Below are 68,357 nucleotides of genomic sequence, written 5' to 3'. Positions count from 1 at the left end.
GAAAAAGGAGTCGCACATGCATAAAAATTAGGGATGGAAAAGACCTGGGTCACCTACTCAATACTTTCCTGCCACAGGATGATTGTTCCTGGGCTGAGAGCTCCGCTCAGGCTTATGGCAGGGAATACATTAACCTTTAAAACAATGGCATTACAATGTTAGATATTTTCTTTAACCCAGATGCTACGGTCCTGGGAAATGCGAAGTGCAGGTTGTGCCTGAGCAACTGCTCCCCCAGGAAAGGTTTTGAGGGCTTTTTTTAATTTTTATTTTTGCATGAAGGGGAGCTTGGCCTGCTGTAGTGCAGTTGCAAGCAGTATTAAAGTGGGGCACAGCTGGCCGGCTGTGCCATGTCCTGCCTTACCAGTCTGCCTTGGGAGCCCAGCTTTAGCTGCAGGAACAGCTCACGAGGGTACAAAAGAATTGCTGTTTTGCAGAGGTGCTGTTGGTTTTCCAACCCCTCGCAAAGGGTGGCTAAATGGTACTCCAGAGCCGAGCTGCAGAGGTCCTGGGTAATTTCACCTCCTGCTTCTGGCTCCTTGCTGGAGGGGGAGGACAGGGAGATCTTTCTTCATCTCTTCCCGTTTCAAAGCAGGACAGAAAACATCAAGGGGCTGTGTCTTGTTGAGTTTCATCAGTACCCAGGAAAGCACTTGGATAGCAGTGATTCGCCTGCAGCTTTCAAAGGGGTGCCCTGAAATTTCCAGCAGCATTTCTGCCTGTGCTGCATAGGCAGGGAATGGGGAACACCAAATTAGAGGAGCTCTGCCTGGTACCGTCCTCGGTACAAGCAGAAGTAAATGAGATTAAAAGAAAAAAAAAAAAAAAAAAAAAAAAGAACCCCAAAAATCCCACCCATATGTCTGGGAAAAGCCTGGTATGCTAACCCAGAGCGCTCTGTCTCACTACCTCATTTTGAAGCAGTCAGAAACCTTCCTAAAGACACCAGGGTGGTCAGCCAGGCCTGATTTGGAAGCCACTCTTTAATTTTATTTTTTTTATCTTCCATTTGGGCTGTTGTCTGCTCCTTCTCCAAGTTGTTCAGCAAGATGCGACACAAAGGCATGGAGAGATGTATTGTTGTTATCGGTGGTTGTTGTTCCTAAGTCTCTATTGATTTTTATGAAAGAAATAATAACAACGTGCATGAGGGATCCGGCTAACAAAAGAGGTCCTGCAGTACACATCTCGAATTAAATATACAGAAGCAGGATCCAGCTGGGATATTGACGGGCAGGCACAAAGCGGCGTGAGTCAGCGTGGTGCTGGAGCGAAGGCAGGACTCTGCCTCCACACCTTGCTACCAGAACTGGTGCCCGGGATCCAAAATTGCCCCAGCACATCCCACCTTTTGGCAATAAAGAGAAAAAAAAGCCACAAGGAAGGAAAGGAAAGGGCAGATCTGGTCCTCATGGCTGCTCTTCTCCTCCCATCGTGTTGACTTCGCGGCTGATGCAGCCCACGTAGGGAAGGAGGCGAGGAACCAGCTCCAGTGTTGCAACCTCTCAACTTCATCTGCATTAAGCCAACGCCAACACAGGGCTCAATCTCCATTTTCCCCCTTCTACCCTTAATTTTGCACGCCCTCACTTGTGGATGTAGCCCACAAGCGAGACCTTTTTGCTGTGGTTCCCCTGTGGGAGCAGAAGCGACCTGACCTGACGTGAAAAAGCACCGTGCTCTTCATGGGTCTGTGCCTGATGCCTCGTCCAAGAGGCCTGAGAAATACAGACAAGGCTCAGGTAATCCTGTAATGTCAGAATTTGTCTCTCCCCCGACTTTACAAGGAATTCCTGAGCATAATATTGAATCACAACCGTATCTCTGCTCTTAAATCATTTCCCCTAGCAAAACATCACCCCGTAGAGGAAGTCCTTTCAGCGAAGACAAAAATGAAAGCGTTTATCGGTTTGAAAAGATCCCTCTGTGTGCCAGAATCAGTGAGAGAGAGAGAATGGAAGTGTTAGTGCCTCTGGCGATGCCTTTGCAAGGCTGTTTGTCATCCCAGCCCGAGAAGCTGAGCACACACAAATATTAAACTAATATTTTTGGCGCTTGGTGAGTTTTGATCGGCGGTTCGCAGCGCCTGAGGCAGCGAGCAGGAATGAGATGCAGTATCCTGGAGCTTGGTATTCGTGGCTGACTCGACGCTCCTTTTATATTTATTTATAAGTATGTGTGACTCTTATTATTGCTATTTATCTCTACTGCGAGAGAGAGGGAGATGCTAATGATAGCCAGTAGCAGCACCCACCCAAGACTGCCAAGTCAGGAAGCAAAACAGCAAAATGAAGTGTTCTGGGGCCTCGAGACCCTGCCTGCACCAAATTGATGACACAGCAGGTTTGTGCTCCAACGTGAGCAGGGAGCCGGCTGAGGATGCGCAGGAATCCTTGTTTCCCAAATCTCCCAGGTTTGGGGTCAAAAATCCTCCTTCCTACCTAGGTACGGGCTGAAAAACAGCAAAAAAAGGAACCTGAGAGCTGGTTCATCTCCACAAAGTCGAGGTTGGTGCAGATGCTCCTGCACGCGGTGGGATGGAAGCCTGTCCTGAAGTGGTGCTACCCGATGTCACTTTGAGGAGCTGGGTTGGTTTATTTTTTTCATTTTTTTTTTCTTTTTTTCTTTTTTTTCTTGTACAAATGCAGAGGGAAAATAAACATGGCTGTCAACCCGTGACCCTTCTGAGCAGCCGAGGCCACCCCTTGTGCTCCAAATAGCCGCTGTCGGATGAGATGTGCTTTGCGGGGAGCGTACAATTACGTGGGCTCTTTCAGCATCTGGGAGCGGTGTAAGCTGTTATTTTCTTGAGCGAGGAAGAGGTTGAGAGGTTCAGGAGACAACAGGCAGCTCTGCGAGGAAGCCACAGTTAACCCCGAGTTAAATTTAACTCCCTGGGAGTATCGGGAGCCTTGCGGCACATGAGATGGGCACCCTCCTGCTTGTGGCCTCCTGCAGGGAGCTTCTCTGGCTCCAAGCTGCTTTGTACAAGGAGGTTTTGGGGCAGGAAGGAGCTGAATGCTAAAGAGGAGAAAGGACGAGAGGTTCCCTTCCCAGCCGTCTGTGAGGGTGACTCACCCTTCCCAAATTCCTGGCAGTTTCTCTCGGTGACCAGCAGCTCTAGCTCGCGTTGCTGATTCATAACTGCTGGAAGCTTCTCTGCCTGGGTTCGGGGTAGGAAAATTGATGTGTTGGCTCTGATCTCACAAGAAGTTGTCGTAGAGAGGGCAAGGGGCAGCCTGAGAGAAAGGAGGGAGGGTAGCAAGAGAAGATGTAGGGAGGAAGAGGGAAGGGAAGAGGAGGCAGTACCCAAGACAGAAAATGCGTTTGGATTTCAAGTGATGGGGAAAAACACTTAGCTGATCCCAAGCCAAGCAACTGAACAGCTTGATGTGGTGCATGATGCACAGCTCTGCTGCCGCTGATTTCTTGTTGCGGCAGGGATATTAGTAATAAAATCAATACCAATAGTTAGCGAGGCCTAATAACTACACAGATCAGGTCAGATTAGACTGATATCGCTTCTCCTAATAATCCACACTCGTTGCTGTCACGTGCTAGGTAGAGACAGATAGTGTCTTTAATTAAAAGCAGGGGCTCCAGCACTTCTATTCACTTCGTCATAACTGGAGATGGCCCGTCCTTATCCCAGCAATGAAATCTGTCCTGAAGGCTTTCTAAACGAGAAGAAGGACTCTGTTGTTGGAGCTGTTTCTAAAATAACCAAATGTTGTAACTCAAAGGTCATAGCACAAGCACCGTCTTTGTCGGCGGGTGGGTTGGCTGCGTTGACCTCGGGTATTTTCAACTCGTGCGTGCTCCCCAGCCACCCAGCTGGAGGAACCAGCAGCTTGTAGTGTCCAGAAAGCTGGGTCTGTGGTGGGAGAGCAAGGAGAGGGGACCTGGCTGAGCTTTTGGGGACGAGCTGCCCCCGTGGGTTAACCTTTAGGACATCCCCTGCAAGAAGACAAGGTGCCAGGGGGTGAGATGGGACCCGGGACCTGCATGTTGTCAGGCAGCAGAGCTTTGTCCTTGTCTGCCCTTGGATAAAAAGGGCTTTTTGCAGAGCTGTGCATGGCTGCTGGGCTCAGCAGGCTGGGTTTGGCTGGCTGAGGAGCACGAGCTGCTGGCCTGGGGAGGCATCTGATGGAGCAGCACAAAGGTTTCCTGCCCCCAGAGCATCTGGAGACTGTGGCAGGGCAACTCGTGGGGATGCTTCCCTTTGGATGATCATTTAAAAAAATAATAAAAAAAATAAAATACAAAACACCACTGTGCCACCACCACCCATGCTCTGAAGCTGCTGGGAATTAAGCTCTGGACCGTGCAAAAGCCCCCAGACTGACCTTGCAGCAACTCCTGGTGTTCAGACATCAGGTGTTGTGTCTACGCCTCGTGCTGGGGCACGACCAGAGCCCTTCAGGTGTTCGTGCCAAAAAAATACACGTGTTGGAGCCCCTGCTTGCAGATGAGCTGGGTCAGGCTGTGGTCACCACCCCCTGCCCTGGCTCGAGGTGATGGCTGTGCCCAGCAGCTCACCCCGGGGACCCGGCTGGTGGCCTCAATCAATGCGCTTCCACGAAAAACGCCAGCGTAGAGAAAACAGCATATTTAGAAGCAAAAGGCTCACCGGGTTTTATTGAATTTGTTCCAAGCCGTTCTGCGTTCAATCACCCAGAAACTGTCTCCCTGCAGGCAACGATAGCTTCTACTAACGAGTGTTTGCTGTACGAAATAGCCCGGCTTGTACTTCCCGAGGTCTGTGCTCGGCGCCTGCCCTGCGCTGGGGCTCCTGCCTCCTCTCCTCCTTGTGCCTCGGTCGTGGGAACGAAACCTTATGCAAAAGGGGAAGAAAAAGGAGGAAGAGAGAAGGAGAAAGCATAAGAAAATGTACCTAATGGGTTCTGCTCTGGTTCCCAGGAGGAAAAACTGCGTCCTGCACTGGGGCAGCATCACCTGAGTGATTATCTGTATCTTCCTTGGGATGCAAAGGGAGGCTCTCCACATGGATGGTCCACGGTTATCCATCCCAGCAGGCAGGGCTGCCTGCCCGTGCCCAAGCTGGGCTCTGTTTTGGGAAGCTTTGAACCCTGCGGTGGCCAGGCATTGAGTAGGCAGCGGGGATTTTTCTCTTGGCAGGAGCCAGGTCTAAATCCTTTCTCTTTGGGGAAAGGGAGCAAGAAAATGCACGTGCTGCTCCTGGGGAGGGGTGTCCGTGCTGCGCCTCTGATGCTGGAGCCAGGAAGCATCAAATTGCCTTTTTCTCCTCTGCCTAGCTCGGTGCTCCTCTCCATGGGTCTCACTCCCCCTCGGTGCTCTTCTCGCTGGCTCACACATGCTGTTGGGTTTTGTGCACTCTTCAAAGCCTATCAGCGCTGTGTTTTCTGCATTTCTGGGGTCTGATCAGGACAAGCTTACCAGGCCTGGGCTTTATCTCGCTTGCAGTGGTTAAAAACAGCTCCACGCTGATTTAGAAACATCAGGAGGCAGGAGCTGTTCCCCCCGGGCACCCTGGAGAGAGCACAGCCAGAGTTTCCCCAAAGCACGTGGGAACGCCACTTCCACCACAAGTTTTTTTTGGTCTGCTTTTACTGCCCGTATATAACAGATTTGCCTATGTCTCTGCTTCTCTGGAGCCATCGAATATCACGCTTCCCACCCAGCTGCACCCTATGTGTGGAGCTAGGTTTGTATTTGTGCTTTTTTGGTGTGTTTCTTGTTTGGCTTCTGTTTGATTTCTGTTTTTTCTTTGTGCTCAAGCACCCCTTTGGGCCCCAGGGACCATGTCCCCAGAGGGCTGGAGGGCAGCACCTGCCCTCCTCGCACTTGCTGGGGGTCCTCTTTGCCCTGTCTCTACCCAGCCACAAGTCTGCTGGCTTCCACGTGGCTTTTTGCTCCTCCAGATGTGCCAGCCTGTGGTGAAATAGGGTGAAATCCTTTGTGAACCCCAGCAGCACATCCAGGTGCTCCCCCCTGCTAAAAGGCTGGGTGAACGGGGACTGGGATGGCTCAGAATCGACTGCTTTTCACTCAGAGCTTGGCTGGCTTTCTCAGGAGTTTGGGGAAATTTTTAATAGCGCTGACTATTGATAACCTGTCACTGGGAATTTGCTTAGCACTTCACGGCGCGAGCGCTACAAACACAAGGTCCTGCTCCCTGGAGCCTTCGGGAACATCGAGAGAAAGCAAAACCTGAGAGGCAGGAGGGCTGTGGAGAGGAGTGGAGATGCCAGGGCATGGCCAACCAAAAGCATAGCTGCCAGATTAATGGCCCTTGAAGCTGGAAGCCTCTATTTATCCTCCAGACATGCATGGCACCACGTCTGCTGCAGCAAGCCTTGCTCTTCTCAGCCCGACGGTGGTGTTGTATCCAGAGGGATGGTTCTGGAGGGCTTCTGTAGGCAAAACCCAGCCCCTGCACAAGGAAAAAGATAGGGAGAAACCTCCAAGTGTCAATCCCCTGCTGATGGCCTGGGAGCTCCCATGCCTCGGCAGAGGAAGTCAAAGGGAATTTTTCCTTCTGCGTTAATGGAGGCAGGATCGGGCCATTTGTCTTTGATGAAATGCCAAGAAAAGGTTGATTGTGTTTGCAGGAGGCAAAAAGGTATAATAAATAGTGCTTCCTGCTGCCTTCGGCTCCTGCCCTGAGACAGGAGGAGAAGCGAGAGGCGGGAGAGTGGATCTGATAGCCCCGGCGTCTGTGCTCGTCCCTTCCTGCCCTGTAACTGCTGTGACTCCAGTGTCTGCCCCAGTCTCGGGAGAAGGCTTTGAGGTCTGGCAGCATCTCTAAGCCCCAATCCCATAGCGTGTTTTCCATGTTTTGCACCCATTATCAGCCCATCGCAGTTAAACCCCATAAATCAGACTTTGAATTTTGGTTGCGAGCTCCTTGGGCCCGGAAACTATCTTGTACCCTAGGATGTTTGCTTGTTTTTTTTTTTTTTTTTTTCTGTTTCTTTTTTTAGTGCCCCTGATCTGGGGGAAACAGATCTGTTTGGGAGACTTGAACAGAAGTGGCAACAGATGCACCATGTAATAAAAACATAAAAAGCTGCGGTTGTGCTTTCAGGAGGGGGACAGAGAGGAGGAAAACCTGCAGGCATCAGAGACAAACCCAAGCAGAATTCGGGAAAGGCAATATTTAATAGCTCAGCAATCACGGTCTCCTTTCCAAGGTGTGTTACCCCTAGCCCTGAGTTAAATCTGGATTGTGTTGCATTTCATACCCATGCTTTTAGCCTACTTTCCTTACTTTCTTGTCATTAGATAGATTTGCCTTTAGAGAACTTTATTTTTCTCTCCGAGTGTCTGTGCTGGCTCAGAAGTGACTCAGGACTTGATCGATACCTCTGGTGGCTGCTGCCGCGGCCACTGATGGGAAGCTGGTGAGAATTATTCAGGTGAAAGCCCCGGAGAAACATCAGTCAGGGTAAGGTCAGGTAGTTTGCTTGTTTTAAATCTTCTTTGTTTTGGGAAACGGCAACAGCGAGAGAGTGCCAGAAAACAGATCTTGGGGAATATCGGGATGGCTTAAATGTGCAACGGAGGAAGGCAGGAATTTATGGCAAGGAAATATGTTATCAGTAAAAAAAAGTGCATTTCTAGTAAAATCAGGCTTTGTTTTGGCTTTTCAGAGGGGGAAAGACTGGTTTTGGGCCTTTTGAGGTTCAGATCAGGAGTGCTTCTGTACTCCCCACCAGGACTGTCCTGCCCTCTGACTGTTCTGCTCCCCAGGGAGCCCCTGGGATCTCTCTGCCTGGTGGCACCCTGCAGCTTCTCCTCGTGCCCGAGTGATTTCTCCCGGGTCTGGATGGGGTTGGAAGCGATGTGAGCATCCCCTGTAAATACAGTCGTGCCTTGGGGTGGCCAGTTTGTTCTGGGAGCGCCGCTGGGTTTGCAATGTTTGGTTTCTCCACCCCATGTGCTGATGGGGTGGAGCTTTATTTGGTGCCGATTGCTTGGATTTCCACCTCTCCTGGCAGCATTCCTGAGATGTGGGAAGGCTTGGTCCAAACCTCTCCATCCTGCTCAAGGGCCACATCTGCTTCCCATTCACCCAAGGGAAAAAAGGACAACTCTTGCTGCACCCAGGATGAGTTTGGGCTGTGCAAATCAAACCCCGTTGCCAAACTTCAGAGGGCAATGAGCAGAGCCCAGCGAACGACACCATGCAAACAACTTGTTAAGTGAATCTTCTCCCTGTTCAGATGGCTTGCATAAAATGAGATGGAGGAGAGGAATAACTCTTCAACGTGCATACATCAGGCAGCATTTTCAACATTTGCCCAGAGGACGTTCATGCCTGGTAGTGCTATTTTCGTGGTGGCTCTTTGCAATGATTAATTTAAAGTGCCAGCATCAGAATCATGGGAACACACAAGAAACTCAGTTTTTCTTCTAAAATAGAAGTGAGTTTCCTTCCTGATGCTGCAGAAAAAAAAGGAAAGGTCACCCTTAAAGGCATGTAAAACACCCCTCTGCTGCTCGTCTCATCTCATACTTTCCCTTTGGTTTCTTAATTTGGAGAGGAACCCTCTCGCTGGGAGCACACCATATGGTTGCGGCTCACCAGAACGGAGATGCCGATGTCATCCAACCTTTTGCAGCAGATGCCCTGATTTCCCCCAGCCAGGGTGCTTGATGAGAGCTTTCTGTAATGAAGCTGAGCCCTCCCTTTCTTTCCCCAAGCTCCTCGGGGGCCATCCTTCAGCATGCCTCCTGCCCCATCTTCACGTGGAGGCGATGGACCAAACTCCCTCTTGCGTTGGGTGCATCCCATCCCTTAAAAATAACCTCAGCTCCTCTTCGACTAGTGGATACGGTGGTCTCCACTCTGTTCATTGCTTCGCCACCCATGGGGCATGCCTCGGGGCATCTTTCCTTTCACCAGCATGGTGGTTGGGATGTGCATCCGTGGGTGGCACAGATCTCGTGCGGATAGCGAGCGGAGAGCTCACGGTTATTTACTGGGAAAGGATAAGCCCCGGCATTTATATAAAACATATTAATAATTTCGCCCTTTCCCTCCGCGTTTACCAAATTGATTTTTGAACTGCTAGCAGTCGTATTGCAATAAATATAGTTGAAATCCATTGCACGTAATGGTTTATAAATTGTGAGTCATAATTCAGCGGGAGCCTTGGGTTTGGTTTGCTGGCTCCCGTCAGTGCATGCGCGGGTGCGTGTTTTCCTTTCTCCAGCCCCTAAGACTGCATAACTCTCCAGTGGAGTAATAAATTGGGAATAATAGAAGCTCGGCTAACTAAATTTCACTTGTCAGGTTGAAGATTTCATGTTGTGCATTAACTGCTTGCAAATAGCACGTGGCAAAAAATAAAAATAAGATAGAATAAACCCCCGGCTCTGCAGTACCAGGCTGTCTGGGTGGGAGGGGAGCCCCAATATTTTGCTCCCCGTGGCAGCATCTCTTTACCCCTCCACCAAAATGGGCCTGTGGGGCACCAGGAATAAGCTGTCCCCACCCCAAAGTTTGGTATTGGAGAAGAAGAGTGGCTTGGGTAGAAGGAGTATCCAAAAACTGTGCAGAAGATGCAGAAAGGCTTAGCTCAGGGTTGCTAATATGTGCAAGACACCTTCCTGGCAGCCCAGGACATGCATCCCTCCTCCATCCCTCCTTCCCCAAAAATGCAGCAGCAAAAGCTCAGAAAAATCCCCCCTGGGTAAAGAGAGGGAGCCGCAGCTCGGAGCAGCGGCCGGGCAGGAAAATCCATATCTGCTGCAGATTTATTGTCTGTCGCGTGAGATGTAGCACGGATATTTTTAAAACGTGGGCCCATTAAGCTCTCCAAACGGCTGGCTCACCTGCTATTTTAACAACGCGCTGTGACACCGGCTCCTTTATGAGTATTCCTCCTGGACTTGTTAGCTCTACGCTGTCGCATCCCATTCCGAGGGAGGAAAATGCCAGCAGGGTGACCACGCCGAAAGAGCTCGCTGGGTTTTTACGGGGGAACCGAGCCCAGAAATGCAGAGGGAGGTGGGGGAGGAATGGGTAAGTTTGGATTTATGTGTTTAGGTGCTTGTTTTTTTTTTTTTTATCAGATGCTGGATGGAGGGATGATGGGGCAGGAAGCAAGCAGGAGAAGCCTTCCCTGGGCGCGGGCAGGGCTTTGGAGCACGTCAGCGCTGGCACCCGCTGCTGGAGGAGCTGAGCCAAGGAGGGGAATGACACATCCCAGCACAAACAGCCAGGGGATGACTGCATGGAGGCGAGGAACGGCAGTGCTTAACCCTTCGGAGATGGCACACGGCAGGGACCAGCTGTGGGCAGGTTGGGGAAGGTAGGGAGGAGAGCCAGGTACCAAAAAGAGGTGTGTCGGAGCACAAATGCAATAATTTGGGCACCAATGCTGGCGTGGGGGGCTGATTTCCCATGCTATTCCTATACCATGTGCCCCGTTGGTGCTGTGCAAGCACCTTCTGGCTTTCACCTTTGGGAAGGAAAAAGGAAATTTTGGTCCAAATTCCTGGCAGAGCGTTCTGCTCGCTCTCTGCCTCGCTCCCTTTTTATGTTACAGTCACGGTGTTGATTGGCTTGGAAAACTCACAAAAGTAGCCCAGAAGAATAAACACAACTGCCTGGCAGAGATAATCAGTTGCTAAAACATGCCTACTGCTCTGATTAGAAAGGAAATTGGGTTTAAGCTGGAATTAACCTGACGCCCCCCCTTATCCCATCCATCTATCGATCGCTCCTGGCCCTTCTGGACAAATGGGATGGGAAGAGGAAAGGAGACTCATCCTCACCTCATGGCCCCAAAACCTCAATCCCCCTGCAAGGCAGCACGAGGTGCCCATGCCAGCTTCCACTTGCCTGTGTCTGTCTGACTGAGGGTGGTTCATCTGTCATCTCGTTCACCTGCCCAGCTTGGGTCCTTTGGCTGATTACTGCCTTTTCTTCCTCTTGTAACGGTGTTGTGGCTCTGCTCTCTGTAATTCAACACCAGGAAACCTCACCCTGTCCCTGTTGCCCTTCTCTGCTCGGTTAGGAGATGGATTGGGACCACAGTCTTTGCTCAGAAGCATTTTTGGGGGTGTTTATTTCAGTTCAAGCCCAAGAGATGGCACTGCCAACGTGGGGCGTCCCAAGGAAGCCTTGTGCACTTGGAGGTTGTCTGCCCTCTCCAACCTTTGCAGACAGAGAAAATTTCACAATGGGGCATCTGTGAGATGGGCAATCTTCAGAATTCTGTGTTTTACTTGTTACTGGGTGATTAATCTGCCGCAAATAATTGGCATTCTTGTTTTCTTTATGACCGCTGGCCGTGCTCATCGTTCACGCCTTTGGGCCTGAGCTGGGTGCCCGGAGCTGACACAAAGGTTATTTTATGGTGATTTATTCTGATTCGGAGCCCTGAGGAGGCGGAGGTTTGATCTTTATTTGTCTGGATCTTTATCTTTCCCCAGCCCTTGTGGGATTTCGGGGGTCCTGCTTGGGTGCCGGGGATGCTCGGGGTTGCTGCTGTGCACATCGCACGAGGCCAGCCGGGTTGTGCAGGTGCTGCTGGGTTGCAGAGAGATAATAATTCATGTCTCCGTTGCTGGGTCACAGCTGAAAGTAATGAATGGCTCCCAAAACTTGTGCAAGTTTCCTTTTATTAATATATCTGGGGCTCCTCCTTTGCCCGCGGGTGTCTGGGCACAATTAGGTCATGCTTTTCCAACCTCGAAAACGTGAGATTTTCTTTTTGCAAGGAGAAATGAGATTCTCTAAAAGCATCTCTTTCAGAGGGTAACTTTCTCTGCATGAGTCCAATCCTGAAGCCCGCTAGGGACCCTGGACCTCTCTCCGTCACCGATCTCACCTTCCTCCTGCAAAGCTGCCCCAAAATAGGGATGGAAGGGATGGCAGGAGCACCACGGTGCTCCCACCCACTGCTGGGCTGCATCCCCATCCCGCACGCACCCTGTAAACCAAGATTATTTTTAAAAATTAAAAAAAAAAAAGAAAAAAGAAAGCGACCACGTGCACAGGAGGGGAAAATAATCAAGCCGAGGGGAAGGAGGAAAAAAACAACTTGTCCTCGTCTAACATAAAAGCCCTCCTCCCCTCGAAAGAAATAAAAGCCAGAGCGAAATGAAGGTAAATGCCAGAGGTTTAAGTACCACGCTGCCGGGTGTGTTTTAAAGGTTACCTTTCAGGGGGTTGAGGAGAGGCAGAGAGGGAAGGAGCTGGAGCTCTTCCCGTGGCGAGGGCCACTCCAGCGCTTAATGGCTTTTTATATCCCCGTCTGCTTTCCGTGACATTATTAAAATTGTTTATTTTTAATTTTTTTTTTCCTCCCCTGCATCTGGAGGAAGGGGTCGGGCTGGGGAGGGGAGGGCGAGCTGTTGCCGTGGCGATACCCGGTGTAAATCTGCATCGCGGATTGGGAGGAAAAAGGACGTTTTGGGGTGGGTTTTGGGGGAGCTGTGGGTGGGGGCACAGGCGGGCAGGGGTGTGATGCCACCTGTGAGGAATGGTGTTTTCCTTCTCTCCTGGGCACCCTGTCTGGGCTCTTGGGAATGTCAGATGGCCTCACGGGGACAAATTGTCACCAGGGCTGGGGAGGCTGTTGGTGCAACAGCCCTAGTGGGGTATTCAGAGGGGATGGAGGGCTCCCCCTGGGCTCTGGTACCCCGACGGATGCTGGGGAGAGGGAACTTGTTCAAACTCCTCAGCTCTCACGCCCCAACCCGGTGTTTTGTTGGCAAACAGGTATTATGGCTATTATGTCTAATAAAATAAACCTAGTCTTTACTCCAAAGCTGCTCCAGGGGCTCTGGTAACTGCTGCTTTGCTATTTTTATTTTTTTTTTTCTCTCCTATTTGATCTGAAAGCCCAGAATAAAAATACAGCAGAGACACTTGGAGAAAAGGAGCCGTCGGGACAAACGGCCATGGGAAATCCTGGAAAGACACCGAAGTCCCGCAGGAGCGAGGCACCCAGGTGGGCTGAGGACAGATGCTGGCACCCCTGCTCCAAACTGGGAAGGTATTTCTGGGGGTTTTCCCAAATATTCAGGTGTGTGCAAGCAGGGTTCAGCATCCCTGCTTACGGACAGCACCGGTGCCTACTTCTGCTGTGCTCAGGGTTGTTTTTTCCCCCAGCTTGCAGCCACGGTTTTGCATGTGAGCACAGCCTGCGTCCCATCAGGAGAAGCAGGACGATTAAACCCAGCAATAATAGCACGAAGCTGGGTACTGGAAGCAAAGTGGAACAACCTAAAATGTCCAGCTTGTGTATTTTCCCCCCATCACTTATCCCAAATGACCCGAACGGATGGATTCCTCTCTGCCAAGGCCGGGCTGAGCTGAGCCCAGGCATGAAGCTGGGTGGGAAAGACCTGCCAGAGCACGGGTCAGGGACAAATGCTGAATATATTTATATATCACTGGCAATTTCTGGAGTTCTTCCCATCCTAGACAACCTGACCTTCAGTTTGTTGAACTCCCTCCTGTGACTTGAACGGCCGCTGGTGCAAAAGCAAGCTGCTCGTCCCTGGAAGCACCGAGACGTCCCCGAGGAGGTTTAGCCCCAAGTGCTTTATTTATCCCCCAACCCCGTGCTGTCCTCAGACTGGGAAGGGACTCGGAAAATCCCTCAGGTCTGTGATCCAGGCGTAATTTTTAGCCAGATTTCCCAAGGAAATGGAGCTGGTGGGGTCGTGGCTGTCAGTGTGTGAGCGCCTGGCTGCTGGCCAGTGCCCGTTTCAGCCCTTCTGACCTTGCGGCCTGGTTTGGGACAATTTGGAGAGGTTTGAGGTCTCAGAACAAGACAGATCCCACAAGATCTGTAAGCACAGCATTAGTTTAGCATCAGTAGGGAACTTGCTGGTCCCCCAAACCCATTCCTGGTGACTGGTAGCTCCCATTGGCAAACACAGCCACAAGGCTTTGTGCCACATGTCCCTGCTCCTGGCCAGCCTTGTTTTAAGGTCTGAAGACTAAAAGGAAGTGGCCAGCACGCTCCTACACTTGCCAGCCTTACCCAGCACGAGGCTTTGGTTGCAGATGGAGACACGGAGCCCTGTTTCTGCAGTAAAACAACAGTCAGGGGCATGCCCTTGACTTCACTGCCACCTGGGCTTCTGCACACTGGAAAGAGCTGCCAGACATTTGCTCACTCGTACAAAAATACTACAAGATGAGGGAAAACTGCAGCACGTTGCCACCCGCTCAGAGCCTGGGGAGCACCCGCCGGAGCCCCAGGGCCACGCAGCGTCCCCAGGCTCCAGGTGGCTTCAGGCAGCACAAACAAAACCTCACCAGGACGCCTGGTCCGAGACCCTGGCCCCACCATCCCACGCCCTTTCCAGGTCCGTGCTGGCTGCCCCAGTGCTGCTGGCAGGTATATTGCAGGAGGAAACCCGCCTTGGCCTCCGAGAGCACCGGGTGTTGCTCGCAGAGGATGCTCGGGCAGTGACACGCATTGTTAGCGAGGCCGGGCTGCATCAGGGAAAACAAGTGGAGTGACACTCAGCTGTCGGTGGTGCCTCCCCCTCGCTCGTAACTCTGTCAGCCCTTTCAGCTGGATTGTCAAAATACGTTTGTCACAGAACAATTCCTACCTTTTTTTCTTTTTTTCTCCCCCCTTTTCAGACTCTGGCTGAACTCATCCATTTGGAACAAAACCCAATATTCATTTCCTCTCTGGGCAGTTTATTTTATTATTGGCTCACCTGCTCCCAAGCTTGAAAAGCTATAAGACTAGCTGGGTCTTCAAAATTAAATTCTGTTGGGTTTTTGGTGTGTTTTTTTCTTTTTTTTTTTCTTTTTTTTTTTTTTTTCCCCCCTAGTCTCACATATTCCATGGCTGCAGGTTACTGGCAGGGATTTGGAGATGTACTTGGCAAAGACGCTTTCTGTCTGGGATGGGGATGAGCAAAACAGGAAGCCTGTTTCTCTCTGAACCAGCATCTTTCCAAGGGCTGGGGCTGTTTTGGAGCAGGACGGGCCTTATCTGTGCTTTGGGTGGTGGCGGGGTGGAGCTGGGGGCACTCAAATCACCCCAGCACCCAGAGTGGGTGCACCCAGCACCTCTCATGCTCGGCGCACCCTCCCTGGATGCACAGGGCTGGTAGCAGTGGCGCAAGGAGAATTTGCTGGTGGAAAACCTTCTTCTGGCCAGTCCACATGTGCCACCCCAGTTTCCCTGCCTCCGACACCACAGCTGGCTCGCATTTAAGGGCTCAGGAGCTCTCCATTAGCTGCTTTGGGGTTAAACTCCCCACCTCTCCACCTGTAGGTGATGCCATCTTCCTTCTACAGCCAGACACGTGAGGCCCAAAGGCAGGAAAAAAACCCTAAATCACAGCTTTCACTTTCAGGGCCCCGTTCCCTGCCTCCTTTGCCTGCACCCTCGGGTTTTGTGCGTGGCTTTTCCGTGGGAACCCTGCCCGAGATGCTCGCTCCCTGCAGACGCCGGCGGCGGTGCGGGAGCCAGGAGCTGACCTCACCATTTCTCAGCAGGAAACCAGTCGCCAGCAACTGCTGTTCCCACTGACCTCATGCCGTGGGAGACCTGTCCCGTCTCACCTGGAAATGCCAGCAGCCAGACAAAAGCTGCTTTTACCCAGAGAGCTATTTCCAGCCTGGATGCGCGTCACACCGGGGAGCTTATTCCTTCATCCCATGGTGTGGCTGCGTGGGCTCCCCGGGACGGGAGCACCCCGAGCATCCCCAGCACCACGGGATGCATCCAGACCCGCCTGCCTGCCACGTGTTGGAACAAGAAAAGCAATCACGGCTGAAAATGAGAGGAAGGGGAGGTGTGAAGGAAAGGCTGGTGGGTGCCAGACAGGCTCCCCCTGCGGTGTCCCCCTCTCCAACCCCGCACAGGGCAGTGGGAGAAGCAGACGGGGTGTTTTTATTAATTTTGGGGCAGAAGGAGGCAGTTTCCTCCCTGTGAGCACCTGGAGGGCGCAGCTGATGAGCAGGGCTCTTCCAGCCGTGCAAAGCTCAGGAGGTTTTTTTTTATCCGGGGCTGCTCCATTAACGCAAACAGACAGCGACGCTGGCTGCTGACACCGGGGTTAATTAAATCCATCTCTCCATCAATTCTTATTCAACTATTATCGATGGTCATTAGATCAGCGACAAAGTGACAAGCAAACAGTAATAGACTCATCTTAACCCTTGTGGTGCTGGAGAAGGGTAGGGGAATGAGGAGTGGGGTGGCTGCTGGTAGTAGTTGATGGTTACGGGGCTGCTCACCCCTCTCTGGGACGTGCTGCTGGTTTTTTGGTGGGGTTCGGGCTTCTTTCTTTGGGCAGCTCTTTACGTTGGCTGCTAACACCTGCAGGAGCCACAAGGTGCTTGAGAGCAGCTGAAGAGATGCTTGCAAGGTAGAGGAACCACTCATTCCTTGGGGAAACGCATGCAGGAAACAAATGGGCAGAGAAACTAAGGCAGGACACCCCAAGGCATGGTGCCGGAGAGGTGCCGGCTGGGTGCTCTGGATCCGGCCTCGCTCTGTGTTTTGAACTGTGTGCGTCCCTCACTGCTTGCAAAATAATCGCCACCCTCATTTGGGGAGGGAAATAATTACTTCCTTCGTGACATGAAGTCAACTTTGGTCCTGAACCGGAGGGACAGACTGACAGAGGGAATTTCAGAGCGAGCGAAGACAAGGCTGGCATTTGGAGGCTGCAATTAAAGACACCGGGGGGGTTCTCGCCCTTCTGCTTTTGCACATCAGATCAGAGAACTTTTAAGATGGGCTGGCTGCTCCTCTTCAGGCAAAGGCCTGCCTTAACTTTTCTACTTTTCTGCCCAAATATTCAAAGGTGCCCAAAAGTTCAAAGATTTTTTCCCTCCTTTGCCACAGGAACAAGGTCATCGAACGGGGTCCCTCGGAGAGCTCCACAACAGGAGCACGGCCACGACATAAAAAATGCTCCCAGGAGCAGGGATCCTGCACCAGGGACACGAAAACCCAAATAAATCATCAGGAGGTGCCTTTGGAAGGGTTTCTTTGCCCCAGGACAGCCCCGGCTAAGCGTCAGCGGGTCCCCCCTGAGGGCTGCGCATGTCCCCGGAGCAAGGGGGAGGCCGAGATCCAGCCCGGCTAATTCATGCTGAATTTTGTGTATATATATATTAAAAAAAAAAAAAAAAAAAAAAAAAAGGAAAGCGAAGCGGGCGGTTCTGTAAACATATCTATTTTTCACAATCCGCACCAAACTGATTGAAGCCGGTGTCAGGGGTGATATATGGTAGCAAATTGATGAAACATTGATGCCGGGGGATGAATATTTCAGGAGGAGCTGTATACATCGTCCGGCGCTCTTCTTAAATCTTTAACCAGCGCTGGGTAACCTTGAGAGGGGTGTTTGTAAGTTTATTCGTGGCGAGGCGCCACAAATAAAGAGCAGGGGCGAAGGGACCTGAATTTGGCTTTTTGCTTTGCTTGTTTGGGGTGCTTGTTTGGTGCCAGGCATCTCCCCCGTGCCCGGAGCAGGCACCAAGCAGGGGACCAGCACTTCTTGGTGACATTCAGAAGGTGCCCTGGGCTCTCTGCATTCACATCTCTGAAACCTGCTTGTTTAGTTTGGAAATGAGCAGCACTTGAGGGTTTTTTTTAGTAAAACCTCTAAGAAAAAGTTTTATTTTTTTTTGCGTGGAAGCAGCATCACTGGGAGGATGCGGTTTGGAGGGGGTTATTTGTTTTATTTCCAGGGTGGGGAGAGAGAGGAAAGGTTGTGCTGTTTTGTTTTTTTTTTGTTTTGCTCGTTTTGAGGAACTGTTTTGACTTTTCCTGAACAAAACCCGTGTTATTGTAGCACAGGGAGCGCCTTCCCGTGCGCAGGACCTCCTGCCGCGCCGGCTCCGTGCCTCCTGCCCAGGACAGCACACACCACGCACAGGGAAGCCTCTCCTACCACCGACACCATCTCGCAGCACTTCCCAGCCTTTGGGTGCTTTTCTTCCTCCCCTTCCACGCTGAAAGCTGCAGATCGAGCCCCCGAGGCACTCACGTAGCGCCGAGAAGTCCCTGCTCTGCGTCTTTTGGTAAGGCGCGTTTGCTGTTTTACAGTGCTCAAACACCATCTGCTGTTTTGTGCAGTGGCACTTTCACACCTAGGGGGGGCATTTTTAAGTTTAAATCACTCCTTAAAGAAGAAATTTACAGGACTGGGGGCAGCTGGGGAAATCCCACAGCGGATGCTGAAAGGACCACGGCCAGGACCTGAGGTGCCCATCCTTGTCCTGTGGGCACTGAATTTCTCATCCTCCCACCGGGCAGAGCATCTCCCACCCCTGCTCCCTGGCAGCCCCAGGGACTATGGGCAACCGAGGTCCTTCCACAGCGCTTAACACAAAGCCCTGTTTAATGGGGCTGAAAAAAACCCCAAGCCCTGATGGATCACAGGCAGCATCGCGCCGCCGAGGCCACTTGTGCTGGTGACAACGCGGCGGTGCCGCCGCTGTGACATGTGTAATTTGTGGAGGAGCGTGGCAGAGCAAAGCGACAGCAAACACAGTGAAGAAAGTTCGGCCGTGACTTGTAGTGCTTAAACAAATACGATTAAAATAATTGGTGGCTGCTCTCCTGTTTCTAGTCCGGGAGCAACAGTGGGGTGTAACGGCTGCAGTGGCATGGCCCTGCGTGGGCGCAGCATTCATTTGGTGCCTCGTTTCCAGATATCGCCTTGTTTGGTCTAGAAACTTTAATTTTTGTGGGGCCAGGGGTGCCACTGTCCCAATTACAAGAAGGTTGGGGAGTGGGTGCTGCAAGCGGCGTTTGGGTGCCCTGTCCCCAGGGTCCCCCCTGTCACCCCAGGTGTCCGCACTCAGACACGCTCCTTGCACGGAGCATCTCCACAGATCATCTTCTGCCAAGCAAAGCAACTGATGGTCCATTCATTTATTTATTTTGATGTCTCTTGGCTTCTTTTTTCCCTCCCTTTTTTCTGTTTTCTCCTTTTTTTTTTGCTGTTCTAGCTTCTTGCTGGCAACAGCAGGCGCTGTATTTTGACGAGTTAATAAACATCTCCCCCGGGAGTTAGGGAGCTCCGGCGTGCTCCGCCTCACCACGCCGTACGTCTGCCGGGCAGAGTTTGCAGAGCACTGAGAGGCTTTTCTCCCCCCTAATCCAAAAACTCAGCCTCTCACCTCTCGGCCTTCCCCACCTGCTGGAGGTCTGCCTGGCCTCCGCGGCGCTGGGGATGCTCCTGTGTCATCACAACCTGCTTATCAGCCTTCCAGACCAAAAAAACTGAGGCTTCTTTGTAATTTCAGAGAGCAGCAGCGATGCAGCCCTTGGGACAGATGGCCACAGCCCCAAAACCTGCCATTTTTGGGGTGCCCCTTGCTGTTGAGTGCACCTAGAGCCAGCCACTGCCTTTTGGGAAGAAATGCCATTTGGGACGTGAAGATGGCGAGCAGTCCGGGGAGCCAAACTGCAGGTTTGAACTTGTAGAACATTACTGCTCGTGAATTATGGATAGTGATTGCACCTCCTGGACGATAAATTATTGAGCTGACATGCTGGATGGAGACCACACGCTGGTGCCCTGCGGACGGGGGGGGATGTTTGGCTCCCCCTGCTCCTCCTGAAGCTGCGGGAGCCCACCCGGTGCCACCGAGTCCCCCACGAGGGCAGCCACGGGTGACAACCCCAGCTGACGGGGGAAATTTTGGCTCAGCCCTCGGTGCAGACCCGTTGCACGTGGAGCTCCTGGCTCGCTGGGGCTGCTCGCACCTCTGCAATGCACGGAGCTGGGTGTCCCCCTGTCCACCCTGGTGCCCGCTGTGCCCCTCTCTGCCCAGCCTGGGCATGTCTGAGGTCCAGCAATCTCCTTCTTGCCCTCAAGAGCATTTGGGAATGGCTTATTCCCATCCCTGGACGTGCTTGAGGCTGGGCTGGATGGGGTTTTGGACAACCTGACCTAGCGGGAGGGGGTTGGAATTAGGGGACCTTTAGGGCCCCTTCCAAAAAACCCCTCTCTGTGGTTGATGAGGTGATGAGGCATGGTGTATATTTCCCTCGCAGGCATCCAGCATCCCTGGCTGGGGATGGCAGGCTGGCCTGACATCTGCCCCAGGCCTAGGGCTCCCTGGGGTGACCCCTCCATCACATTTAACGCCCCGTGACAGCCCCGTGCCCCTCCAGGGTGCCTAAATGCTTTCTGGGGCCCGTTCAGGCTGGAGGTCTCCATAGCACCCCGTGGCAACGAGGTCCCTAATTCGATCACGGGCGGTGCGGGCGAAGCGCTGCCTTTTGTTTGTCCTTAAATCCGCGGCCCGCTAACGAGATTTGGGCACTCCTCGTTCCTGTGACGGGAGAAATGGGGAATTATCACCGCCTCTGCACCTGCTCCACGGTGCTGATGCTGTTACACGGGCCCGCTGCTCCTGAGACCCGAGCAGCTCGTCGCACCCCAGGACCTGCTGGGAGCGCTGGGGCTGGGGCTGAGGATTTCGAGGCAAAGCAGGGGCAGCAGGCAAACACCTGGGAGGGAAAACAGCCCTCGTGCCTTAATGATAAGTTTGCCTGGCCGTATTTTTTCCTACGGTTGCGAAAGAGCGGTCGGCTACCCATTAATTTGCGTCGCTTTAATTCATATTTTGAATACCAGACGATGACTTCAACGCCACCGAGTTTAACCCCGTGCGCGTCCCGGCCCCCGCCAGGCGAGCCAGATTCGGGGCTTTTATGGTGATAGCAGCTGGCAAAGGAGATTTTGGTGTCGCTCCCCAGCCTTTTCCAGCACGTTGCCCGGCTCTGAATATAGGGGATGGAGGGCTGCGGGGCAGGGGATGCACCGCCGGGTCCCACCCTATGGGTGCCACCCTATGGGTGCCACCCCCCTAGGGTGCCAGCCTCCATCCTGGAGGGTGCCGGTGCCAAACCCCAGCCCTGGCCGCTGTAATTCCTGCCTGCCAGGGTCCCTTCTCCCCCCAGCCCCTAAACCTTGCGGCTGCCGGCAGTGAAACCCGCTCAGCAGCTCCCTCCCTCCCTCCCTCCCTCCCTCCCTCCCTCTCCCCGCGCAGCGCGGTTCCTGCTGCCCCCCTGCGCCTCGCACCCTCCTTGCAGCCCCCCCTGGTTCCGGCGCAGGGAAGGGCTCACATCCCCCAAATCCTCGCCCGGAGAAGTTTGCAAACCCATAAACTCGGGTTTGGCAAGAGGGGGAGCTCCCAGGTACCGAGGAGGGGCTCGCAGGGCACCTCCCCTGCGCGTTTTTTTTTTTAATTTTATATATATTTTTGGAGCGGTCGGGGTGCTGGAGGTGGCCCCTTTGCGGGTAGAATTCTTCTACCCTGCCTCCTCGTGGCTCTAGGAGCTGGGGGGGGGGGCAAAAAAATAAAAAATAAATAAAAAATCAGGGCCCCGTGCAGCAAAATCTCTACTAAAAAAAAAAAAAAAAAAAAAAAAAAAACAACGCAAAATTTGGAGTGGGTTTCAGCACCCTTGGAGAGGGAAGGGGGGGCTGAGGCTGGGAGCAGCTCATCGCAGGCTGCTGGGGGGGGCAAAGAGGGGGTCGTGGGGGGGTGGTGGCGGGGTTAAGCCCCTCCCGTGGCCCTCCCCCTCCCGCCCCCTCCCGCCCCCTGCCCGCCCCTCCCGGCTCCGGGCAGCCCGGCAGAGCGGCGAGGCGGGCGCGCAGGGCGGCTGTGCGCTGGGCGCTGCGCTCCGCCATGCAGCCCCCGGGACCCCCCCGCCGCATCTTCATCATCCTCCTCCTCCTCCTCTTCCTCCTGCACCGCCGCTGGGCGCTGGCCGCCGCAGGTAAGTTGGGTTTTTTAGGCTATTTTTTGGGGTGAGGGGAAGTTTTTTGGGGAGGGCGCATCCCCTTGGTGGAGCGCGGAGGGCTGCGCCTGCCCCCCCCCTCCTTTTTTGGGATGAAAAGGATGAGAAACGGGGGGCACCGAGCATCCCTTCCTCGGACCCCCCCTTGCACCCCAGGGCTGGGGGAGCCCCGGGAAGGGCTCGGGGCTGCTCCTCTGTCGTCCCCGTCCCCGTCCCCCCCCCCCCCCTTGCCTCTCGGTTTTCTGCTTTTGGTTTTACTGCGCCGTTTTATTTCTTTATTTTTTTCTTTCTTTTTTTTTTTTTCCCTTGCCGTCTGGGAAGAGCAAAACAAACCCATCCCTGTTTATAACACCGTGGGCTGTAATTTCCCAGCGGGTCAAATAAGTAATTACTCGGGCTGGATATTTTCATTTTTTTATTTTTTTATTTTTTTAATCTGCGTTCTTCTAAAAACCCAGCTCTGGGTGGCTGGGCAGCTCGGCGACCTTTTTTTCTTATTTATTTATTTATTTATTTTTCCGCTATGGCTCTTCAAAGTTTCCTGTGTGGCGCCGAATCTTGTGATTGAGATGCTCTTAAAATCCTGCCCTGCCGTCGTAATCCCTGCCACGGACGAGAAAATAAACAGAAGCACGGCCCTCCCGCTGCCCGCTCGCGTTGGGGCTCCCACCATCATCCAGTTCAGCCTCGTGCTGTAAAAATATATCGGAATTATTTACGCCCCCCCCCTTTTCCCCACAAACGACACCTCAGACACCGCTCCGTCCTGCGGCAGCGGGTTTCTCCTCCGTGTCCAGATGCAGAAAGTCATCCCCTGGTGCTCGGATGTGGCACCCCGAAAAGTTGGAGGCTGGGGAGGCTGTAGCCATACGTGCGGGACCCTCCTGCCCTGGGCACGGTCGTAATCCTGGGGGAAACTTACAGGGAGAGCATCCCGCTGGCTCCTGGCTGCTCGCTGAAAGCGTCCCCTGCCAAGCTGCTTTTCTAAGAAAATGAGCCCAGCCTTCCTTTCTGAAGCCTAATTAAGGCGACGAGGAATTTTGGGGAGGGAGTTTAATCAGATTATTATTTATTATTATTTTTTTTTCTTTGTCTGCCCCCGCCGTGCAAAGATCCTACCCGGTTGTGCCTCTGGCATCTCCGGGGGCCTGGACGTGGCGGTGCAGGGCAATCCTCTCCCTTGCGGACAGGCTGAGGGGTTGGGGGGGCTCGGTGGCTGCTGGGGACACGGGGGGGACATCAGCACCCCTCTGCCTGGCTCCTTGCTCTTGGCTTTTGCATGCCTGCGAGATGAGAGGGAGGGAAGGAGGAAGGAAAAACGAGTTGAGCCTGACCAGGGGGATGCGGGGAGCTTCCCGGCGTGCCCGTACGGGATCGCAGAAAGTTGGCTCTCCTTTCCCTTCAGCTGCTCTGTGCCTGCTGCAGAGCCTGGGTTAAAACACCCAGGACAACGCGGGGGTGCTGTGGGGTGCAGTAGGGATGTCTGCATGGTGGGCAGACCGCCCTCCTGCCCCTCTTCTGTCCCAAATATCTGGGGAGATTGGGGTCTGCTTGGGATCTCCTTGGGGTTCCCAACACCTGGGGAGACGGGGAGCGGGGGATTGGTGACAGTGCTGGTCCTGTGACCCCTGCATCGTCCCCACGGGTGGCAGGGGAGCAGCCTGGGACCTGTTGCTCTCCATCCTGATGTCCCAGGAGCTGGAGGACAGCCGTGTCCTTGAGCTCCTGCGGGTCCTGCGGGTGCCCGGTGCCGGCAGGAAGCGCGGGGCGGCGAGGTGCGGGCGGAAGGGCTCGATGGAGTCTGGAGGAGTTCATTACAGCAGGCATCAGGGCCATAAAGCCCCAGGTCCCTGCTGGGCCTTATTCACTTGTATTCCCCAGGATTTAGCAATGCTAATAAGAGGGGAAGTGTTTCCCTGCGCTGCGCTCCCACCCGCATCTCGCTTTCCTCGCCCTTTTGGACAGAGGTGGCTGCTCCTGCTGGTGCCACCGGCTGCCCCGTGGCCTTTCGAGGCCCATCGCCTCTGCTTTTTGGTGTGCCTCGCCGTGCCGAGCTGTAATTTGCTGTAATCGCTCGTATTGTGCAAGCCAGCCCTGCTTGTGAGTCAGCGCTCGGGGTGGGCCCTTGCACTAGGGGTGCTGGGGATGTGGGGCTGGTACCGTGAAAATCCTGTCCCTGCTGGTACGAAGGGACCTCGAGAGATGCTGTGTGGGATGCTTCACCCCAAACCCAGAGCCCTTTCCCCTTGTGGCACTGCAGGAGGGGTGAATGGAGCACTTTGGGGTGATGTGGCTCCTCGGATCCAGCTGGAAAAAACAAATCCTGACCCGCTGAGGGCTCGCATTAACGCACAGCTTTGGGGAAGAAAACCCCAAAAATCCACCTCGCTGTCCCCAGGCTTGTATGGCACTTGGCATTTTACAACTGAGGCTGTTTCGGAGCTGGGCTTGGCTTCTACTCGTGTTCTGGAGCCCCAGCCTGGGGGGCGATGCTGTCCCCGAGGGTTTTGTCCGAATTTTGGTCCTGTGCAGGGAGCCAGGGCCGTGGTAGGAGGCGAGTGAAGCATCCCGGCCGCGCCAGGATTATTTTTGAAGCCTCCTGGTTTTTCGGAGCCCTGACTCACGGCACAGGAATGCGCTGGGCTGGCAGCCCCGGACCTGCTCCTTGGGAGCGCGGCGGGGAAGCGCGAGCAGCCCTCTCCTCCTCCGAAACCGCCGGGCTGGGAGCAGCCGCGGCTTTGCTGAGCTTGGGCTTTTCGGGGGATTTTTGTCTCTGCTCTTTGTTTTGAGCTTAAAAAGGAAAAGAAAAAAAGAAAATCTGGGGAGTTGGGAGCGGGGGGTTGGCGAGGCACCGTCGGGGTGCCCTCGGAGGGGAGGGAAGGGCAGCGTGAACCCTGACATCGACCACGAGTTGGGCTGGGAAAGGCAGCGTGAAGCACTGCTTGGGAAGCAGGGATTATTTAGCACGGGGCTTGCTCTGGCGTGTCCTGTGCGCTGGCTTTCATCTCCTGCGAGTCCCTCCCCGCTCCGAGGGACCCCCCTGCTCCGGGCTGGGTCTTCTGCGAGACCCTCTGGGTTTTGGGGTGCTGTTGCCTTGCCGCGGGGAGGAGGAATTAGCAGCTCCCCAAGCCCGCTGGGGAGGCTCGGAGGGGTGCAATGGAGAGCTGCATATCAGGGCTGCCTCCTCCAGCAGCCCCAAACGGAGCCCAAAATCTCGGGACCGGGATTTGTGTGGATTGGAATATTGATGGGGAGGCGGAGCGGGGCTCGCCCCGGCTGGATGGGGCTGGGATAATCCCCCTGGGATTTGAGAAGCAAATGTTTGGAGCCACTTTGCTTCCTCGTAGCTTGGAGAGGTGCTTTAGCTTCTGTTATGGAGCAAGAAAAAGGGATTGCCCCCATTTTCTGCCCCAGCATGGCTGGGAAGAAGGGGCTAGGTTGCCTGCCCTGCCTCCAAGCACGGGCTGTCCCCAGGCATTACCAAACCCTCACCCAACCGGACACGAAGCTGGGTCCTGGCACCTCTCCTGCTTGCTGGTGGTCCTGCTGGTATGGCTCTGTGCGGGTCCCTTGGGTCACCTCGCCTCCCCTTCTTGCCAAGCCTGAAGCCGAGCAATTGTTTTCCTTTGAAAGAGCGTGGAAAATCTCATTTTGGGGTGTTAAATGTGTGTGGAGCGAGCTGCAGCAGTTTGGAGGAGAGGTGAGGACCTCTGGGTGTGGATGAGCTTTGTGGTCCTTTGGGAGCGATGCTGTGGGCAGCATCCTTGAGCTTTATGTTTGTTTTTTTTTTTATGGGTTTATGTTGTTTGAAAGAGTAAAAATCCCCTTTTGGATAGCTGGAGAAATGTAGTTGGCGTTGATGTTACTGAAGACAGGTGGAGGACCACTTGGGGATGCTTTTGCTCGCCGGAGGGGTGGATCCAGCACCCCTCGATGTAGCTGCGCCTGAGTAGGATTTGCTTTGCTAAAATGAGGACCAGAGCGGGTTCTGAGCGGGCAGGGATGGCTCGTGGAAGTCACGGCGCTGCTTCCCATCGAGCATCCCTCCCCATTAAAGTTTTATGGGGACTGACACGGTGACTTGTTAAACGATGTGAGGGAGATCAGCGAGCTCTTCTCCACCCTGCTGGCACCTGGGGAGGCGTCTGCGGCGCATTTCTCCTCCTTGGAAGCTGCCAGCCTGGAAATTATCCCCAGTGACCCCCTCGTCACTGCCTGGCAGCCTGCAAATGCTCGTCCTGCAACCCGGGTGGGAGGAGGAGGAGATGTTGTAGGACAAGAACCGGGCTTCCCGGCCGGGCGGCTGGCGGGGGTGGATGTGGGCGGCGATGAAAGGGGTTGCGATGCCTCGGGTGGCGTGGGAGCTTTCCTTGGGCAGGAGCTTAGGGAGCCCAGGGACTCCTCGGGACGGATTTAAAACAGGAGGAGGGACACGCCTGGGGTGCATTGGGGTGGTGCTGTCTGCTCCTGGCCTCAGCGCAGAGGTTTGGGGTTGGGTCATCGCCGGTGCCGTGTCTGCACCCCACAGCAGACGAAGCCCTCCGAGTGCCTCTCCCCCATCCCTTGCAGCACGTGCTTTATGCCAAAGAGTGACTTCTGCAGGCGTGTTCAAAGGGTGTAGGGCCTTCCCCTGCCCTCCCCGTCGGTGAGGGGCAGGATGTATTTTCGTGGTCACTCGGGAGCAAAATGGATCCAACCCAACGCCGCGCAGAAGCCGCAAGCCCCCGTGGAGACTTCGCCGTCGCCCTTCTGGGTGCTGCCACCCCGTGCTTGTGCTGGAATGGTATTTGGAAGGTTTCTCCTTTTGGAACAAAGCAAGGAAAGCTTGAAAACCCTGCATTTTGCTGCGTGCCACCAGAAAACGTGGTGGTGTGGAGGGATGGCTGAGCACCAGAGGCTGTGAAACTCCCCGTTTTTTTCCACGTGTGCCTGTGCTGGGTGAATTTCTGCTGGTGAACGGACAGTCTGCGCTCTGCTGGGGAGAAGCAAGAAAGGCTTTTTTGTGTAGGCTTTGAATGCTAAAAGTACCGTGTTGTGATAGCCTCGGGATGCCAGCTTCGGGTTGAAGGCGTTTTTTAATCCCTTCCCTGGGTGTTGGGTGCTCCAGCTACCGTGTTGTAACCTGCAGAGAGCGACTTCAAAAATAACCGGGGCAGCGGCCGCAACGGGTCTGTGTAAAACGAGGTACGGAGGCACATATTTCAGGCCCTAAAATTTATACAACAACATAAAAACCTTGGCTCTGCCCAGAGCTGGAAAAGCGAGCTCCAAAAGCTGGCGATAGGGCTGGGTCGGTTTGCTCTGAGCAGTGACTAACAGGAGCCGAAGTTTTTAAAACAAACACTGGGATAAACTGGTTATGCAAAGCGGGGCGAAATGGGCAGGTTCCTTTGGAGTTTGCAGCAAAAACACCGAGGCTGGGGCGTGCTGGGGCCGGTCCTGCCGGGGCTGGAAAATCCCACGTGCCCGCTCCGCAGCCGGGGTCCCGGCCGATCCGCACGGATGCGGGGCGCCGAGCGGTCGGGGACACAGCGTGCCGAGCTGTCAGCCCGGCTCTGTAATACCCTCTAAGTGAAATCCATCGGTGCTTGGCTCTGAGAAAGCGTCAGGCTTCCTGATCCTGTGCTGCAGGGGGAAAAAAAAATTATATATATAGAAAAGGAGCAGCCTTTGGGCACGCGGCGATGCGCCCATCCAACGGGATCACTGCTCTTCCTGGCTTTCCCCTGCTCGTATGAGGGGACAGGGCTCAAGGTCTGCATCTGGGTGGCTTTTTGGTGGCCTGGAGCCTCTCCTTGCCCCGCACACCCTCTCTGCCTTCCCCCTTCTCTCCCCAAAGGACACATCTTTGCCTGTCCATCTCTTTGGGCGCACGGCGCATCCCTCGCGGCCGCACGAGGCGGGCACAGCGCGGGGCTCTCGCCGCAGCCTCTCCATCTTCAGAGAGGTATGCCTGCGATTTCCTCCCCGCGAGAGGAAGGGCTCGTTGCTTCCAGAGGGGGAAGGCTGCGGAAAGTAGAGGGGAGAGAATGCAAACCACATGTTTTCTGCCAGGCTCGAGTTGCAGGGCTGCAAACGGCAGGGGAACAAAAGGAGCCGGAGCCGCGCAGCTCGGTGGCCTTCCGCGGCCCGGTGGGATGCAGCGAGGCTGAAGGGAGAATTAAAAGAGTCAGAAGCTGCTCAGAGAGGAGCTGGGTCCCTGCCGGGGCTCTGCGGTGTCACTGCTGGCCCCTGTGTTCGGTGCTGGTCCCAAATCCTGAAGATCCCATAAATGAGTGGTGCCGATGATGGGAAGAAGCTTCTCCAAGTTGTCCTGGGCTCGTGGCTTCTGTGCATTGATGAGAAGGCAAGAGAGGAAGGTTCAGGGTCCAGCTGCCTGCTCTCCATCTCTGGGATGTCTTGCCACCCTCTGGGGGCACAGCTGGGAGCTGCTGTGAAATCCTACAGGGAAAAAAACCTCACTCCACCTCCTTCCAGGTCCCTCCTCTCCATATCTGCCCTGCCAAAGGAGCAGTGCAGGTTTGAGAGTTTTCTTCAGGCTTTGAAACAATTTCCCCATCCCCTTCTCTCCTCCACCAAAGAAAACTTCCCGTGACCTCATCCTCCCTTCCCTGAAGACAGTGAAGGTTTGTCTTGAAAGGAGCTTCAGTCTCAGGGGAGAAATTGTGACCCCAAATCCTCAGATGTGCTAAAAATATCAAGGTTTTGACCTAAATGTGGTAATTTCTACCATGCCTCTGTGCCAGAATGATGTTTCTCAGAACCTCTGCGAGAGGGCTGGTGCTCCTTGGCAGACTGGCCCCAAAAAGGGGGAGAAGGAGCTGGAAATCCCCTCAAAATGTGCGCAGGGAGAGTGCTGGAAAAGCAAACTTGGTGTTGTTTTTGTGTCCGAACGGCCTCGTTCCAGCTGCGTAAGGGGTGGGCACGTGTAAAGATTCGCTTTTCCCTCTGCAGGGTGGAAAAAGTGATGCGCAGGCACTCGGAGAGTTGTTGGAGCTCGGTGGAGGTGCTTTGAGGAAGGATGTGAGACCCGGGGGGGGCAGCAGCCGAGCTGTTAGCTGGGAGGGATCTTCCCTTCCAAAACCTAGAGGCACGGAGACAATATCCGATCCCCCGAGCGGCTCGCCGGAGCTGTTTGCAACCTGTCAGCTTGGAAACCATCTGCTCCAGCCCGTGGGGACCCCGCTCCCCATGGGGTGAGGGAGGAGACGGAGGCGAGGCGCTGCCGATGCTGCAGCCCTCCCCAAAGGGACCCCGGGGCACCGCGGCCCGAGAGGAGCTGCCGTGCCCGAGAAAGTATTTATTCTTCTGTCTGGGTTATTTTCTGTTTGTTGGCTTTGGGGGGGAGGTTTCTGTTTTTAGCCTGGCTTCCTAAAAGAATCCAGATTGGGAGGGAAGAGCTGTCAGGGTGCTGGGAGGCGTTAGCGCGGGGTGCTGGGAGGGGGGCTTTTGGGGAAGCAAAGCGTGTTTTCCTCCAGAATCGGGGTGCTTATTCTGGATAAAGTGCACGCAGAGGGATGGCATTGCTTCCGAATTAAAAAAAAAAAAATAATCTCCATAAAATCTGTTTTGAAGCTGCCCCTTGTGATGTTTCGTGGCTGAGGTCACTGCTGGCTGCGGGACGTTTTGGTCTCCGTCTCTGTGTCGGTGAGCTCACGTTACTAAGTTTTGCAGGGAAGGAGGGGAAAACCTCAATAATTTTGGACCGAACAGTAAACCAAAGCTATGAAGAAGCATTGGCGAAGAGAAAATGTGCGGGTTTGTTAGCGAATCCTGGTCTGGAGCTGCTCTGCTCCCCATTTTGGGGGGGAATTGTGTTCACACACGGGCGAAGTGGAGCAAGAAATGCAGAGCATTCGCCAAAAGGACATCGGTGAGAGCTGCTCCTCTCATCAGAAAGAGGCATTAGGCATTATTTTCGGGGCAGTTTAAATTTCCTGAGTGCCTATTTAGAAAGCAAGGTGGTCAGCTCGCCGTACTGCAGGCTTTTGGAAGGGAGATCAGGTCCGAGGCAAGCAGGCTGCCTCCGGGAGCGAGCGAGACTGCGAGCGGGGCTTTAATTTCGCCGCGGTGGCACTGCTTGGAAGCTGCCCTTGCCACATGAAAGCAGCCCTGCGGTGCCCTGGTCGCTGCCGAAAGCAGCACGGGAGCCAGCGGAGGGATGATTACAGAGCAGCCCTTTCTTCCCGTGGCTACAAAAGAAGAAACAACAGGGACCTGGATGTGGTTGGATGTGACGCGATGCCCTTTTGGGGCTCCAACCGCACGCCGCACGGGGAGGCGGTGGCTTTGGGGATGGAGTGGTGACCCTTGCACTCGTGCAAAGAAATGTTGGGTGTTTTTTTTTTGTTTTTTTTTTTTGAAGGAGGGATGAACCAGACCTGCAGGGTGTAGCAGCGTCCATCTGGAGGTATCCCCTGGTGGCAGCGACGCCCAGCCCCAGCCCTACCCCGTCTCCGTTCTCTGCCCCCTCTGTGCCTTCTCCACCTTTTTTTTTCCCTCCCCTGCTAACCCAGCGTGCAGTTAGGAATACCTTTCATGCACTCAAGACTTATGGTTCAGCCTGGACGTGCTATCAGCCCGCTGCCTGATAAGTTTGCTGCCTCCAAGCCCTGGGGAAGCGCCTGCTCAGGGTCGCTGCAATAGATTTACCTGCGGCTTCCCGGTGTGATTTTACTTACCCCTTAACCGAAAGGAATTACTTTTCATCGCTGCGAAGAAAAATGCATGTCCCAGAGCCAGCGCTGGCCGTAAAAACTCGCGCCGTCTCTCCCTGTTGCCATGAATTTGTAAGTCGCTGGCTGCGTTTGCAGCTAGGAAAAGAGTGAAGCTGGTGATCGGGGTGAGCTCAGAGCGAGCGGGGAAGGTGGCAGGGGAAGGAAGGAAGGTCTGGCTCGCTGGTAGCCTGGGCTTGGTCACAGAGGTGGCTGGGAGTGATGGATGGGGGATGTGGAGCCACTGTCTCCCTACGGGCTGGTCCCCGTCCTTTTTTGGGGTGCTGGGGGTCTCCACCACGGGTCACCACGCTGGCTGTGGCACTCCTGGAGCAGCCTTTACCCAAAATCATAGCAAAGGAGGGCAAACGCCTGCGTGGTGCTGCCATCCTCATGCCCTTACCGGGAGGGGGATGCAGGGCACCCAGCAGCTGTTGAGGCAGGAGGAGGCTCCGGGTGGCTTTGGACGCCGAGGAGCAGCCTCGTGTTCATCAATCAAAGTGCCTGCAGCTCCCCTTTCAAGCTGCAATAACCAGAGCTGAGAGTCAATCCATATCTATTTAAAGCACTTGGAGAAATAAAGATGCTAAATAAAAGCACGGCGGCCCTCTGCTCCCTTCCTGTGGCCAGGAGGGCTTCGGGGACCAGCACCGGCAGCATCCCCGTCCCGTGGGCACCTGCAGGAGGGTGGCAGCGCCGGGGGGGCGCTCTGAAGGACACTTTTTTAGCATGTGCTTGCATTTTTGCCTTGGTGAGGGGGTGACGAGCCGGCTCTGCAAGCCCTCTGCCATGCTAATGGGGGCTGCAGGCTGGCTCCACCTCGGGTGGTTTCTCCCTTCCCAAAGACAAGCCAGGGAACACTTGTGGAAGGGCGAAATTAAAAAGCCCGGGGCGGTTTATTTTGAGGACAGCGTGTTTGCTTTCACGTCGTGCTGGAGGGAATTGCTCTGCTACTGTCAGCAAATAAATAAAATAAGAGCTTTGTTTTAAATGAGGCTTTCTTCTGCTGGTTAATTAGGCGAGCTGGTACCTGCAGTTGCGCTGCCACGGCACCGACTGCATCGTGCGTGTCGGAGGCATATGGCTGGTGTCGGCAGCTCCCAAACTTCATCAGCCCCTTATTAGTGATTTTAAATATCCCTTTAATGGTGTACAACTCCTGTGGGGATTCGGTGGCACTGGCAGAGGGTTTTTGAGCTGGCTGTATGTGAGCACGGCTGGGCTGCCTGTGGACGCACGTACCTATGGCACGGGGTGCTGAGCGTGCTTGTGCCATGTGGTGCTTTCCTGCGAGCGTGGGGCAAGGCTGGTGAGCAATATTTGCTTACAGGAACAACCCCTCGTGGCTTTTTCGGGGTGTTGGAGCATCGCGCCCTGGTCGTGGAGGGCAGGGGCAGAGCTGAGAGCATTGGGATTTAGCGGTCGCTCGTCTCCTGGTGCTGCTCCAGGTCTTGCTTTTGGTGCCTCACGTCTGCACCCGGAGCTCTCCTCGTGCCCACGTGGGGCTTGCGCCGGCTTGCACCGCTGCCTCCGCCGCCTCTGCCCTGGCGGGCGTGGGGGAAAACCCCTTTTGGGGTTGTTTTCTGCCTGTTTTTTTGGGTCTCCCCTTCCCGAGAGGGTGCAGCGAGTGGGGTCTGCAGGTGCCACCGGGCTGGGACGTGGAAGAGCGCTGGCACTGGGATGGCCACCGTGGGCTGAGCGGGGCTTCCCGCAGAACTGGGGCACAGCAGGCAGGAACCCAGCGCCTTGGCTTGTCTTTTTCTTCCTCTCCTTCCCTCCCTGCTCCAAATTCCTGCCCGGCCTGCTGGGAGCACACAGCAGCCTGCGGGCAGCTCCGGCGCACGTCTCCGGGGCTGGGCAGAGGGGAGGATTTGGGGGGCCTTATAATTTTTCCCCCCTTCCATCCTGCCATAAAGGCTGCTCCGACCTCAGGGGGTCCCCAAGCCGTTTGAGATCTTTGAGTATTTCGGGCTGCTCGTGGCACGGGCGCCTTGGCTCGATGGGAAAGCCAAGCAGGGCGATTTTCCCCGATAATTACAGGGCCCTTGCGCAAGGCCGGGTGACAGGGAGCTTCCTCCGCCTGCAGCCACGCTGGGGCTGGGAACTGGGCTCCGTGCAACCCGCCGGTCACCCACCCCATCCCTTCCTCCCTCCTCTGGTCCCTGCACGTGTGCTTGTGCACCCAGCAGAGGAGGCAGGGGGGGTCTTCTTGCCTCCCCCCTTTCTCCCGAAGCTGTTGCAGGGGCTGCCCCCATCCCGCATTCCTGGAGATAAGGATCCTGTCTGGCGCCGGGGTTTCAAATGCGCTCCCTGATTATCAGCAGGCGCCGGGCTAGAGCCCCAGGCAGCAGATAAAGAGGGGAGGGAAGAGGAGAGGAGGCTCCCTGCATCCCTGCCCCGCTGCTCCTGCACCCCAGGATGCCACTCACTGCCCCCAGTGCGCCGAGAAAATTGTTAGCCCTGCTTGAAAGTCTTTTTTTTATATATATATATATATATATAAATATATATTTTTTTATTAGTATTTTCTCTCTCTTGCCGACTGGCTGTACCAGACCGTCCGGCTCTCGCAGCCCAGCCGCGGATGGGAGTGGGGAAGGTGAAGCTGTAATGAGAGGCAGCTGTGGGGCACGGCCCCACGCCCGGGGCTGCGGCACAAACCCTTGCTCCGCGCGCTGCCTTTGGCATCCCACCCCCGGCCAGGGCAGGGAAAGGAGGGTTTTCACTCGCCTCTTAGCTGAGGGCCCTCGCTGCCCTGGCTCGTGGGGCTTAAAAAAGCAGAGAGCACCCAGGATGGCACCCCTGCACCCTGGACACCTTGGTGCGCCCTGGGTGCTTTGGTGCGCCCGTGCCCCACCAGTCTTTGGCGATGCATTTTGGAAGCCCTTGACCCACTGGCCGAGCCAGCAGCCAGACAAAATACAGCAAAAAAAAAAAAAAAAAAAAACAACAACCTCTTATCACCACCGTGTCCTGGCTGTGGCACCTCCGTGTGCCGTTAAAACCAGGGCTGTCTCCTCCACCAAGGAATTTAGAGGTGAAGGAGGGCGCTTATCTTGCTGGGGGGCAAGCTGCTGGCTGGAACGCGTCCCGAAGGCATTTTTCTGCAGCCCCAATGCTGAGTTCTGGGGACTTTTGCCCTCTTTCCCCCACCAAGCTTATAAATAAGAGCTCAGCCCCCCTGCTCCTGCCTTTACTCTCGGTGTTCCCAGCCTGGCTCTGCTGGGAAGTGCCTCCATCCCCTGGTCATCGAGCAGAGGAACGTGGTCCCTGCCCCAAAGCAAGCTTCTGACCACTTTTTTCCATGTAAATACCCCAAACTGAGTGGGATCTCGCCTTCACCGGGATGCTCCCCAGCACGTGGGGCCTCTTGTTTTTCCCCTGTGATTTCCCTGAAGCTTCCTGCATGAATTTTTGATGCTTTTCCTTGGGGGGTGGGGGGTGAGCATTAGAAAGAAATGACCACTGTGGGGAAAAAAAAAAATAAAAAAAATAAAAAAAGAAGAGGTGTTTTTAGTGAGGAGAGAGAAAGAAGGAGGGGGGAAGAGGCTGAAATGTGATCGCTTTTTATGGCTTCCTGGAACTGCCTGGCTGGGGGCAGGTCGGGAGCAGATAGCCCCACGACGCTCTGCCTGCTTGCATCTTTCCCTTTCAGGTCGTAAATATAAAACCACGACTTGAAAAACAAAAAGCTCGTGAAGCTGTCAGCGGGCTCCCCCCGTGGAAGGTCATAAACGGGGCTCGGAGCAGCAGCTTTTTGCTCTCGTCCCAGCTGGGGGCCAGGCACCAGGACCCCCATGGGGCTGGGGGTCCCCTATCTGCGGCAGGGTGGGCGCAGGATCGGGGCAGCAGGGCTTGGTGCTGCGCCACTTGGCTTCTCTCATCGAGCTTTGATGCCTCTGGTAGGGTGGTAAAAGCCATCCCCAGCTCTCAGCACCTTCAGGATCAATCCCTCATGCTCAGACCTGGCACGTGTTGGGTTTTTTTTTTTGGTTCCACCATGTGCTGGGAATGAAACTGCTCCCGCATTAACATCTAGTTAGCGGCAGCCAAAAAAAAAAACAACACTGTGCCTGAAATAAGAGCAGAAAGAAAAGGGTGAGAAATTAAAGATGCAAAAGACCTGTTAGATCATCTGGCCCTTCCTCCGGGATTGTTTCTGCCCTGTTTTTGTCCAGTCTTGCTCAAAAGTCTCCAGGGCCATTACCGCTTCCCTTGGAGGTGCTTCCATTGTGCATTGAGGGACCAGGCGAAACCTTTAAAAATGTAAAAAGCTTCATACAATGGAGGTAGGAGAAACAGATTGAGTCATTGTATTGTTCTTTGTAATCAGCTTTGCCTTTCATTAATTTCCTCCCGCCCTGCTCCCCAAAGCCTGATTGAGGCTGGCACTCTCAAAGAGAAGCCGCACGTGTGCCCGGCTCCGAGGCACTGGGGCTGACCGTGCAGCAATGCTGGGGGGAATTAATTGACTTTTCTAATTATTTACCCTTGAAACGGAGCCGTGGTGTCGCTCGTGTAGCTGCTGGTCCTATATGGCAGTGTGTGCGTCCGGGATGGGGAACGGGGCGGTGGGTGCTGGGTGCTGCGCAGCCGCTTTTGTGGTGTTGGTGCTGCCTGGTTGCGGAGCTGTTTGGTGTTTGGGGTGGGAAAGGGAAAGGAGAAAATAAAATAGCTCCAGCTCGGGGGTCCTGCGATGCTCGGGGGGTCCTGCGATGCTCAGAGCCCTGCCCAAGGGCATCCTTCGATGCTCAGGGTGTCCTCCAGTGCTCGAAGCCCTGTACCAGGGTGTCCCGCAGTGCTTGGTTTATCCTTTAAGCCTTGGGGTATCCTGTGATATTTTGGGTGTCCTGTTATGTTCAGGGTGTCCTGCAATGCTCAGAGTCCTGCACCAAGGCATCTTGCAATGCTCTCGACATCTGCAATGCTAGAAACCCCACACCAGGGCATGCTAAAAAGCCCCAAACCCCACACCAGGGCATCCTGAAATGCTTGAAACCCTGCACCAGGGCACCATGCAAAGTTGGGGCGTCCTGAAATGCTCAAAAACCTGCACCAGGGCATCCTGAAATGCCCAAAACCCCACACCAGGGCATCCTGAAATGCCCCAAATCCTGCACCAGGGCATCCTGAAATGCCCAAAACCCTACACCAGGGCATTCTCCAAATCGCTCCCCAGGCGAGAGGAGCGGGGTGACGGGCCCAGCTTTCCCCCAGGGGCTCCCTTTCGGGGCAGGGGATGGCATTTGGGGTACCGGGGCTCCCTCAGAAGCGTGTGAGCAGGTAGACGGAGCCGTGCCGGGGCTCAGCCTGCGGGGCAGCCAGGCCCAGATGTTTCCCAGATGTTGCTCACTTCCTGGCTGGCTCCTCGGCGTTGGGCTTTTTATGTACTTGTTTGTTTTGGACTACAAACAAAATAAAAAGGGTTTTTATAACCCCGTTCCCAGGAGGCCGCGAGTTCAGGATGTAATCTGAAATCTATTCACTATTGTCTCGCTGCGTCTCCCTGCCCTCGGTGCCGTCCCTGGGCACGCACCGCTTTTGTTAAAACGCCTTTTTTCCCACATGACGTCTTTTCTCGACGGGCCGCCGGGCATTTTCCTTCGTGACCCCCCCTCCAGGGCTCAGGGGAGCTGTGGGAATATCCCTGGCTGGCTCGGGATGGAGGCAGGAGGAGGAAATCCCATGGTTTTTTGGTCCCGTTCCACTCCTCGTTGTGCGTTTTTCTGAGGATGGGAAAATCATCGCACTGGTGGTGCTCATCCCAGTGCCCCTTCGTGTGTTTGGGGAGGGATGGAGACTGAAAAAAAAGGTTGAAATGTACGGATTCAAGGTGTTTGGATCAGGTGAATGCAAGGGTTAAAAGAAAACAACAAAAAATGGGGTTAGGGATGGCGTTATGTAAGGGAATGCTGTCGGCTCGTGGTTAGGCGGTGGGACAGAAATTTTAAAAATCCCTAAAAAAATCCTGTGAGTTCTGGGAAGTCGCCACCACTTCCACGGGCAGAAATAGTTGAGGATGAGCAGCTGAAGCCGTCCTCTCCTGGAAAGAAACTGGGGCAGAACCGGCTCCCCTTGGGGCTGGGGCATCCTCGGGAAAGGCAGCCTGGCGAAAACCCGCAGCGAGGTGTGCTCGCGGCTGGCAGCCTCCCCCTGACGTGCGTGCTTGGCTCTCGCTGCTCTCTTCTCACTTCCATTTTTATTTTTTCTCCCCCCCCGCACCCACCTGCGGGGTTAAGGCCCCTTTTCCTCTTTCCTTCCCCTCGCTCTTAATTGCCTGTTAAATAATTTAAATATTTAGGACCAAAGGGCTTCAATTATCCATTAATTTACATTAGTAATTTCTCTATCAGGCTGGATGGACGCGCTGGTAGCCTGATGGGCCCCCCGGGACGGGCAGGAGCCTTGCTGCAGTGCATTTTCCTGGAACGGGGGCCGCTCCTCCTCGCTTTTAAGGGCACAGGATGGAGCCCACAGCACCTGCAGGGCCCCATAGGTCCCAGATGTTAGAAGCTGGATATTCGCTCGCAGTGGGTTTGTGGACCCGCTGCTCCCGTAGCACTGCCTGCTATTTTATTTGATTTTTTTTTTTTTTGATTTATGGCTGCTGACAGCAAATCCCAGCCCAGTGGCATTCGGGGGGGGCGTGCTGGGGAACATGCTGTCCCCAGCTTTAAAGCAATTAGTGCAAATCACTCGTGGGAATGAAGGCACCAAGAGAACCACGGCACAGGAGGGTGGGACCCTCGGCACAGGAACGGGACCCTTGGCACAAGAGAACAGGACCCATAGCACAAGAGGACAAGGCTGGGGGGCTTTTTTTCCCTTTCCATCAATTTTTTTTTGCTCCTTGGCATACATCAGCCTTCAGACCCTGTCTCCCTGAGGACTTTTTTGGGTCACCTTTGGAGGAGGCTGGTGGCGGAGGCTGCAGGAGCCCGGAGCCCCGGTTGCAACTTGGGGCAGGACAAAGGGAGGAAAGAGGAATTCAGCGTGGGAGAAGAAAAGGTGGAAGGATTGCCAGGGCTGGCTTTGTGCGGCCAGCCTCCGTGGACAAATTGGGGAAGAAACAGTCAAAAGGTGGAAATTGATGGCGGTGAGAAAGGAAGGAGCAGGCTCCGGGGTCCTGTTGGCTTTAAGCACCCCCCTGGTTGGTTCCCAAACATCGTCAGGGTTTTTTGCTCTACTTTTTAAAGCCTTGGTGCGAAATAACTGGAGGTAACCTCCAGGAGGAGCAGAGCTGGAGGCTGGGAGCTGCTCCTCTACCTGCGCCTTGCTGCAGGGATTCAAGTGCAGCAGCCAGGGGATGGGGAAGCCTCGGCCCTGAGCGAGCCCTGCCAAGGGCTTTCTTCTGGACCAGGGGCAGGGCTGGCATGGAGGGGGAGAGCAGAGTCTTAATATTTCATATTCTGCATCAGGGATTATTTCTTTTTTTTTTTTTTTTTTCCCTCCAATCTCTTTCTATCCCTGCTCTCTCCCTCCCCCCATTTTTCCTTCTGTTTGTCCCAGCGAAACGAGAAGGGAAGAAAAGGGCAGAGAAAGGACAAAAGCAGAATATTTCCATCCTCCGTTAATGCTTTTTTTTTTTTTTTTTTTCTTGATCAGGGCAACAAATCTGAAAGATTAAGGGCAACTTTAAAGGCCATTTAATAAAGGGGTCTTAACCAGCTGCTCTTTGACATTGCTCCCCTATTTGAATTTCTAGTTAATTTGGGGCATTGAATGTGCTGGTTTTCTCCTTTTATTTTGCAGTAGGTTTTGTGTTTTTCAACCAACAGCCTCACGCCAAGGGAGCAGCCTTCCAGGAGGCTTTGGCTTCCCGGGGCTTTTGGGGAGCTGCTGGGGAGGAGAGGGCGGGTGCCAAAAAAAAAAAAAAGGCACAACCAAGCAATGTGAGCTCCTTCTTCTCCCTTTGCACCGCTCCTCCAGCTGCCGAAACTCCTTGCTGTGCCTTGCTGGGCTGCTGCCATCCCTTCCCAGCTGGGGATTGGGATGCTCCAAGGGCAAAGCCCTGTGCCCTGTGCGTTCCCATGCTGGCCCCAGGAGGGTTTATATGGAGCTGGGGCATCCCGTGGTGAATAACCAGGCTGGCAGCAGAGCATCCTTCTCCTCCTGGAGGAACACCTCCTGTCCTGGGTAGTTTCACAGTGTTGATTTTTTAAATTACTTTGTTGTTGGTTTTTTTTTTTTTCCTTGGTTTTTTTAGTGTTGTTTTTTTTTTTTTTTTTTTGCATGCCCTAAGCAAACGCGTTTGCCTCCGCATTTGCATGTCGAGAAACCCCATTGCAAAACGCCCGCCTCCGAATTGCCAGGCTCCAGTTGGAGCGCCGGGGAATTTACATTTTTAAATATGGATGTAATTTGTGTGAACAGGAAATCGCTTCCTGCCTGCGGCCCGGCTTCTCTGGGAGCTGGCATTTGGAAGCAGCCTGGAGAGGGGAGAGGGGACCTGTTGCGTGCGCGCCCACCGCGGTCCTGCCGAGGAGAGCTTTCATCCTCCCCTTGATTCACCACCTCTCCGATTGATAATTCGTAGTTCTCTGGACTTTCTGGCATCAGCTGGGGCAACAAGTCCCTCTTCATTCCCCGTTTTCCTTTCCCCTCTCTCTTTCCTTGCTGGAATCGTTATTCTTTGCACAACGGGCAGGCAGCGCATGCCGTAGATGTGAATAACCAGCGTACGGCCACCTTATCTGCTGCTGGCTCTTTTCCTTCTCTGAGCCAGAGCAAACAAATAAAGCCTGTATAATTATGATATCCATTAAAAATAACGTGGTGGCTGGGTAAACAGAGCAGCCTGCACGAGGGGAGCGCGGCAATGGCATTAAAACAGCACAAAGCCAAGTGGCTGGGCCCCGGTGAGAGCCGGCGTAGATGAAATTTGGTGATAGTTTTCCAACACGACCCTGAAGGAAATGTGTGAAGTAGCACAAAAGACTCGAGCACGATAGGGTGTAACGGGGATTTGCTAAGTAATTCCTCCTTTTTTCCTTCTCCTTGGGTATTTTTGGGGAGGCGCGAGGCATCGCAGGGAGCTGTCTCCTCTGAGCCCGCAGCGAGGGATGTTTTGGGCACAGCCCCTTTATCGGCATCTGGGGATGGAGGTTTGGGGATTCCCGTGCCTCGGGACCCTTGCAGCAGGGCTGTGTTTGGGTCCGGAGGCTGCAGCAGCATGGGGATGCTCTCGTGGGATTTCCCCTGAAGGGGACCCTTTGCCAGAGCATGACCCATTAATTTTGAAAAAAAAAAAAAAAAGAAGTGATGATTTTTGGTTTTGGTTCGGTAAGGGGCTGTTGCATGCAAAGCAGGCCTGGTGCTGCCTGGCTCCTCTGTCCCACCCTTTTTCAGCCCAGACTTTGCTTTCTCTGCCTTTTCCCTCCCCTCCCTGCCTCCACATCCAGCCCTGTTTAATAAAGGTGCACAGCGCGGGCGTCCGTCTGCAGGCTTTTAATTTCGCTGGGAGAGGAATCTGCTTATTTTCTCCAAGGGTGTAATTAGGGCTGGCTGGGAGCACCCCCTCATTACTGCGCCCTCTGTAATTACAACATTTGCCTGCTGCGGGGAGCCGGCCGGTCTGGGGAGCTGCACCGAAACGCTGGGGGCAGAGCTGTCCCATGTCCTGTGTCCCCTGGCTGAAATAGAGGAGGGGGGGTGACAGGATGAAGCTGCCAAGCCCTGCTGCTCCGTGCTGGGTGTGTTGCCCCTGCTGGGTCCCCAGGGCTTGGATCTGCTGGTTTTGGGGGCAGCAAATGTCAGCCAAAAGGTCCTGAACTGAGCACCCTGCTCATGGGTTGGGTGCAATCAAGTCTTGGGATTTCACGGGTCTGGGAGACGTGTTGGACTCCACAGGGATGTGGAAAAGAGGTCGGGTACCCATGTTCCTCCTTTTTTCCCTTCCCAAACCCTCCTTATCCACATCCCCCCCTCGTGCGCCCCCAGCCTTGTATCCCACTGGGGTCCCCCGCTCCGATTTGGGCTCCGTCCCGCAGTGGAGAGGTTAACGAGGTTAACGCGGGCTGCTGAGCTAACGAGCTCAGAGCTTTGCATCAGCACCTTGCAGGCGAGGGCTGGGAGGTCCTCGTGGGACGTGGTGGCAGCCCCGCTGCGCCCTCCCCGCCTCGCTTGCCTCCGCTCGCCGCGGTTTGCGTCAGCCCCTGGTGATGCCGGAGGGTTTTTGGTGTTGCCCTCGGGACCGAATGTGGTGAGTGGGATGTTGAGGGGGAGAGGGTGCTTCTTGGAGAAGCTCAGCCGCTTTTTGCTGAGCCCAGAATTGTCCCAGGAGGGCTTTCTGTGATGGGAAGCCCTTGGGAACGGGCACTGCCCACCAGGTAGCCAGCCCGTGGCTCTGCATCTACCACCATCACCCCTCGAAACCTTTTGCTCTTCCTTCATTTAAGCCTCGGGACACCCCCATGAGCTGGGCACCCCTGTTTAGCTGGAGAAACACAACAAAAACCCAGGTTCCCAGCTCCGTGCTTAATCTTTGTGTGGTGTCCACACATGGGGAGGGACGCCAGGCCCCGGCGATGGGCACCGGGCTTTGCCGCCGCTAATGCTCCTGTAATCTCCCAAATATTTGCAGGGATAACAACTGCAGGAGAGAGGATTTTAACACTGTCCTGCGGAGGTTCTCCCAGCTCGGGGGAATTGCTTTCCGGCCTCTCCATCCCTCGTGCTGTGCGTTTGGGGTGGCAGGAAGGGGGTTGGTGCTGGCTCGGCGCCTCGCCGTGCGAGGTGCCGCCGCGGTCGGCGATCTTCTCGCATCGAGGGCGCAGGCTGCCAACATCTGCACCTAACTCCCCCGGGAGCAGATGCTGCGGATCATCCGGCTCAAGCCCGCGGGATTAAAACGTGTGATGAGGGAACGGGGGAGAGGAGGCTGGAGAGAAGTCCGTGCTTGTTCTCCCCTCCTCCCTTTTCCAGCTCGCCGCTCCTCCTCCACTTGGCATCAGGGCTTAGTCCCTTCTCCTCCTCCTCCTCAAATCCCTCGGTGCTCCTGGGTGTGACCCGGGCGATGCAGAGCCCTGATACCCAGGCTGTCCCTGAGCATCCTACAGCAGCGTTTGCATCCCAGGATTTCTCAGGATGCGACAGGTGTCAAACAACTCGGGGAATCGCGAGCGCAGCACTTAGGGGCCGGCGTGGCTTTGTCTCGCTCCTCACCTCCCTGGCTATCCCCAGGGACACAGGGAGTCCTTGTGGGTGTCCATCGAGCCCTTACAAGCCCTTTAGGGCCCCTTTTCAGAGCGGGGTCAGGGAGGCACGAGGACCCTTTTTAGAGAAGCCTCACGACTTTTTATTGCCCCCCAGAAAGCCTCTGGATTGCCCAATGTGGCAGAAAATGCCAAGCGGTGCCCGGGGGTGCGTGTCACATCCTGTGGGCTTTTCTTCTCCTCACCCTGGCTTTTCTCTCCTTTCTCTGTGATTTTTCTCCCCTTTCTGGGCTGTTTTCACCCTGTTTTTTTGCCGAGAGGAGGTTTGCAGCAGTGGGTGCAGGATTTAGCAGAAAATCCTCCCTGTGATGAAGGTGCCGGTGGGTACCGCTTCCTGGAACCGCTTCAAGACGCCATCCCTTTGGGAAATACCGTGTGGCTTGGGGAAAAAAGCACCCCCTTTTTCACCACTAAAGCTCATATCACCTCAAGTGCCTGTGTCCTCATCCTCTGAGTGCGCATGGTTCACGATTGCTTGCTGCAAAGCAGGTCCTGATGTGCTCTGTAACCTTTAAGAAATGGGTATGGTGCTCAAGTGGCGGCTCGAGCATGCCATGTAGCCGAGCCATGGGTCCTGAGCTATATAGGATGTTGGGATGGTGATAATCTGGGAATTCTGCCCCAAAACAGGGAGGTGGGAGACAAGTGGCCACCTCCTGTGGAGCAAAGGGAAGGCGGTAGGTGGGAACCCCCAAAAACCCAGGCAGGAGCACTGGGGGCTGCTGGGGGAGCCACCCTGGCACCGCAGTGGTGATTTTTGGAGGATGCTCTGTACACATCCCCAGCCACCAAGCCCTGGATCCGGCTCTGCAGGAGCGCAGCGTGACTGGGGAGAGGTTTTCACACAAGCCCTTGAGTTGAGTTTTGTTGGCTGCCTCTCGTGCCAGCCCTGTGGATTATCTCCTGCCTGCCCCCTGTGCCAGGAAATTTAGGTTTATGGCACCAGAACGGTTTACAAGGGAAAAAAAAAAAGTGCAAAGACGGCTTGGCAGATGCAAAATTGAGTTGTAAATGGGGGAAAAAGAGGTGGTGGTTGCTGCTCTGATACAGTGCCTCCTCGATGCCCTGCGTCCCGTGCAAGTGGTGGGGTGCCGAGAAAATCACAGCCCGGCGAGCGAAATTGGGGAGGGAATGGCCGGAGAGGTGGGGAAGAGCCAGGGAGACAGGAATTAGCCCCGAGTTTAATTCATTGTTTCCAAAAGAGCAGTTAATGGATTATGACGAATGTCCTACTGCTCTCCCGTAGCGCTGCGTTAAATGGAAATGGAAAGTCAATTTTCCTAAATGGATTTTAAACGACTGACCTCGCGTGGGTTTGTTATTTTTTTTCCCCTCGCTCGCTGTTTTTTTTTGCTGGGGAGGCAGCTTGGGCACCTCGGTTCCTTGGCACGTGCGGCTTCCTCCTCCTCCTCCTCCTCCTCCTGCTGCCATCTCAGGCGGTTTCCTTCCCAGGCTCTCCGAGCCCCCTTGCCAAAGGGTGACGGAGGGAGTGGGCTCTTTTCTGCCGCGCCAGCTCTTGGAGGTGTTTCTGCAGGCTGCTGATGCTTGCTGCAGTGCCTGGCGCTGGCAAGCAGAGCTGTGGGAGAGGAGAGCAGGCTCCTTAATTCTTGGGGGGGTGAGGATCAGCCCCGCTGGGCAACCTACAAGCTTGTCGGGTGCCCGCAAGCAGCAGGTTAAGCAGTAACACCCCAATGTGTGTGCGCCCCTCTGCGTCCGTGTGGTTTTTATCAGGTTTTTATCAGGCTGCTGATGTTTGGGGTCAGCAGGGCACCCAAGGAAGACGCTCCCCACCTAGCAGAGATCTGCTTTCCCCTGGGGAAAAGCTCTGAGCATCCTCGGGGAGGTGCTGGGCTGGGCTGGGCCTGACTCCCCCATGCACTCGCCCCACAGGGCTGGAGTACAGCGACGTGCTGCCCGACTCCTTCCCCTCGGCCCCGGCGGAGACGCTGCCCCACTTCTTGCTGGAGCCGCAGGACGCCTACATCGTGAAGAACAAGCCTGTGGAGCTCGTCTGCAGGGCCAACCCCGCCACCCAGATCTACTTCAAGTGCAACGGGGAGTGGGTCAACCAGAACGACCACGTCACCAAGGAGGACCTGGATGAGGTCACGGGTGAGCACAAGCACCCCGCCACCCCTCCTCCCTGCTGCCCCCTCTTTTTCCAGCTTTTCCTGCCCTTTTCTTTCCTTTCGGGGCTCTCTGACCGGTGGGGCTGAGGGCCAGGAGCTGGGTAGGGGTTTGGGATCCATCCTGGGGCTGGAGGATGCCTCCTGCTCCTCCTCCTCCCATCCCCAGGGTCTCTCACCCCGAATGGCGCCGCTCTTTTATGGGACTGTAACAGGCTGACTTGCTGTCCTTTGTCCTTACCCCAGAGACTTTCCCAATCTCCTTCCTCCTTCCCAGGTTTCTTTTTTCCACTGCACCTCCACGCTGGGGATTATTCTCCTCCAGCAGACCTCTTTCCCATTGGTTTTAGCATTCCCAGGGGGCTGCAGCCCCACAAAGTCACTTTAACACGTTTCCCACCTCCTTGGTCCACGCACAACTTTTTTCTCTTATCATCTGTGAGCATTAAGAGAGGAGCTGGGTAGCAGCACGAGGATGATGAGGCTTATTAGGGCACGAGGGAAGCCTCTGCCTTGCAGCAGTACCTCTGGTGTTGGATGGTGAAGCACTGCTGGAGGGCAAAGCCGGTGCCTGGTGGTGACGGAGCCGCTCTCCAAGGGGCCGTTTATTTATAACATCTTCAAGGCAAAGCAGCAGGGGCTTAGGGGAAGAGCACTGAGGAGTAAAACATGCTGGAGAAACCAGCTTCAAGGGAACATGTGGGCAGTTTGGGGAGGAAAACACGTGTTCTTCGTCCAGCTTTCAAAGCTGCTGTTGCTGCTACTGGTGAAAAACCTGACACTAACTTCAGTGCGGAGGTGATGCCGTGTGTGGAAAACACACACAGGCTTGGGCACATGTGCCCAGCAGCCACCCTGAGGAAAGGAGCTGGAACCAGAGCAGTTTGCTGCTCTGAAAATCTGCATTTGCAGCATCTGCTGTCGGGAGGGAGAGCTGCTGACGAGCATGATGAGCACGGTTAGGTGTCCGCACCTTTTCAGCATCCTTGGTTAAAACCTTGGAAAAAGGGACCCTTAAAAAAAAAAAAAAAAAAAGGAATAACTTTTAAGATGATGTGTCTTGAACAAAGCACGCTCTGTAGGGCTCTGACTGCATCCGAAGCATTTCACGCGGAAGAAAGCAAAAATAGGCCAAGTCAGAGAGGATAACTCAGCTGGATGAGTAGGGACCGTTTGGAAAAGCAGCCGTGTTTGGATGCGTGTAAGCCATTTAAGTAGTGATTCATAAGCTCATCCTACAATTTTTGGGGTATGGCATCTTCACGTGCAGTGCTTACAGAGGCAGCAGAGCCCTGGCTGGATCCCTCTCTGCTTTTCCTGACCCTCTTGGCCGAGCCTTTCAGACAAGACAAGAGGTTTTGGAGCATCTCTTTGGAGGTCTGGGTCTTTCTGAGAGCCCCGATTCTTCCAAGAGCACTTGGCCTGATACTTTTTTTTTTTTTTTATCCTCTTAATAGTGGCAAAATAAGTGATATTTCCTCGGTGCACGTCTGTCAGGGAGGTGGCAGGGAGACAGCAATTGCTCCTCACAGCAAGCTAAGGAAATCACAGCCAGGGAGCGTGCAGCCACATCACGAGGGGTCGGCGCTTCACGGAAACTTCACCCTCCTCAGACGCCTTTCCAGAGCCCTGGGGAGCGTGTCCTGGGTGCCTCGGTCTCACCTCTGTCCCTCTGTCCCCTGGCAGGGCTGCTGGTGCGGGAGGTGCAGATCGAGGTGTCCCGGCAGCAGGTGGAGGAGCTCTTCGGCCTGGAGGACTACTGGTGCCAGTGCGTGGCCTGGAGCTCGGCGGGCACCACCAAGAGCCGCAGGGCCTACGTCCGCATCGCGTGTAAGTGCCCGCTGGGCATCGTCCCCACAGCCTGGTGAGAGGCTGTGGTGCCAGCTGGGTTAATGCTGCTTCCCCCAGCTCCTCCTGGTGCTTTCTCACGGGCAATAACCCGGCGCTTAGCACCTCGCGCCGTTTCCCTGAATCAGCGGCTCCGCGTCCCCGGAGTCCCCGCTGTCATCCGTCACTTCTCGAAGCCGCTGTTTGTGGGTGTCAGCCTGATGAAGGGCGAGTTAATCAGCCTGTTACCTGCCTCAATTGGCTCTCGGGGCAAACGAGACGGCAGAGCTATAGGGGAACGGGCAGGCTTCCCGAGTGGTAAACAGATTTCGCTGTTAGAGGGCTAATAACCCGGCGTGTTATCCAAAACGGGGGTGGCTGGTGAATCAGCTACGTTGCTGACGTCCCTGGAGGATTTAGTCTCAACAAGGAAAATGTTACCCAGCACGGGGCTGGCCACCAAGGAAACCCTTTTGTCTCCGAGCTGGCCCCAGCTGAGTGTAGCTCAGATGAGATGAAGCAGTTTAAGACGCCTCCTGTATCTCCAGCATCCTGTAACAGGAGCTCCCTGAGCGTGGCACTCTCTGCCAAGCCATAAATCGGTCTCTTTCCCTAACGCTGCCCATGCAGTTCCTGCTAACAAGCTTGTCAGCTTCACGCCCTTCCAGTTCCTTCGTACCTGGTCATTTGGATCAAAGCCTTTTGTGTGGCACTGCCTAACGTCCCGGTGCCACGTCCCGCTGGAAATATGATGAGTTAAATCCCTTAAAATGAGGCTTGCATCATGGGCTGGACGCACAGCGTGGCCTGTGTTTAGGGTGTGCTCACAGCAGGTGTGGGCAAGGCGTGGGATCACCGTGCTGGTGTCCCCTGGAAGGCGCAGGGGGGGGCAGCTCCCGAATTCGTGGTGCCCTGCACTGGCAGAAAGCCCATTTTTTGGGTGCTGGAGCGGAGGATTGCAGCACCACCTAGTGATGCAGGGGGGCTCCTGCTCCTCCCACAGCCCTGAAACCTGGGAAATTGCTTTGGTGCATGCATGGGAGCCCTGCAGTTGTGCAAATCTCACTGCCCCGCTCCAAAAAAAGTGCCCCAAATGCTCTTTGGGCAGCTGGCAATTTGGCCCCATCCTTCCAGGCTGCGTTTTGATGCAGAGAAATTTTCCTGTGTGTGCGCACCGATGCTCTCCTCCCTCTGAGGTTTGTGTGGGTGCCCCGTTTCTGCCACGTGCCGATAACCACTGGGTTTCCCCCTCTCCTCCAGACCTACGGAAGAATTTCGACCAGGAGCCGCTGGGCAAGGAGGTGCCGCTGGAGCACGAGGTGCTGCTGCAGTGCCGGCCCCCCGAGGGGGTGCCGCAGGCGGAGGTGAGCGCACAGCCTGGAGAAAAAAACCCACAAGGGAAGCCCCAAAAATGGAGAGATGTGGGGAGAGACGAGCCAGGTCCTTGCAGATGGATTGCAGCTGTGCTTTGAGACTGCCAGCTCTCGTTATTCAGCAGGGTTGATTATTTGGGGTGGTGTGTCTGTTGTTCTGGCTTTGAACAGCGCACATAACCTCAGCACCCATTCTGCCCACCTCTTCCTCGCCCCCTGGTGTGCTGGAAACCCATCAGAGGCCAGCTCTCCCGGAGAGGAGGAGGCACCCAGTGGCTTCTCTGAGAAGCCAACGCAGCAACAAAGATGAGGAGGTCTTTGGGACTGCTCCAGGGGGGGTTTGCTCTCCCCATCAGGCCCCCCAGTCTGCTGTTTGTCCTTGCTCGTGCCCACGCGGTGATTTTATTGGCTCACACCCACCCCAAACAGCCTCATTAAGCACAGCCCAGGAACTAATGGGCAGCCCTGCAGTTGAGCGCTGCACCCCGCATTGCCACCCTTCAATGGAGCAACTCGCCCGGGGTCAGCCAGCCGTGGGAAGTCCGTGGAAGTGGCCGTGCAACACGAGCAAAGAGGTGCTGGGCTTGGCGCGCTCTTCATGCCCACGCAGACCTCTTGTGCCCCGTTGGCACCAAGAGATTTCAGCGAGCGTTGAAGCAGCTGGGTCGTGGCTTAATTTGGAGCCCTTTGCAGACCATCCTGGTGGGGGAAGCATGTGGGATGGGCATTTCCACTACACCTACGATGTGCTTTTCCCGGCCAAGTTCCTGCTCAGCTTAATCACCGTCCTCCCACACGTCCTTCCCCCATCCCACCCTTTCCTCTTGCCAGGTGGAGTGGCTGAGGAACGAGGACGTCATCGATCCCACCCAGGACACCAACTTCCTCATCACCATCGATCACAACCTCATCATCAAGCAGGCCCGCCTCTTGGACACTGCCAATTACACCTGCATGGCCAAGAACATCGTGGCCAAGCGCCGGAGCACCACGGCCGCCGTCATCGTCTACGGTACCCACCCTCGCCATCGGGAAGGGACCGTGTTTGCGACCCGGGGTGGGGGTGAACCATTCTTTTAGCTCTGTCTGCACCTTCCCTGCTGGGCTCTGTCGGCGTGGTCGCTGTGGTTTTGGGTGTTGACGTGTCCCTCTCCTCCTGCAGTGAACGGGGGCTGGTCCACCTGGTCCGAGTGGTCTCCGTGCAACAACCGCTGCGGCCGGGGCTGGCAGAAGCGCACGCGGACGTGCACCAACCCCGCACCGCTCAACGGCGGCTCCTTCTGCGACGGGCAGCCCTTCCAGAAAATAACCTGCACCACCCTCTGCCCAGGTAAGGGGCACTTCAGAAACCCGAGGTCCTACCCCCAGCTTCCACGGTCCCCCCGTGCTCCCGCTCCCCAAGGAGAGGGGTTCAGGAGCGGGCACCTTTCCGCTGCTGGAGACGCTCGTTCCCCATCCTGGAGGGGCCGTACCGAAGCGTCCCCAGCCCGGTGTCTGTGTTTGGTGACCCGCAGTGGACGGCGCGTGGACGGAGTGGAGCAAGTGGTCGGCCTGCAGCACCGAGTGCACCCACTGGCGCAGCCGCGAGTGCGCTGCCCCGGCCCCCCGCAACGGCGGCAAGGACTGCAGCGGCGTGCTGCTCGACTCCAAAAACTGCACCGACGGGCTCTGCCTGCACAGTGAGTGTGTGGGGAGGCCGAGGGGACAGGGGACAGTGGCCCCGAGGGGATGGTGGCCCCGAGAGGATGGTGGCCCTGCTCCTCTTGCTTCTGCTGTCCCCACGGTGCGTGGGAAGGAGACATCAGTTTTGGTTGCAGCAAGGCTGTTGGCCTTCAGAAAAGGGTGATGGGTTCAGAGGGGGAGGATCAGCGTGTAAAAAGGGCCAAAAAAAATGGAAAGTCTTGGGTTGAAGGTCTCCAGGGTGGTGGGGTTGAGGGGTGTCTCAGCTTTCCATGCCCACGGAGGTGCTCAGTGCCTTCCTGAAGCAAGGCTTGCTGGTGGTTGTGCAGGGCCCCAGAAAGGTTTTCTTAGCATTTTTTAAAAATTCACTCAGTTTTTAAAAATTTATTAGTTTAAAGCTAGTTCTCAGCCAGTGCAAAGAAAGGTTTGGGGGATTTCTGGTGCCCGCTGTGGGACCTCACTGTCCCACCAGGCCTTCTGAAACCGTGCTAGGTTCAGGGTCTGCTGAAACCGTGCTGGTTGTTGTCAGCGCGGGCAATCCTGCAGGTTTTCTCAACCCCGCTGCGAAAATGTCAGTGCTCAGTAGGAGCTCTGAAGCAGCAGCTAGCTTCTAGGTTTTTAGGGAAAAAAACACCACTACCAGTGCGTGCTGCACTCCAAGCAGGCGCACCGAAGGCTGATGCTGCCACCTGCTGCCGCATGACACCAATTTCCCCTTTCTTTATCCCCAAAAGCCTCCTGCTCCAGCATCCACATTAGACCAGGGGCTTGGGGCATGTGTCCCAGGACACATCCTGTGGCCGCTTCCCTCTTGGAGAGCTCAGCAGTGGGGTTGGTGAAGGCGCAGTGGCAGCAGAGCCACCCGCAGAGCTCCCCGTGCCCCCACGTACCCACCCGGCTGCGCCTGCGTTTTGCGTCATTTCACCCCGCCATCACACCGTCATCACCTTTTCTTTTCTAACTTTGTTTCTCCTAACAGATAAAAGAGTTCTAAGCGAACCCAAAAGCCACCGTAAGTGCTCATTTCATGGCCATTTTATTTCCTCGCGCTGCATCGCGTCCGTTTCGTTCCGTTTCCCCCATGGCAGGGCTCCAGGGAAGGGCAGGGTGGGAAGGGGAAGCAACTAAAAACCTACCCCCAAAATTTTTGTGTGCCTTAAATCACGTGCCACGCTTTACGCCTTGCTATCGCACCCCTGCTCCTGTCCCCCCTGTTGCTGCTGGCTGCATGCAGTTCTTGGGTACAGCACGAGGTGTCCAGCATCGCTCCACCAAAGCTGCTCCAGGCATTGTCACCCTAGCCAAGGGCACCCTTCCTGATGCTCCCCGTGCTCCCAGCTCCAGGGTTTCTGGTTTTGGCATCCAGATGGGGCGATGTAAGGATGAGGAGAGCCCCCTGCTTGCTCGGCAGAAACAGGGGGGCTTGGAGTAGCTCGTGCTGTAGGGTGGTGCGAGTTCTCCCTTTGGATAAAAACCTCCCAGAAACAAAATAGACCTGAGGTGGTTGCGATCATGAGGGCAGGGCTTCGTGTGAGCATGAAACCATAGAAACAAAGTGGTACAGGCAGCATGAAGGGAGGAAGGAGCGAAAGATGGGCTCTGTGCCTTCAGATCTGGCTGCCAGAGGGCTTTTACTTGGTGGCCACGCACAGCACCTTGTGTCTGCGTCTCATGGGTGGTGGCATCTGACTTCTTGTTGGCGTCAACTCTTGCTCTTTCCAGGTGGATGTGTAGCTTGGGCATGTATGTATGAGCTTTGTGAGCTCGGGGTTGTCTATATTAGGATATTACAGTTGATTTTATGAGTTCAAGCTGCATAAACATAACATTTCACCCCCTTTCGTTCCTCCCTCCCAGTGCTGGAGGCCACGGGCGACGTGGCCCTGTACGCCGGGCTGGTGGTGGCCATTTTCGTCTTCATCGTGATCCTGATGGCCGTGGGGGTGGTGGTGTACCGGCGGCGGTGCCGGGATTTTGACACGGACATCACGGACTCGTCAGCTGCCCTGACAGGGGGCTTCCACCCGGTCAACTTCAAGACATCTCGGCATGGTAAGGGACGTGCCCCGCGCAGGGGGCAGCCTCCTGGTGAGCCTCCAGCTCCCATTTTCCAGGGGCACCTGGGGGTGATTCCTGCAGGTGTCTCCCACTTCTACACCCCCGATTTTCCACTGATGCCTCCCTCCTCCCGCAGACAACCCGCAGCTGCTGCACCCCTCCATGCAGCCTGACCTGACGGCCAGCGCCGGCGTGTACCGCGGCCCCATGTACGCCCTGCAGGACTCCTCCGACAAGATCCCCATGACCAACTCCCCGCTCCTCGACCCCTTGCCCAACCTCAAGATCAAGGTCTACAACTCCTCCACCACCTCCTCGTCACCAGGCCTCCACGACGGGACGGATTTGCTGGGGGGGGGGCCCACAACTGGCACCTACCCAGGGGACAGCAGTAGGGACGGGCATTTTGGGAACGTGCGGAGCAAAGCCCTGGGCTCCCAGCATCTCCTCGGCCTGCCCCGGGAGCACGGCAGCAGCGCCAGCGGGACTTTTGGCTACCTAGGGGGAAGGCTCACCATCCCTGGCACGGGTAAGCCCTGAGCTGGGGAGGAAGGTGTTTTTGGCTGGGGCGAGTGGTGCAGCTGAGGAACATCTGGAGATGTTCCTCCTGGGATGCTCTGGGGTGCCCTAGCTCACCTTGGGTTCACCTTTTGGGGTCTGGGGATGGCTTCTCCATCATTTTGGGACTATCTAACACCTGTGTGTGCTGTGCTAGGGGTGAGCCTGCTGGTGCCCCACGGGGCCATCCCCCAGGGGAAGTTCTACGAGATGTACCTGGTCATCAACAAGGCGGAGAGCGCCCTGTAAGTCTCACCGTGCCCTCCCTTCCACTTTCTGTCGCCCTCCGTGGGGCTCCTCGCTCCAACGGGTGCCCCCTCTCCCCAGCTTGCCCTCCGAAGGCACGCAGACGGTGCTGAGCCCGGCGGTGACCTGTGGCCCCACCGGCCTGCTGCTGTGCCGCCCCGTCGTCCTGACCATTCCCCACTGCGCCGACGTCGCCTCTTCCGACTGGATTTTCCAGCTGAAAACACAGTCCCACCAGGGAAACTGGGAGGTAACGAGCGAGCCCTGCTTCTTCAGTCAGCCAGGGCCACGAGCTCTGTGGGATACATCCTCTAGCCCCCCCTCCCCAGCAAAGGGTTGACCCCAAACCTTGGTTTCCCGTCTGTCCCTGTAGGAAGTCGTGACCCTGGATGAGGAGACCCTCAACACCCCCTGCTACTGCCAGCTGGAAGCCAAGTGCTGCCACGTTCTGCTCGACCAGCTGGGCACCTACGTCTTCGTGGGGGAGTCCTACTCCAGGTCAGCCATCAAGAGGCTCCAGCTGGCCATCTTCGCCCCCACCGTCTGCACCTCCCTGGAGTACAACCTCAAGGTCTACTGCTTGGAGGACACGCCGGATGCCCTGAAGGTACCACAGACACCTGGTTGTCATTCACCCAGCACTGACTCGTGTCAGCCTTTGGGTGCCGTCTGGGGATTTGTTCCCCAATGTGCTTTGTTTTCCTCATGCAGCCAAGGCCTGGTAGCTTCAGGAGGGTGATGTTTTGGGAAGGCCACCCTGGGTGCCACCACCTCCCAGGGCGGCAGGGTGCTGCTCCAGGGAGGAGCCAGCCTGATGCAACTCCCTGAAAAGTGACCGTGCTTAAATAATAAGCATGTTTACTGCTCTCCACGTCCTTCTGGATGCTTGGAGGTGCTTCTCTCCCCTCCTGGGGAGGTTTCACGGCACAGACAGCATTGAGCACAACATGAAGGGCTCAGGTTTTGATGCTTTGGCTGCACAGAGCACCGTGGCCATTTAATTCCCTGTGCCTTGTCCTGCCGCGTCAGGATTGCCGTAGTGCCTCTAGGTGGAGGTGTAGGCAGCGCTCTGCTGCCTGGATTTTGTTTCTCTCCTAAGAGTTGCTGGTGGGACAGTGGGATTGTGGTAAAAACAGGTAGGGTGGCACCTGGGGAGGGGGTTCTTGGAAGCACCCGGCCTTTCTGTGTCGGTTACAAGTTACAAAACCCCAAAGGGAGGTCAGGTCAGTGAGCAGGGTGAGCTGACGAGCTCTTGGTGTCCTGCTGCCCACAGGAGGTGCTGGAGCTGGAGCGGACACTGGGTGGTTACCTGCTGGAGGAGCCCAAGCCGCTGCCCTTCAAGGACAGCTACCACAACCTGCGCCTCTCCATCCACGACATCCCCCACTCGCTGTGGAGGAGCAAGCTGCTGGCCAAGTACCAGGTGAGGTGCCACAGAGGGGCACCAGTTCTCGTTTCCCAGTGGGATGCTGTCTGTGGGGTCCCTCTGTCCCACCTTATCCCCACGGGGTGGCCAGAGATGGGATTTCCCCCTCGTTGATCCCGTGCGTTGGTGGCCTGCAGGAAATCCCCTTCTACCACATCTGGAGCGGCAGCCAGCGAGCCCTGCACTGCACCTTCACGCTGGAGAGGTACAGCCAGGCCTCCACCGAGCTCACCTGCAAGATCTGCGTGCGGCAGGTGGAAGGGGAAGGGCAGATCTTCCAGCTCCACGTCACACTGGGAGAGGTGAGCGGGCAGGGAATGGCAAGGGGACATGTGGGCAAAGATGGGTGGCTTCTCCCAGCTCGCCACCAAAACGTCTCACGTTGCCCTTCCCCTCGCAGCACGCCGGCTCCTTCGACACCCTCCACTCGCACCACAGCAGTGCCCCCACCACCCAGCTGGGACCCTACGCCTTCAAAATCCCCCTGTCCATCCGGCAGAAAATCTGCAGCAGCCTGGACGCCCCCAATGCCAGGGGGAACGACTGGAGACTTCTCGCCCAGAAGCTCTCCATGGACCGGTGGGTGTCCCCGTGCTCTGTCAGGGCTGGGTTGTGTCCAGCCACGTTATGTCCACCTACAGATGTCCACCTATAAGTTGGGGTACACCTAGGCAGAGTTACACCTGTGGTGGGGGGCTCTCCTCGTGTTGAGCTGGCCCTTGGTAGTTTTCCCCCGAAGGACAGCAGGTCAACCTGGGCCTACCCCTCTGCCTCTCCCCCGCAGGTACCTGAACTACTTCGCCACCAAAGCCAGCCCCACCGGGGTGCTCCTGGACTTGTGGGAAGCCCAACACCAAGACGACGGCGATCTCAACACCCTGGCCAGTGCCTTAGAAGAGATGGGCAAGAGCGAGATGCTGGTGGTCATGGCCACGGAGGGCGACTGCTGCTGACGCTCCCCGCGCGGTGGCTGAGCGAGGAAGGGCCGAGGGTGCCCGTTGATCCTTCCCCACGTCACTGCCAGCCTTAGAGACCGATCCTCACCGTTTACAAGCAATTCAAGTGTTACGCAGCGTTCCTCCTCCTCCTCCCGGCCGTTTTTGGGTGGTGCTGGGGGAATCGGGGCTTCTCGGGTCGGGGCGGCGGGGGCTTTCCTTCTCCTTGTGCGTGTGGGTTCCCCTCCCCTCCGGTTCTCCTCCTCCTTTGATGGCATTTCTGCATCGAAGAGGCGAGTCCAGTCTAGGCAAGCGGCTTACTTCTGTCAAAGGCTTCAGGCAGCTTCATAAGGCAAGTAGGAAAGGAAGAAAAAAAGGAAAAGAAAAAAAAAAACAGTTTCTTAGGAAACGCAAATAATTTATTATCCAGATCTTTGGATGACTCCTTTTAAAAAAAAATACAGAAAAAAAAAAAAAAAAAGATTTATAAATCTTTTTTTCTGTGTGTGTGAGAGAGGAAGAGCACTGTTGTGGTCAGAGTGGCAGAGAGAGAGATTTAAATGAGCGCTCTTCCATAGGGAAAGCGTGTGGTCGAGTGGAGCAAAACTTGTTTACATGTCCTGGGACCCCCGGGAAGTCCGTCGGGTTAAGTGCCTCTATGCCCCGTGCTTCAGGGCAAGCTGAGACCCTCCCTGAGATTTTCATTGCAAGTCCCCCTTCCTGGCAGCAGCGTCCCCCATAAACATGGCTGCAGGGATGCTGCCTGGTTTTTCTCGCTGGTTTTCCTTCAGGACCATCCCGAGGTGGTGCCCCTGTTCTCAGCACCATGCTGGATGCTCTTCTGGTCCTCCTCCTCCTTCATCACTGGGCTCTGTCTCCTTCGTTGCTGGTGGCAGCAGGGGATGCCGAATTCATTGGGTTTTTTAATGAATTCTTCCCCAGTGTAGTTTTGGGGGAGCTTTTTAGGGCGACTGCGCCTTTATTATACATAAATACAAACCAAAGACTTCAGCCCTGCACTGACACACAGGCCAAAGTGGTGGGTTTTGTGTTTTTATTTTATTTTATTTTATTTTATTTTATTGGTAACAAAAAACCCCCAGATGTTTGCAGTTCATGCCCGGAGGTGGCACGGTCAGGAGGAGGCAGGTCGGGAGGCAGGCCCCGGCAGACTGCAGCGCTGCAGAGTCCCTGGTTTTGAGTCAGTATTTCGGCTGGGATGCGGGGAGGGAGTTTTGGGGCTGGGGGCTGCTTTGGGTGAGGTCGGCGGGGCTGCCCTGCTCCTGCGTGGGCTCCGAGGACGAAGCCCCAAGGGTTTATCCTGCTGGGTCTCATAGGGCTGCTCCGTGTTCGCACATAGCCCCTTGATAGGACGGCTGTGCCCCGTGCTGCCCAGCATTTTGAAGAGCTGCTTTCTCGTTTGGGGTTGGAAGAAACACCAGTGGAGCTGTTAGTGTGCTTTATTCGGGTTGCTTTTGGTCCTGTGCTGAGTTCTACCTCGCTGGTGAGGAAGGGTCTCCAAGCTGCAAGGCAGGCTACGCCTCTTAGCTTTTGGAGAGGCAGCATCGAAAGTGGTCATCGGGTTTCCGTCCCATTGCACCTCCTTTATTTTCTCCCTTTTTTTTTTTTTTTTTTTTGGTAATGGACTTGTTATAACAGTGGAGGGAGAAGTTGTGCGATGGATGGAAAGTGATCAACAGGTAACGAGGTTCATCACAGAGATACAGTGTCTGGGTGAAGGCTAAACATTGAGACTACCTGCAGATAGAAGTATTCACTCGGTGGTTGTGGTATCTTAGAAATTTCTCTGTTGAAAAATAAAGAAATAGGAAGGGGATGAGAAGCTTGGGATTAGATCAGACCACACAGCAAGGCTGTGGACCCTCCGTCGATGGAAGTATTAAGAGCAGAGCCTGGAGGGCAGCTCCTGCCTCAGGCTGCAAGGCTTTGCGATGCGAAGCCCAGGATGCAAACTGAGAGCATCATCACAGGGTGGCGCGGGAGAAGCTTTCAGTATTGCAAGCGTCTTCACAGGGTTGTTTCTGGCAAGATGAGAGGCTTGGTGTGCAAACCCAGCACATCCTGGTGTCATCGGGTTGTGTGCTGGGTGAAATCACAGCCAGGAGCCCGAATTTCTCAGGGGGGGGAAGCGTGCAGGCTCTGCCGAGGGGCTTTTTTTGGGGTGTGTGTGTTGCTCAGCCTTTTTTTAAGTCTGCAGTGAACACGCAGACCTTCAGACATGCAAAAACCACAGGTGGGTCAAACGCTCAGATGCATTTCTTGGCAGCTGTGAACCCAACCCACACAGCACTCCTTAAAAACAACCAGCGAGGGGCTTGGGGCATCCGACAGGTCCCAGCTCCCTCCCTCCAGCTCCTCTGCTGTCTCCCTGCTTTACTCTCTGGACTGGATTTTCCACCAGGTTGGAAACTGAAGGTGGGAAGACTTGTAGGTGACTCCCCTTGCCACCTAGGAAGGGCTTTCTCTCTCCGTTAGGTTGCATTTAAGCATCCCATGAGTGGCACCCCACCCCTGAGCCGAGGGGGATAAGCGAATTTGGGGGGAAAAAATGAAGAATTGCTCTCGCGCCGTGGCTGCTGGCGTTACCCAGGGCTTCAGCGGGAGGCGAGCTGCCCTTTTCTGAATCTCTCTCGCTCTCATTCTGCTCCGCGGACCTCGCGGTGCCTGTCCGTCCGTCCGTCCTGTCCTGCCCACCCCATCCACCTGTGTTCGTCTCCCCCGTCCTTTTGGGGCCGTGTCGTGCCGGCAGCAGCCGCCCCTCGCTCTGCGACCTGTCCCTGTATTTATGTGCCCAGGGGACGGGCATCCTCTCCACCCGCGTCTGTTTATTCTGTAAAGAACTGTAAATAAAGTTTAGCATTCCTATTGTAACAAATTAATTTTTATGCAATAAATTATATTTCCTAGTCTAATAAAAAAAAAAAATAGCCCATCTGTTTTCTCCTCCTGCGTTCATCACTCGGTGGCGCCTGCAGGAGCTTTCACAGAATCACAGAATTTCTAGGTTGGAAGAGACCTCAAGGTCATCGAGTCCAACCTCCAACCTAACACTAACAGCCCTCCACTAAACCATATCCCTAAGCTCTACATCTAAACGTCTTTTGAAGACTTCCAGGGATGGTGACTCCACCACTTCCCTGGGCAGCCTGTTCCAATGTCTAACAACCCTTTCAGTGAAGAAGTTCTTCCTAACATCTAACCTAAAACTCCCCTGGCGCAACTTAAGCCCATTCCCCCTCGTCCTGTCACCAGGCACGTGGGAGAACAGACCAACCCCCACCTCGCTACAGCCTCCCTTGAGGTACCCATAGAGAGCGATAAGGTCACCCCTGAGCCTCCTCTTCTCCAGGCTGAACAAGCCCAGCTCCCTCAGCCGCTCCTCGTAGGACTTGTTCTCCAGGCCCCTCACCAGCTTCGTCGCCCTTCTCTGCACCCGCTCAAGCACCTCCATGTCCTTCTTGTAGCGAGGGGCCCAAAACTGAACACAGTACTCGAGGTGCGGCCTCACCAGAGCTGAGTGCAGGGGGACGATCACCTCCCTAGCCCTGCTGGTCACGCTGTTCCTGATACAAGCCAGGATGCCGTTGGCCTTCTTGGCTACCTGAGCACACTGCTGGCTCATATTCAGCCGACTATCCACCATCACTCCCAGGTCCTTCTCTGCCTGGCAGCTCTCCAACCATTCCTCTCCCAGCCTGTAGCTCTGCTTGGGGTTATTGCGCCCCAGGTGCAGGACCCGGCACTTGGCCTTGTTGAACTTCATGCAGTTGACCTCAGCCCATCGGTGCAGCCTATCCAGATCCTCCTGCAGAGCTTTCCTACCCTCGAGCAGATCGACACACGCACCTAACTTGGTGTCATCTGCGAACTTACTGAGGGTGCACTCGATGCCCTCGTCCAGCTTTGTGCAGCATCCCCTTGGCTCCGCTGCCCCTTGGGGCCCTGCAGGACCTTCGGTGCCCCTGGGGAGGGGATGTGGGGACCCTCGTGCAGCACGGCCACCCCTCCATCCATCACTCTTCCCTACAAGCAAGTTTCTCTGAGCTCAGCTCTGGTCCCTCACCATCACCCTGGCCTCCCTGGGTGCTTCTCCCTTTTCCAGAGGTGTGGCGATCCCAAGGGATCTTGTGTCCCTCTGGCCAGAGGAACCCAGCCAGGTGGGCTTTTCAGGACAGGGTGAGGGTCACCCTGCCAGGGCCACTCCGCTCGCCCAGCTGCAGGGAGAAAGGTGCCACCAGGGGGTGGCACTACTGGCCCTCTCCGAATCTGCAGCTGGTGAAGGAAATGGGAACAAACGGGACACAGCCCCAAATACAGTATGAGCATGGGAACATCCCTAAAACCTGACCGGAGCCGCCCCGTGGTGCTGAGCAGCCCTTGAATGGGGGAAACTTTCACCTGGGGGACCGACGAAGCCCCAGCCTGGCTCAGTTGACCCCGCTCACTTTCACAGCCCCATGCGCTGATGTGACCCGATGCTCTTCTCCAGCACTAGGTTTTTTGATGTGATCGACCGCAGCAGGTCAGAAATATCAGGCAAATCCCTCAGATCCCAAGGGTTACTGACCCCGAGAGGCTGCACCCACTCCTCAGGTGCTTTCCCAGCCTGGCACATCAACGTGGATGAAAATCCCAAAGGACAAACCCCTGGAGACCCCTTCCCCGTGCCCCTCCAAACCCTTTCCAGCTCAGCGCACAGCTGGTGGGGGACATGGGTTGGTGGTGGGCTTCTGCTTGGGTGCTTTAAAAAAAAACAAACACGGAGTCTTGGGGGATTTGGTTAGGGTTCTGCCGCCCTTTAGGGTTCGTGGAGGTGGCTGGTGCTGGGGGACGCGTGTAAAATGGGGGAAATAGGGTTTGCAGTGAAATCACGTTTATAGGATGCTGCAAAATGAGGACTTTGTGGCCATGTTCATCCCGAAGATGGTCCCCATCCCTTGTGGCCTCAGCGGCTTCAGAATTGAAAAAAAAAGGGGGTGGGGGAGAAAAAAAAAAAAAAGTGAGGGTTTTATAAAGAATGGGGGAAAAAGGAGAGAAAAAAAGTGATTTTTTTTTTTTAAGTGGGGGAAAAATGAGAGAAAAAAGTGATTTTTTTTTAAGTGTGGGAAAAAGTGAGGGGAAAGGGGAGGGATATAGGGGAAAAAAGGGGAAAAGGGGCGGGGAAGAGGAAAAATGAAGGGGGCGGGGCTAACTGGGGGCTGGGGTTAATTAGGGCGGTGCTAATTGGGGCGGGGCCACGCCTCCAAGTGGGCGGAGCTTCGGCCCGGCTCGGCTCGGCTCGGGTGAGTGGGGCGGGGGGGCTGTAGGGCTGCGGGGAGGGGGATGTAGGGGCGCTGGGTTCTTCCCACCCCATCCACAGCTCGAATTTTATGGTTTTTTTTGGTGGCTTTTTTTCTGCAAAATCCCCCATTTCCGGCATTTTGGCCTCAGCCCGGCCTCCCTGCCTCCACCCCGGGGAGGGTGGTGCAAAGCGGGTGGTGCTCAGCGGGGTTTGGGGCTGGCCCTTTCCTTCCTAAACCTGCCCCCAAAGCCCCCCGCTGGGGGACCGGGTCCGGAGGAGCCTTGGGGAGATGCTGGGGTGGGTGGCGAGCCCTCCTGGGTGCTTTCAGGTCGCTTGCAAAGCTTGCTTTGGGGGTCTTGGTGCAAAGGGCTGGGGGCTCCCAGGTTGTTATTTATGGGGTTTTGTCCTTGTAGGGGCAGAGAGTTCTTGTTTTGCAAGGGGGAAAGTGAATTCAAGGCCACGGGGCTGGTTAATGATCACCTGCCCTGCAACGCTGCTGCACCTGCCTGTCTCCATTGCCCCTCTCCTGTGTTTTTCTTTGGGGTCCCACGCCCCGCTTTGACCCCGTACAGCTCCTCAACTTGCCTTGTCCCAACAACTAATCATCCTTACACTATAACAGCCTGTTTGGGGTTGTCTTGCAGCACCATGCAGCCGGCAGCCAGCACCTTTCCCCCGGACGATGAGCCCCTGCTGGAGGAGCCTTCGGTGAACAGACCCGGCGGGCGAAAGCCGGGCGACCACCCCAATGGGGCTTACGTTATTTTTTTCCTGCTGGGCATCGGTTCCCTGCTGCCCTGGAACTTTTTCATCACCGCCAAGCACTACTGGGCATATAAGCTGCAAAACTGCTCCGAGCAAGCGGGACGGGCGCCCTCGGACCTGCGGGTGAGTGCACGGCCGCTGCGGGTCGGCGTGCCCAAAGGAGCAGCTGCCCCTAGGTTTTTAGGGCCAAAACAGCCGCTTTCCACCTGAACTCGCTCCTTTTCCCTTCCCAACAGGTGGGTGAGCATCCTTTGGGGTTTTGTGTGCTGCCGGCCTAGGGCAGGGATTTATTGGGGGAGCGAAAATATTGGCAAGAAAAATAACTAAAATTAAAAGTTGTAGTGGTTTGTGGCCTGACCCTTACCTGTGTTTGATGTGCTAGGGCACGGATCTATGGTGCATTAAAAAAAATCACTTAGCCTGCCCTTCCTAGGATGGTTTCTACACAATCCTTTTGTGTGTTTCCCCAGCCTAGCTCTGGGAGGGCCGGGCTTGCAGTTGGGTTTTGACTTGCTCTGAACTCCTGGCAGAGCACTGAACATGTTTTAAGTGTTTTTGTTTTTTCTTTGCAGTGGCTGTTTGGAGGTGATGGCAGCCACAGCAGCAGGGTTTTGCAGGAGGACAGGGTTTGCTAAAGCCCGGGATGCTTTACGGTTTTGAGGTCTGGCAGGGGTGACCAGAGCATCTCCTGCCATAAACATCAGGCTGCTGGTGTGTAGGACGGGGAGCTGGATGTGCCACCCAGGGGCAGCTGGCTTTGCTAGCGAGGGGGTCACAAAGCACTTTTTCTCCCCCAAAACACCTTTTGCTCCTCCTTTTCCTTGCTGCTTTCTCCCTTTGGAGGGCAGTAAAGCCACCGCCGGTGCTGCAAGCACCCGAACTCAGTTTTATTTTCAGAGTTTTGCCATCTTGAGATCCAGCTGCTGGCCAGAGAATCATCCCTGACACACAACCACCCAGGAGCCACCCAAAATCACCCCTGTGTGGCCTCCCTTCACCTCCTCATGCTCGCTGCATGGAGTGATGCCATTTCTTTGTGGCTGGAAAAACCGTCGGCGTCATGAGCCCACAGCCAGCCCTCCTGCTGCCTGGCTCGTCCAGGTGGTTTGGGCACATTTTTCATTAACGAGGGCAGAGCTGGATGTAACACCCACATTACCTCCGTGCTTTCTGACCAGCATCCGGAGCTGGGCTGATTTTAACGCCCGGAGCGGGGTGCGAAGGGGACCCTCCTCCCCATCACGCCCGCAGGAGGTGAGGTTTGGAGCAGCCGGTTTCAAGCTAAATAGGTGGATATTGCTGATTCCTGCAGCTTTTTGTCGGATTTTTTCCTTCCGAGTAAGTTTTGTTGCTGTGTTTCTGAAGGTGCATCCCACAGGTGGATTTCTCTGGGATCTCAGCGCTTAACTTCCAGTTTTTCCTGCTCAGAAATGGCTTAGCACAAACAAACAGTGCTAGGTTTTAAAAATACTCTTTATTTTGTATATTATGCTTTTCCTCAAAAGCTTTCCCAGCACCACAAGAGCCCTGCTTTACGCTCGGGGCAGCAGTGGGTTGGAAGGCAGCCCACCCAAAAGACTTTATTTTCCTCCCACACCAACATCTTCATCCTAAAACCTCTTGTTTTGAAGGTACCCCTGATCGGATCTGCCATTTCTTTGTTGAAAAAGATTATTTCTCCTCTTTCCATGCGGGGCTTTTGTCCCCTGGTGCCTTTGTTGGTGTAAGGGCACGGTCAAGTTGTTCTTCCTTGGTGATGTGTCCGTGTGCGAATGCGTACGGGATGCTGCTGGGCGTGAGGATTTTTAATTCCTTCAGTTCAGAGCAACCTGAGTCTTCTGTGCTGGTTGAGTCTCCTCGAAAATGAAGCCGTCAGCCCCTGTTTCTGCCCTGGAAAGAAATCTGGCCGTGGCAAGGACTTGAAGCTTGCAGGTGGTTTGTGATTCCAGCCCGACACGTCCGCTGGGCGCAGCGATGCTCTGGTGCTCGCTGCTCCTCAGTGGTACAACATAATCCTGCTGGCTTCTGAGCTCGCAAATTGGGATCTGGGGCAACACCGAGTGGTTTAAAAACGGGTACACTGAGTGGTTTAAACACCAAGTGGTTTAAAAATGGATGTACTTCTGCTTGGTGGAAGGCTTCCTAAAGCTTTGTTCCCCCCCACAGGCCTCAAAAAAAAAAAAAAAAGAACTTGAAAGCGTTCTAAATATCCGTGTTTTTTTTTTTCTTTTTTTGGGGAGGTAGTTTGGTAAATAAGGCTTAGTTGTAGCAGGTTGCTTTGTCTGTTCTCCCCTAATTCAGTGTGTGGCTGTGAAGCTTGGATCCTGCTGCTTTTCCCCGAGCTGATGCAGTAGCTGCAGGTGTTTATGTCTCCGCATATGCAGCCCCTCCAGGAGCAATTATTACATTTCTCGTTGCTTTCAGTAAAGCCCTTGATGGGGAAGAACAAATTAACGTGCTTGCAAACTGATTAAGAGACTGCAGCGCAAAGCTGCGGGAAAACCTGTGGCAGGGAGAGCAAAGGAGCCGGATGCCCCCCGGCCATGGCTGCTGGGGACCCAGGGAATATTTTATTTGGGGTCTCAGATGTAGGTTGTCCTCCCTGCAAACATCGTCCCACCTGCTGGCTGGGACTCCCGGGGCAAAAAGGGTTTTTGGGACCTTAGGGAGGATGGAGCGGATGGGTTTTAACAGCATGATGCGTAAAGTGGGTTGAAAATGCAGTCTTGGCACAGAAATCTTGCTTTTTGCTGAGTTTTATTGCTTTCTGTGTCTGTTTTCTCCACTGGCCGTGTGACCAGCCTGCTGGATATTGACCCGTGCTCCAGCCTGGTTTCCCAAATGATGGATGAGCCCACGGGGTAAATGTGCACTGAGCCTCAGCCTCCTTCAGAGAGAGAGACCAGGAGGGGAAATCACATCCCTCTGCTCGAGAATGTGCTCTCTGACCATTTATTTCCCCCCTTTTTCCTGGCAGGACTATTTTGAGAGTTACATCTCCATCGCTTCCACCGTGCCCTCGGTGCTGTGCCTGGTTGGAAACTTCCTGCTGGTCAACAGGTAGGTGTGGGGTGGGCACCTTCCCCCTCTCCTCCGCCTCCTTTCTGCCCCAAAAGTGAGTCCGTGGGACAAGTGATTTCTCAAACAATTCATTACCTCCCTTTATCCTTCACTTTCTTTACTTTAAACGCAATTTGCTCCTTCTCAGAGCAGAGGAGATGCTCTCTGCGTCACGTTAGGGTTATAAAATGGGGAGGCAGCAGCGAGGCGCAGGTTTGGGGTGGGTTTGGGGTGAACGATGATGCCGTTCCTCCTCGCCGTCCCCAGGGTGCCCGCCAGCGTCCGCATCCTGGCCTCGCTCTTCCTCATGCTCTCCGTCTTCCTGGTGATCACGGTGCTGGTGAAGGTCGACACGTCCACCTGGACCCCCCTCTTCTTCGGCCTCACCCTCGCCTGCGTGGCCGTGGTCAGTGGTGCCTCCACCGTCTTCTCCAGCAGCATCCTGGGCCTGAGCAGCCGCTTCCCCATGAGGAACTCGCAGGCACTGATCTCAGGTTCGTGTCCCCAAGGGTTGATGTCCCCCAGAGCTGGAGGACTCCTCCTGCATGGGCAGCCTGGTGGGATCGTGCTCCTGGGTCCCCTTGAGTTGTGTGCGTTGGATTTTTTTGTTTTTTTTTCCTCCCGTCCCTGCGTCATGCGGTGTTTATTTTAGAAACTTTCCTTTTTTTAAAAAAAAAAAAAAAAAAATCGCACAAAACTTGCAGGCTGGGCTAAAGGGAAGTTGCTGAACGAGAAGCACAAGGGGTCACATGAGCTGGCACTCTCGTTTCTGTAAATACCCTAAAAGCTCAGTGCCGGGGGCTCGGCAGGGACAGACCCTCACCATCCCTGTCCCTGGGGGAATGACCTCCGGAGCTGCCAGGGCTCGAGCTGAGCTGTAATTTGTTCCCTGCAGGGGAAAAAGGGGGGAAGGAGGTGGTATGAATGTGCAGTAGGATGGCTGAGAGGCTGAGATGAAAGGGAAAAAATGGAAGAAAGTCTCCGTCTCCATTTCCTGGGGCTGAGACAGGAGTGTTTTAAGGAGCAGGGGAACCATGGCAGCGCCTGCCCGGTGCTCCAGTGCCTTGCCAGGTTTTGGGGAGCCAGATTTTGGCTTTGGGGCATGCTTTGTGCCCCACAAACATCTGTCTGGCAGGTCAGGCCATGGGCGGCACGCTCAGCGCCATCGCGTCCCTCGTCGACCTGGCGGCGGCGGCCGACGTGACCGACAGCGCCCTGGCTTACTTCCTCACCGCCGACATCTTCATCGTCGTCTGCATCATGGTCTACCTCCTGCTGCCCCGCCTGGAGTACTCCAGGTACGGGCTGGGCTTGGTGGTAGCACCCACAGGACGTCACCATCCGACCAAAACCCCAAACTGCTTTTGTTTTCTGTAATTTTTCCCATCTGGGGTGCGAGAAGAGGATGCTGACGTGCGCCCCTCCCGGATTTCCAGCACCCGTGTGACTTTGCACGAGGCTCACGAACTCCCTCCTCTTTTTATTTTCAGGTATTACTTGAGAAGCCACCAGGAGAGCCCGTCCCCAGCCACCGTGCTACCTGGTGGCCCCGTGGGGGACGAGGCAGAACCAGGAGGCACCGCGCCGCTGCCCAGCATCCCCCCGCTGCGCCCCATCCTGCGTAAGACAGCCACCCTGGGCTTCTGCCTCTTCTACGTCTTCTTCATCTCCATCATCATCTTCCCGTCCCTCTCCTCCAACATCGAGTCCGTCCAGAAGGCCTCGGGGAGCCCGTGGAGCACCAAGTACTTCGTGCCCCTCACCAGCTTCCTCCTGTACAACTTCGCCGACTGGTGCGGGCGGCAGATCACCGCCTGGATCCAGGCGCCCGGCCCCAACAGCAAGCTGCTGCCTGCCCTGGTCCTCCTCAGGACCATCTTCCTCCCCCTCTTCATCCTCAGCAACTACCAGCCCCGGGCTCACATCCGGACGGTGCTCTTTGCCCACGACGCCTACCCGGTAGCCTTCACGGCGCTGCTGGGGCTCAGCAACGGCTACCTGGGCACGCTGGCCATCGTCTACGGCCCCAAAATCGTGCCGAAGGAGCTGGCCGAGGCGGCGGGGGTGGTGATGACGCTGTACCTGGTGCTGGGGCTGGCCCTGGGCTCCGCATGCTCCGCGCTCGTCGTGCACCTCATCTAGAGCCGCGTGTCCCCGCAGCACCCCCGAGGACGAGCTGGGGACCAAAGCCAAGGGACCAAACAGCCCCGAGCTCAGGGGGACAAAAGAGTGGCCAAAGAGACCTCTCCCTCCTTAAAATGCAGGCATCGTTTCAGGGGGATTTCCCCAAGGAAAGGGAACTTCCTCACTTGCACTTCTGCTTGCTTGCGTTGTTCCAGCTGAGAGCAGCCCCTGGCTGTCGGGCTCCCCGTGCCGCCGGGTGCAGCTGTGAATTGGTTCATTCCTGCAGGAGGACCCCAAATGCCTCCGGGGGTGAGGTGCTGCGGCACCCAGAGGGCTTCAAAGCCACTTCAACTGCTCTGTGCAAGCAGGCAATTATTGTATTTATTTTCTCAAATTTATGGTCTGGGAGAGGTGAGGCAGTGGCATAGCTTGGCATTACAGCTGCTGCCTCGGGGGGGAATAGCCATGGAAAACCCTTCCTGCAAGACCTGGTGACTAGAATTATTGGAAGAATAACAGATCTCTCTTATTTTCTTCGTAGCCCACTGGGTTTAACCCCACACCACTTACAGAGACGAAGCACGATGCTTGGCATCGTTTGGGCTCCTGGGCGATGCACGTGCAGCTTTGCTTTACAGGTGATTTTTTTTATTTTTAAATCATAAAATCCTGACACGGGTGGAAAATTTACAGGGCACGTGGTACAGAGGCTGAGCTGTACGGCCCACGACTTTGCACACAGAGGCTCTGCAGTGCACAAGCACTGGTGATGGCTTTAATATTTCCCTGGTGGGACACTGACTCTGGGTGCAAGATGCTTCTCGCCTGCAGGTGTGAAATACCCAGGGCTGAGCACCTGCAGGTGGCATCTCAAATATTCAAGTCTTCAGCTTCAGGTGGCCTCGGTGGGCTTTTAAGGGGGGAGATCTCGTGCTGGGCAGGTTCCTGAACTGCCCGGTGCCAGGTTAGGAGGTCCTGCTAATTACGGGCTGCTCCGCTCATCCTCTCCGTGATGTTACAGAGGGAAGTGACCAAATACCTCTCAAGACAGGACTTGATTGTCTGGTACTGTCACTAATAAAGTTAATTCTTGATACTGTGTAAGTGCTGGTGTCTGTCTGGAGCAGTTTTTGGGGGGAGATGTGCAGGTGATGCTCTCAGGTCTTTTGCTGTTGCCTTGAAGGCAGAAAATGAACCCTGGAAGCTGGTAGGGAGAGAGGGGGTGGATGAAAGGGCAGCGAGCAGAGGAGCTGCATCTGTCGCAGCTTCTGCCCAGAAGAAATAACCCAGCCGATGCCCGACCTCTTCTGTGCCCTGCCTGTCCTCGGGGCGATGCCAGCTCCTCCCTGCCTCCAGAGCCTCTCAGAGGGTTTGTGAGCGCCTTGCTCATCTCCAAAACCCTGCGTGGGCTGTCCCCACTCCGCAGAGCGCCCTGCGGGGTCGTGCTGCTGCTCCCTGCCAGCTCTCCATCTGTAACACCAGCCTTCGAGGCCGGGAGGAGGTTTTTGGCATGGTGCTGCCAGCACTTGGCAGCTGGGAGCATCTTTGAACCCACCTCGCTGCCCCCCAGCATCGCCTTGGCGAGGGACAGAAGAGGCCGCACGCATTTTGGGGCTGAAGCCATCCTTTCAGCGTTTTCCTGGGATGCTGGGGCCAAACCAGAGGCAGCTGCAGTGTCAGAAGCAAGGCGGGTGGAAGCTGAGCTGGGGAGGGGGGGGTGTTGGAAATTTGGGGGTCCAGGACCCCGTGGGTGAGCTCTGCGCCCCAAACAGCTCCACTTTGAAGCGGTGCCAGCCAGCTGCAGGCGTGCCCGGCTGCTGTGCTCCTTCTGCGTGCTTTATGGGGTAATTTGTACTATATTTACACGGCAGCGCTCAACAGTTTTTTTAAATGGAAGCGAGGAAAACGCTGTCGAATGAATTGTTACAAAAAAGCCCCGTTTGCCATTCCAGCAGGGGGGAAGAAAGAGGGATAAAAATCACCGTCCTAGGGACGTTCTGTTCGTCAGATCTGGGTATTTTTTCCCTTGATTTGTGAGCCTAATGCGAGGAGAAGGAGCCGCAGATGCATGCTGAATTCTGCAGGGAACATATGCATGCATTTAAATCATTTACAGCATTTACTGGTGCAATTGTAAGGCACATTATTTTCCTGCATTTGTAATTAGGCTCCAAGCAGATGGCGAAGGACTGTAGCTTGTGATTAGACCGGCTTGTGCTCTGCCGGGCTGCACGGGGAGAACAAACTGCGCCTGGAAAGTTTCTCCCCTAATTCTCCCCTGCACTGCTCCCGGTGCTCAGCCGCACGCGATGTGCCGCCCGCTTTGATGAATGCTTTCAATATGAGGAAGAAGAGGTTGGAAATGGGAGCAGGCTCCACGCAGGAGGCTCCACAAGCCTTGTGTGTGCCCAGCATCATTGGCCGTGCCTTTTCTCTTCCCTGGAGCAACGCGGGGTTGGATCTTTATCCCCAGGACGTGGCTCCTGCTTTAAACGCACCGCCTCAGAGAGCTGCTGGCATGGCTTTTTGTCATTTGGTTGGACGAGATGATCTTGCAGGTCCTTTCCAACCTGGGGTTTCTGTGATTCTGTGATTGCGTTTCCAGGGTTGAGCAGCAGCAGCCCAAGTGCCAGCACCTCCGTGCCAAACCCACGCTGTATTTCCATGCGCCTTTGCTTAAATCGCCAAGATCCACCTCTTGCTATCCTGTAGGCACATCAAGAAGCCTTCGCCGGGTGTTACTTATTCTTTTTTCTCTCCTCTTTCTCACTTCCCTGGCTTGCCTTCTCCATCTGCAGGTGTGCCAGCCCGGAGCAAGCAGGAGGGTGCTGTGCGGGTGCTGTGCCTGTAGATGGCAGCTTCCCCTCTGCCTGCGCCGAGCAGGATGGAAACTGGAGCAAAAACCGGCTGGGAGGGCCAGGGATGCTCCTGGTGCCCCGCAGGCTGTCCCCGGGGGGACAAGGGGCCTGGCTCTGCCTCCTGTCGCGATAATCGCCCAGGGGAATGGATCCCCTCGCTTTTTTCCCCCCAAGCGTGGCTTTTCCCGAGGCTGGAAGTGCCAGCCGATGGAGAGAGGCACTGTCAGCAGGCTTGCGCCCAGCCCACCGTCTCCAAACACGTTTCCTTCCCCCCTGGTATAAGCTATCACCCTACAAACTTGCAATTTGAAATGCGCTGATCCTCCACTTTCAAAGGAAA

At 55.2% G+C, this 68,357-nt stretch overlaps 2 protein-coding genes across 3 annotated transcripts; both read left to right on the top strand.

Moving 5' to 3' along the window:
* The first annotated feature begins 17,933 nt into the window (after positions 1–17,933).
* UNC5B (unc-5 netrin receptor B) lies at positions 17,934–54,052 on the top strand. Of its 2 annotated transcripts, XM_084289790.1 has the most exons (18): positions 17,934–18,013; positions 19,244–19,410; positions 43,570–43,791; positions 45,492–45,635; positions 46,893–46,996; positions 47,837–48,017; positions 48,168–48,335; positions 48,520–48,684; positions 49,665–49,697; positions 50,543–50,737; positions 50,880–51,272; positions 51,459–51,546; positions 51,629–51,797; positions 51,921–52,154; positions 52,821–52,970; positions 53,111–53,275; positions 53,374–53,552; positions 53,758–54,052. In XM_084289790.1, exons 2-18 carry the CDS (start codon positions 19,380–19,382, stop codon positions 53,924–53,926), a joined length of 2,790 nt encoding a protein of 929 aa, XP_084145916.1. In that variant the 5' UTR covers positions 17,934–18,013; positions 19,244–19,379; the 3' UTR covers positions 53,927–54,052. The 2 variants fall into 2 exon arrangements, with proteins under 2 accessions (XP_084145916.1, XP_084145915.1); XM_084289789.1 differs by lacking the exons at positions 17,934–18,013; positions 19,244–19,410 and adding an exon at positions 21,603–21,731.
* Positions 54,053–59,184: 5,132 nt separating this feature from the next.
* On the top strand, positions 59,185–65,447 carry SLC29A3 (solute carrier family 29 member 3). The gene is made up of 6 exons (XM_084290636.1): positions 59,185–59,211; positions 59,855–60,098; positions 62,953–63,035; positions 63,303–63,529; positions 64,171–64,333; positions 64,526–65,447. The coding sequence occupies exons 2-6, from the start codon at positions 59,859–59,861 to the stop codon at positions 65,175–65,177; spliced, it is 1,365 nt and encodes a 454-aa protein (XP_084146762.1). The 5' UTR covers positions 59,185–59,211; positions 59,855–59,858; the 3' UTR covers positions 65,178–65,447.
* Positions 65,448–68,357: the final 2,910 nt, after the last annotated feature.

This window comes from Netta rufina, assembly GCF_964035555.1.
Source record: "Netta rufina genome assembly, chromosome: 7".
Classification (NCBI taxonomy): domain Eukaryota; kingdom Metazoa; phylum Chordata; class Aves; order Anseriformes; family Anatidae; genus Netta; species Netta rufina.
This window is presented reverse-complemented; position numbering and strand designations above follow the sequence as displayed.

Bases quoted from the DNA above. Each gene is read 5' to 3' on its own strand.
- SLC29A3 (XM_084290636.1), top strand. From the start codon at position 59,859: ATGCAGCCGGCAGCCAGCACCTTTCCCCCGGACGATGAGCCCCTGCTG. The intron at 60,099-62,952 runs GTGAGTGCACGG...TTTTCCTGGCAG, and splicing joins GGGCGCCCTCGGACCTGCGG to GACTATTTTGAGAGTTACAT. The intron at 64,334-64,525 runs GTACGGGCTGGG...TTTTATTTTCAG, and splicing joins CCCCGCCTGGAGTACTCCAG to GTATTACTTGAGAAGCCACC.
- UNC5B (XM_084289789.1), top strand. From the start codon at position 21,641: ATGCAGCCCCCGGGACCCCCCCGCCGCATCTTCATCATCCTCCTCCTC. The intron at 45,636-46,892 runs GTAAGTGCCCGC...CCTCTCCTCCAG, and splicing joins GGCCTACGTCCGCATCGCGT to ACCTACGGAAGAATTTCGAC. The intron at 53,553-53,757 runs GTGGGTGTCCCC...TCTCCCCCGCAG, and splicing joins CAGAAGCTCTCCATGGACCG to GTACCTGAACTACTTCGCCA.